This window comes from Thalassophryne amazonica, chromosome 5 (assembly GCF_902500255.1).
Source record: "Thalassophryne amazonica chromosome 5, fThaAma1.1, whole genome shotgun sequence".
Classification (NCBI taxonomy): domain Eukaryota; kingdom Metazoa; phylum Chordata; class Actinopteri; order Batrachoidiformes; family Batrachoididae; genus Thalassophryne; species Thalassophryne amazonica.
Genome location: NC_047107.1, coordinates 80,364,344 through 80,436,432, shown reverse-complemented (window position 1 = coordinate 80,436,432; position 72,089 = coordinate 80,364,344). Strand labels below are relative to the sequence as shown.

Below are 72,089 nucleotides of genomic sequence, written 5' to 3'. Positions count from 1 at the left end.
GGCAAAACTGCCCAAAGATAGGTGTGCCAAGCTTGTGGTATCATATTCAAGAAGACTTGAAGCTGTAATTGCTGCCAAAAGTGCATCAACAAAGTATTGTATGTAATTTCAGTTTTTTTTTATTATTATTATTAATAAACTTGCAAAAAGTAAAAAAAAAACAAAAAAAAAAACCTTCTTTCATGTCATCATTTTGAGGTGAGGGGAAAAATGAATTTCCTCCATTTTGGAATAAGGCTGTAACATAACTAGATGTGAAAACTGAAGTGCTGTGAATATTGTCTGGATGTACTGTACATATATGTTGGTTTCAGTATAGAAGGTTCCAGGTTCAAATCCCACACCTGCAATATTTCTCCATGTACTGTGGAGTTGCGTTAGGAAGGACATCCAGCATAAAACTTGTGCCAATTCAACATGCAGATCCACTTTGAATTTGCTGTAGCGACCCTTGAAAACAAGGGAGCAGCCAAAGGGACTCACACGCACACACACACACACATATATTATATATATATATATACACACACACACACACACACACACACACACACACACACACACACACACACACACACACACACACACACACACACACACACACACACACACATAGTATTTTTAAATGTTTTTTTAATTTAAAATTTGGAAATTTCAGATTTGGTCTTTTACTGACATAACTAAAAACATCAAATAGCTACCTTCATACACTTCTAAACATTTATGACTGCAGCACACTATTGTGTGAAATGAATCACAGGCTGCTTCAGGCTTAAATTTTCTACATGCACACAAATGAGGAAACATCAATTATATTTGGTTGTAAATGGAAGATAAAAGAAATTATTTTGCATATTTCTTCTTTGCCTTTTGCCATGTTTATATGGGGGACTATGACCAAAAGACTGATTTTGAGAGGGAGGAAGGGAGAGAAGGAAGGAAGGAATACAACATTAATAATAATAATAATAATAATAATAATAATAATAATAATAAATAATAGACACTATATGAGGTTTAAAGTTTCACAAACATCTGTTAAAAACAAAAAATCATTTATTTGTTTCTTGTGTGCTGAGACCGTGAATTGAACATTGTGGAGTTTCATCTTTCCTCTAAGTGTGTCTTATTCCTTCTGTCATTGTGAGCAGTAAACTGATTATAATTTGCTCTGTGGTATTTTAGATGTATAAAGCTTCAGTGGTGGCACATTTTATTTGAACAAAATCAAGTTAAGAAGAACCTAAAAATGAAAACAACACAACGTGAAATGCACTGCAACAGCACTGATTTTACGGGATCATTTAATTGGATTGAAAGCTATTGTCTGTAAAATTGAGCAAGTGGATTTTGAATCCATTCAGAAACCATAAATAATTTGCTCATGCTCACATTTATTTGCATTGTGACACTGGAGAAAACAGAGCTACGAGACAAACACAACATCATAAACTTTTGAGATTATTTTTCAACAAGCGTTTATTTAGACCCATAATTCACACGTGCCTGGAGAAATGCCACATTGGGACTTTAGTGCTGAAAACAAACAGTAAAGTTAGAGCGTATCTTGTGCCATATTCCCCTCACTCCTATTCATCTCAATAATAGAGATGCAAGCGCCGTAATGCTCACTGGGAGCCAAGCATGAGATTGAGGATTTCTCACACACCATGCATTATTCATCGTCCAGAGCAACAGAGTGTGTAAGATGAGAATTACACAGCATGAAGAGAACAGGAGAGAGGGGAGGAGGGGAGCAAAGGTGAGACAGAGATAAAGAATCAAGGAGAGAAAAGGACACTGTCAGATTTCCCCTTCCTTTAATCCCAAAGTTTCTTTCTTTTTTTTTTTTTTTTGAGTGTGTAAACAGACGGGCTCAGACATCTCTGCCAACCACCAGCTCAGAATTTGCATTTGTTAAATGCAGGGTGTGAGTCGGTTTGTATTCCGAGCACAAACTGTACGGTGAGCAGGAAATTTCAGGGTTCTGCTGCGATTCGTGTCCGGCCGTGGTTGTGTGTAATGAAAAGCAGTGGGAAGTGAGTCAGGTTTGGAATTGATTTGTTTAACAATGGAAATGAAACAAAGTAGGAGGCACAGGCCCAAAAATGGGGGACACGTTGTGTCGAATGAAAGCTCGACACCAAGAAATTGCACAATTGTAGCTGATATAACTTGACAAATGTGCTGTACAGAATGATATAGTGCATTTTTTCATCAGAATAATTGTTAGATTGACAAAATGAAATACGTATTCCTGCGCCGCTGACCGTGTGTGCACGTCAGCGGCGCAAGTTATTTTAAACAAGATGATACATTTTCACAATGTAAGAGCAACTCATTAGCATCCATTTTCAGATCATAAGCAATAAACGAAAACAAAATTTGTAAGATAACATTTTTAGTCTTCTCTGATGATTCCATTTGCTCAATCCAAAAGGCCTTTTTAAGCAGAAGACTAATGTTATTAGTCTGCAACGTTAATGGAATATTCCATTAGGTATTTTTTTCCAAATTAAATATGTATTTGTATATGTATTTGCATGCACATGCACGTGCTTCCACGAGACATCCTTAATGACAAGAATGTGACGGTTACTGGCTTTTTAAGTTCCCAGTGATGAAAAGCCAGTATTAATTTAGGCTACAGATTTCATTTGTTCCGAACAGGAAAAACAATATAAATCACTTTTAGAGTGATTAGAGAGAGGGTTGGATTAATCCAGGCCTGATTAGGGCATTATGCTGGGTTGTTATGGACACACAGGGTGACTGACGGTAATTACTGTCTGTAATAGGAGAGCACACGCTCAGTGGAAGCACGAGCTGCAGCACATCGTGTGTTACCCACTGTGCTTACGGGCTTGCATGCACGTATGTGCATGGTCTCAGTCATGCAGAGGTCGATCATGTGTGTGCTGCACCAATTCCACACTTTAATATGTGCAATAGGTTGTGTGCAATCAGGGTATAAATGCAGCCTTGTGTGAGAGACAGATGAGGATATGGAGAGGACAGAGAGAGAGTCATGGCTTTGTTTATGATTATTGATATCCTTAGACAAACATATTCACCAGCATAATAAAAACAGATGGCAGTAGGTAAGGCAAGTATTACTCTGTGGAAAATTAAAGAGGTGCTAAATCAGCAAATCGAACGTTGGTATATGTGTGTACACAAGAAAAAAAGCCTAAATCCATACATACAGTAGTGTTCAGAATAATAGTAGTGACTAAAAAAATTAATCCAGGTTTTGAGTATATTTCTTATTGTTACATGGGAAACAAGGTACCAGTAGATTCAGTAGATTCTCACAAATCCAACAAGACCAAGCATTCATGATATGCACACTCTTAAGGCTATGAAATAGGGCTATTAGTAAAAAAAAAAGTAGAAAAGGGGGTGTTCACAATAATAGTAGCATCTGCTGTTGACGCTACAAACTCAAAACTATTATGTTCAAACTGCTTTTTTAGCAATCCTGTGAATCACTAAACTAGTATTTAGTTGTATAACCACAGTTTTTCATGATTTCTTCACATCTGCGAGGCATTCATTTTGTTGGTTTGGAACCAAGATTTTGCTCATTTACTAGTGTGCTTGGGGTCATTGTCTTGTTGAAACACCCATTTCAAGGGCATGTCCTCTTCAGCATAAGGCAACATGACCTCTTCAAGTATTTTGACATATCCAAACTGATCCATGATACCTGATATGCGATATATAGGCCCATCACCATAGTAGGAGAAACATGCCCATATCATGATGCTTGCACCACCATGCTTCACTGTCTTCACTGTGAACTGTGGCTTGAATTCAGAGTTTGGGGGTTGTCTCACAAACTGTCTGCGGCCCTTGGACCCAAAAAGAACAATTTTATTCTCATCAGTCCACAAAATATTCCTCTATTTTGTCTTTAGGCCAGTTGATGTGTTCTTTGGCAAATTGTAACCTCTTCTGCACGTCTTTTATTTAACAGAGGGACTTTGCGGGGGATTCTTGCAAATAAATTAGCTTCACACAGGCATCTTCTAACTGTCACAGCACTTACAGGTAACTCCAGACTGCCTTTGATCAACCTGGAGCTGATCAATGGGTGAGCCTTTGCCATTCTGGTTATTCTTCTATCCATTTGATGGTTGTTTTCCGTTTTCTTCCACGCGTCTCTGTTTTTTTTGTTGTTGTTGTTGTTGTTTTTTTTGTTTTTTTTTTGTTGTCCATTTTAAAGCATTGGAGATCATTGTAGATGAACAGCCTATAATTTTTTGCACCTGCGTATACGTTTTCCCCTCTCCAATCAACTTTTTAATCAAACTACGCTGTTCTTCTGAACAATGTCTTGAACGTCCCAGTTTCCTCAGGCTTTCAAAGACAAAAGCATGTTCAACAGGTGCTGGCTTCATCCTTAAATAGGGGACACCTGATTCACACTTGTTTGTTCCACAAAACTGACAAACTCACTGACTGAATGCCACACTACTATTATTGTGAACACCCCCTTTTCTACTTTTTTTTACTAATAGCCCAATTTCATAGCCTTAAGAGTGTGCATATCATGGATGCTTGGTCTTCTTGGATTTGTGAGAATCTACTGGTACCTTGTTTCCCATGTAACAATAAGAAATGTACTCAAAACCTAGATTAATCTTTTTAGTCACATAGCACTACTGTTATTCTGAACACTACTGTACCTTACAGACAGCATCAGAACAGAAAATTCATACCTGTAAAAAACAAAAACAAAAAACTGTATTTCAAACAACATTTAATTTGAAATGTCGTTTGAAATGCAGAGTTTTTGTTGTTGTTGTTACAATTCAAAATACATTTGCCAGCCCAACAGCCCTTTATTCATCTGTCCTTAAAGCTATAGTTTGTAGGATTTAGGGGTGTTTATTAGCAGAAATGGAATCTGGCATTCATAACCATCTCTCCATTAGTGTGTGTGTGTGTGTGTGTGAGAGAGAGATTACTTGCAACAAAGAATCCGTGCGTTTTCATAACCTTAGAATGAGCCCTTCATATTTCCATGGGAGCGGGTCTGTCATTGAAGTCACCATATAAATGCTGAGTGCTGACTATCCTAAAAAATGACATACAGTACTTACTCTGTCTTTTATATTTTGCAGCACTGCCAGAAAACTGCAGGAAAAAAAGGAATCAGTGGTTGCTCCCCTATACACTGTCTCCTGGTAGCTAGTGAAGGCTAATAAGTTTAGAACCTAGACTTATTAGACTTTAAGTTTAGACTTTCAAGTCTAGACTTGAGAAGCATAAGTATTCTCCCTCTCGTATGGCTAGCATACTGGCATAGTATGGCACTATGCTTCCTATCCTTAGAAAGTCATTTTATTAGCGACGGAACAGGTCTCGGCCTCAACTTTATCTCAATTTGGGTCTGTGAGTGAAACTTAGGGCTAATGGCCGGCAATCACCTTAGTAATTTCTCTGTTTTACTGTTGATGTACTGATAATGAATGATACCTTAGGTGTAGTTTTTTTCCGGCTGACTGATTCTGCTCTTTTTCTCTCTGTCCGAGGTACGAATGATGGACGGATCTGAACTGAAGGGCCCGGACAGACTGTGAGGTGGAAGACCTGAGGTCGGTGCTGCATGCTGCAATCTTCATGTGAAAGTGACCTGTTGCAGGGACAGGCCCACTGTCCCTGTGGTGTGGAGGACCCCTGCCTGTGGTGTTGAAGCCTGTGTGGACTTCTCATCTTCTTTATATTATTATGTTATTTGATTTTCTATTTTATGTTTCTTCAGCTTTGTAAAAACCTTGTAATTGTTAGCATGGCCTAAGCAGTGGATCACCCCTCTGAGTCTGGCCTGCTTGAGGTTTCTTCATCAACATCATCAGAGGGACTTTTTCTTTACCACTGTCACCTGTGTCCTTGCTCTAGTGATTGGTAAGGTTAGACCTTACTTGGGTGAAGCGTGAAGTGCCTTGAGGTAGGTTTGTTGTGATTTGGTGCTGTATAAAGGTAATAAATAAACTGATATTGAGAAACCTGAATTTTTTGTGAAATGGAGGATCATACCTATCACCTGTCACAATAAGAGAGCATGAATCCCCAAAGCCAAAGAAGCAAAGACATGAAGGGAAACAATTTGTGGCAGGTGACAGCATAGTGCAATCTGTAACCTCACCACTAGATGACACTAAATCCTACACAGTATAGCTTTAATTGCATTGAAGTGCAAATGGGAGCTCTGTTTCACTCAAGTATAAATAATATGGAAGTCAAAGAATGGTATTAAAAAAGTGTTGAAAATGCAGTGATTGAGATACCAAGATAAATGAGTCCATACAGTCCAGTTTGTCAACACAATAACTCTAAAAGAATGAATTACATCATGTAGTAATTAATCAAATTAAAACTGTATATAATGAGGATAGGGCAGTTAAAATATGGTGAACTCTGATGCATGAGATCAATACAAAAAAGCAGATTTGTTTTGCTTATGTAATATACCATATACGTGTCAGCCACCTACTGGACATGTGTTTTAAAGTTATGTGTAGCTAGAGATACTTATTACTTTCTGGATGGGGAGGGGATGTAATTTTGTTTCCAATCTCTGGTGGCCACCTAGGCCACAGCTGCTTGTTCAAAATGATTCTGAGAGAACATCTGGCTCAAACTTTAATCAACTTTTTCACGATGCTGGAGTCTTTGCCAAACTTCAGTGAAATTTGTTCATGTCTTTTTGAGCTAGCTTGTAAAAACACATTAAAGAAAACAAATCATTTCTGGATTTTGATGATAAGATTATTCCCTGCAACCAGACATGTCCAGCAGGTGGCAGTAGTCAACAGGTGACAGACAGCTGGATGGGATATTACACAGATGAAACAAAGTTGCTTTTTGTATTGATCTACTACATCAGAGTTAACAATTGTCTAATCAGTTTATGCTCATTATCTGGCGTTTTAATGTGGCGAGCTTTAAGTTGACAACTTTTATTATTGTTGAGTTACTGTGATAATATCCTGGAGGGGCCGACTTGTTGATGCGTTGCATTTTACATCACACCTACCCAGACTGTTTAATGTGTAGAAATAAGTATTTAGAATTTTCTCTCTAGGTGGAAGCATAGAATCACATGTATGAGGGACAACATGGTAATTAATGATGCTCAATAATGTTTCATTATCTAATGAATGAGTAAAACTACACACACCAATTTTTAATCAGTTCATCATAATAATATTCACTGCCATGTAAGATTAGAAATTCCTGTGCTCACAACTTTGTACGTTATTGTGCGAACAAAAATAAATATTTGGGACTGATATAAATATATCTGTTTTTTCTCTCTGCTTGAGGTGCAGCTCCATCCAGAGATAGGTGTGGATGCAAATGTTTTCTTCAATTAAAAAAAAAAGTTGATTTGAAGCAGCTCACTTCCCAGCCAGTAACTGAATGTTGCATTAAAATGACAGCGACACATCACAACATTGTAGGAATATTCATCTGTAGAAATCTGTAGTCTGCGGGCCACAGAGCCTTCTCTGTTTTGTGTAATGATCTCCCTGCGGAGACAAAGCAGTCAGATTCTGTACAGAGTACAGATATTCAAGTCCAGACTTAAGATGCATCTATTCTCCCTCTCATATGGCTAACATACTGGCATATGGAACTATGCTCCCTATCCCTTTAACTCATCTTATTCGCAACGGAACAGGTCTCAGCCTCACTCTGTGGGAGGTGATGGTCTAGTGGTTAAGCGTTGGGCTTGAGACCAGAGGATCCTTGGCTCAAACCCCAGCCTGACTGGAAATTCACTAAGGGCCCTTGGGCAAGGTCCTTAATCCCCAAGTTGCTCCCATTGTGTGGTGAGTACCTTGTATGGCAGCACCCTGACATTGGTGTGTGAGTGTGTTTGTGTGAACGGGTGAATGTAAGGCACAACTGTAAAGCGCTTTGAGCGTGTGATGCAGATGGAAAAGCACTATATAAATGCAGTCCATTTTTATTTCATCTAAATTCTGGGTCTGTTAGTGAAGCTTAGGGCTAGCGGCTGACGCTGCAGTCTGCTTTTGGAATAAACTCTGCCAGGATGACAGGCCCACTGACAGCATGATGGATGGACATTGGCCCTGCACACCAGTGTGCTGGATGACCCCCTGCCTGCGACACAAATACTTGCGTGGCTATGTCAATAATGCACTTTGTCTTTGGTGTCACTGGTTTTCTCTTTCTTCAGCTCTTTCTTCAAAACCTTGTAACTGTTAGAATGGCCACGCCTCCGAGTCTGTTCTGCTTGAGGTTTCTTCCTCAATATCATCAGAGGGAGTTTTTCCTTACCATTGTCACCTGTGTGCTTGCTCTAGGGGTTGGTAACATTAGAACTTACTCATGTGAAGCACCTTGAGGCAGCTTTGTTGTGATCTGGCACTATATAAATGAAATAAATTGAAACTGACTTTGCTGGAATGTTACTGAGAATGATACCAGCCAGTGGAACAAGAATTCTGCTACAATGCTGTGACATAACATTGATGTAATGTTATTACAACCCCATTTCAATATCCCCCCAACAAAAAAAAAAAAATCAAAAAGTGAATGAATATGACAAAAATGAGTGAAGAAAAAATGTAAAAAAAAAATTGCTAAATATAAAAAACAAAGATTATTGAAGCCTGAAATTGTGATGATCAATAACTATCATAAACTACAGTTACTGAATACAGGGTATAGCCATATTGTATTTACACCAATATTATTACTCCATGTGCCAACAAGGAGGTGAAGCAGGGTATTGTTTTCACTGGCGTGTGTGTGTCTGTGGACAAGATAACTCATAAAAGATGGATCAATTTCCTTCAAACGTGGTGGGAGTATTACTTGGATAGATATCTAGAGGTGATTAGATTTTCAAGTAGTTTGGTCAAAAGTCAAGATCAAGGAAAACTTGGTCCGAAAAATACCTTTTTTGTACAGTACCAATCAAATGTGTGTCCACACTTTTGACTAGTCATGTAGATCTCAAAAACAAAGAACTATATTTGAATTAAAGCTGTTGGGAATATTACTTGGATAGCTATTTAGAGGTGAATACATTTTGGAGTAATATGGTCAAAGGTCAAAGTCAAGGAAATCATCGTTCCAAAAAGACCTTTTTTGTATATTTCAAAACCCAAGAAGCCTACATGGATGATTTAAAGGATATATTGATCAACAAAATATTGTGACTGGTATGAATGACTTCATAAGTCACAAGGCATGCAGTGCATCCAGAAAGTAGTCACAGTGCTTCACTTTTTCCACGTTACAGCCTTATTCCAAAATGGAGTAAATTCATTTTTCCCTCAAATTTCTACACATAATAAAAACATAATGACAATGTGGAATTTTTTTGGAGATATTTGCAAATTTCTATAAAAAAAAACCCCTAAGGAATCACATGTACATTTATTCACAGCGTTTGCCATTAGGCTCAAAACTGAGCTTAACTGCTTCTTGTTTTCACTGATCATCCTTGAGATGTTTCTACAGCTTAACTGGAGTCCACCTGGGGTAAATTCAGTTGATTGGACATGATTTGGAAAGACACACACCTGTCTACATACTCGTATAAGGTCCCACAGTTGACAGTGCATATCAGAGCACAAACCAAGTATGCAGTCAAAGGAATTGTCTGTAGACCTCCAAGACAGGATTGTCTCCAGGCACAAATCTGGGGAAGGGTACAGAAAACATTTCTGCTGCTTTGAAGGACCCAATGAGCACAGTGGCTTCCATCAATGACAGAACTTCAGATCCAACAGGACTCTTCCTAGAACTGGCCACCATGAAGCATAAACTGAGCAATCAGAGAGAAGGGTCTTAGTCAAGGAGGTGACCAAGAACTCGATGGTCACTTAGTCAGAGCTCCAGCATTCCTCTGTGGAGAGAGGATAACCTTCCAGAAGGACAACCATCTCTGCAGCAATCCACCAATCATGCCTGTATGATAGAGCGACCAGACGGAAGCCATGCCTGTAAAAAGCACATGGCAGCCCACCTGGAGTTTCCCCAAAAAGCACCTGAAAAACTCTCAGACCATGAGAAAAAAAAACTTTTTTCTGGTCTGATGAGACAGATTGAACTCTTTGGTGTGAATGCCAGCACCATGGTTGGAGGAAACCAGGCACCATCCTTACAGTGAAGCATGGTGGTGGCAGCATCATGCTGTGGGGATGTTTTTCAGCTGCAGGAACTGGGAGACTAGTCAGGATTGAGGGAAAGATGAATGCAGCAATGTACAGAGACATCCTGTATGAAAACCTGCTCCAGAGTGCTCTTGACCTCAGACTGGGGCGACAGTTCATCTTTCAGCAGGACACTGATCTTAAGCACACAGCCAAGATATCAAAGGACAACTGTGTGAATGCCCTTGAGTGGCCAAGCCAGAGCCCAGACCAAAATCCAATTGAACATCTCTGGAGAGATCTGAAAATGGCTGTGCACAGATGCTCCCCATCTAACCTGATGGAGCTTGAGAGGTGCTGCAATGAGGAATGGGCAAAACTACCGAAAGATAGGTGCCAAGCTTGTGGCATCATATTCAAGAAGACCTGAGGCTGTAATTGTTGCCAAAGGTACATCAACACAGTATAGAGCAGCAAAGGGTGTGAATACATATGTACATGTGATTCCTTAGTTTTTATTTGCAATAAATTTGCAAAAATAAAAAACATTTCATGTTGTCATTATGGGGTGTTGTGAGTAGAATTTTGAGGGAAAAATGAATTTACTCCATTTTGAAATAAGGCTGTAACATAACAAAATGTGGAAAAAGTGAAGCGCTGTGAAACTTTCTTGATGCACTGTATCATGGTGCGTGTGTTGTGCACAGTGAATGCATCAGTCCTCTGATGCCTTCTGTCAGAAACAATGTGAGTCTAGACTGAGCCTGTTCAGTCATCTCCATGTCCACCATCCCGATAAAGAGCAGCAGCTCCTTTCCTTTTAAAGTAACAGAAAGCGCTTGTTTCATAAAGACCTCAAAATGAGCTGCTGATGTATATAAGTGCAAAATATTAGTTTTTAAGACGTGATGACCTAGAATAGCTTTCTGAAAAGGGAGTAGCCTATAGTATGTTCCCCTTTAATATACACTAGCTGCAGTGGGTCTTAGGAGCCCCATAAAAAGCACAGAGCAGAATCTGTAAAGCCTCAATCTGCCAATATTGTCTTTATTATGGAGAATTTCCAGCAGGTGTGGAGCTAAAGCTCTTCTAGTGTTGAAGCAGACATAAGGCACCCAATGAGATGTGTCCCATTAAAGGCATAGAAAATAAGTATTCACATTTAGCAAAACACTGCACATCTCTCCTCTATCCCTCCTTTTCTCCTCTCTCCCTTTTTTACTTCTATATGTTGGCAACTGTTCCTTTTCATCACATCAGTGGCTGAAGGAGAACTTTAACACACCATCAGCTTTGTGAGAGCTTTACAAGATTTGATAAGCTGATCCCCCCCCCCCCCCCCCCCCCCGCCACCACCATCAGTCCCTTTGGACTGTAAAACAACAATGTAGAAGCTCATTTTATGAGCACACGCCTCTGCTCTTTGCATGTTTATGTCAAACATTTGGAACAAATGGCATCAATTGGTTGGAACAACTCAGATAAATCTCATCGCTTCACGGGCACGGCAAGCAACACGGGCCGATGAGAAGGCAGCACACTCAATGGTCGCCAAGAGGAGAGCTTGCATTATTCAATTAATACCTGAAAGGGGTACATTTTCTGCAGTATTTACCAAAGCATCCAGTTATCAATGTATGCATGGCATGCACAAAGATGCACAAAAACACACATGCACTCACACAAACACTTGGGACTTGTGCTTGCATCCTGGGAATAAAAATAAATAAATAAATAAAAGCCTGGACTCCCCTTCCATTTTGCCAAATCAAATATACAGTGAGAGCAAGCTAAAAGGCACTTTCAATCAGCTGCTCGGGGTCTGTCTGTCACTCTCAACAACAATCTAGCCCACTTGGAGTGGTCTAGTCAACATCTATTCCCCAATAAATTCAATCAGTGTGTGTGTGTGTGTGTCTTTATAGGAGAGGCGAGGCAGATGGGAAAGACAAGGTTGTTCTAGTGCTATAAAACAGTCATTCTACAATTTTCCTGCATGTTCAATATTCAAGAAACAGTACAGTTGTACCCAGACAGGAAAATCCAGTTGTGAATACATTTTCTTTTCAACGGAATACTATTCCTCATTCAAAATGACAACAGGGAACTCACCAAATAATCTTAGAAAGCCAAAGAACAGAGTTAACAGGCCTGAGCTAATGACATTGATGTGCAGGGCTGCACGGTGGAGTGATTGTCTGACTGTTTGAAACCCAAAGGCAGCACGAACAGGCTCATCACAGACCCACACTCTCATTATCTGGCCACAAATGGAAATGCAAATCGTTCGCTTTGCTGCGGACGCCTCAAATTTATTAAACTAAAAGGTTTAATTTCCATTTTTCTCTGCATCAGCTTTATTTATAAATGTCGTGCCCTATGAAGACCCTGTTATTTTCTCCCTCTCCTGCAGGCTCTCAACAAATCTGCTCATTAATATGGAAATAGGGAATCAATCGCTTTTTCCAGCAATGAAAGAATGTTTCCCTGAGTGGCATGTAATGTGTGCTCTCACTGATCAACAGAACAACATACATATAGTGCTGTGCAAAAGTTTTAGACATCCCAGAATTATCAAAAAAGTAGCATTTGATGCCCCCCATATATATATGGGGGACCCCCCTATATATATATATATATATATATATATATATATATACACACACACACACACACACACACACATCTACGTACACACACATACGTGTGTGTTGTGTGTGTGTGAGTGAGTGAGAGAGAAAGAGGTCATAATACCACTTAAAACCTGAGTTTGCCCATCAGTTCACACTACTATCAAAATTGTTGATGGAATTGCACCAGATGTTGTGGCATTAATAGCCCATAATATAAAGTCCTGCTTATCCAAGCTTACACAGCCCTAAAATAACAGTCATCCACCTTAATGAGATGTAATTATGCACAAGGTTCTTATTCAGTGCAACATGATAATGGCATCCGCAGCTTTTAACGGCTGGCCTTCATGTTCACCGGTGAATTATTTCTTTCTGTCTGTCTCTCTGTCTCACTGTCGCTCTTTTTGTTTCACTGCCTTTCTAAAATCAGCAGCGGCGAGTGAACTCTCACACCTATCCACTCTGGTCTGCGACCTAATGAACATTTCTAAATGGCCATGACCAGCTTGTTAAGAGACTAATGCAGCGGCTATTAGCCAAAGCGGTTGTTTCCACACAGAGTCCTCTCTGGAAGGCAGAATTAGAGTCAGGAGACAGCAGACGAGGACAGACGGGCCCCGTCCCTCACACTAAACGGCTTCACATATACAGTACAGTGCACACACACACACATATCCTCATGCACGACACTCAGGCTGGCACATCGTGTTTGTCTTTCACATTCTGCAGCAAACAAACCATGTGACATATTCTCAACCCGCAATGCATCGACGCTTATTTGGGCCTTAACTTGTGTGTGTGTGTGTGTGTGTGTGTGTGTGTGTGTGTGTGTGTGTGTGTGTGTGTGTGTGTGTGTGTGTGTGTGTGTGTGTGTGTGTGTGTGCCTTATTAGGAAAATTCACTTTCATTCAAGGTCTTGGCGCTGCAGTTGCAGACCACTGGCCATTGATTATTCATAGAGTCTGTGATTGGGTCCATTAATACAAGATTAGGGAAGGAACCGATGCTCATTTTGTGTTTGTGTGTGGACAGCGGTTGAATTGTAATAAATGTACAGTTTATGGTTATCAGAGTGGTTTTGTGTTCTCCTTATTTTAATGCATCACAGTAAAACATAAATCACATGGAGCACAGGAGTATGATCACATGGATTCATGTTACATCTGCTTAATTATGGCAAAAATCCTAATCACAATTATTTTGCCCCAAATTTAAAGCACAGTTATTTAACATGATTCCTCGTTGATTTATGAAACATACTGCATTTAATATTTTTTAAACTTGAATTTTAACAGCAGATTTTCTTTAAAGCTACAGTGTGTTTGATTTAGTATACAAATAATGAATGTTTATGAGTGCAATGGTAAGAATATTTCATGAGGTGAAAGATGGAATGTTCCATCTAAATGGTACGAATAACCCATATTACATGACATACAAACCACCAATCAAATGACAATGATCTATTCAGGCGCTATATAATGTCATCTAGTGGTGAGGTTGCAGAGTGCATTATCCCATTGTCGCTCATGATTTTGTTTCCCATTATGCTTTCATTTCTATATTAATAGGGATTCATGCACTTTTGCTTTCTCTTGTGATAAGCTAAATGTATGATCATCCAGTTCACAAAAAAATGAGGGCTCCCAAACTTGCTAACCTGTGCTAGCAACCAGGGGACAATGTACAGCAGAGCAACCACTGATTTCCCTGCATTTTTCTGGCAGCACTGCGAAATCCAAAAGGCAGAGTAAGTAATGTTGTTTTTGTGCTGCGGTATCAACATAGTGGTGCAACATGGGGGCCTCCATGATTTCAAGAGCTGACTGTCTTTGCTCTTCGCCAGCAGTACCAGATCCGACACGCTGAGACGGTGGCCACCTGGGGAATTCGGGACCTGGCGGCTCCAGTATTCTTCGGGTTCGGTGGCGGTGGAAATCGTGTGGTTCCGGTTCATCTCCAGACGGACGTCTCCTATCGTCGAGCCTGCCCACACGACACCTTTATCCATTGACTTGTATTTATTCTATAATCTGCTGTGTGTGGTTGTGACATTCACAACAGTAAAGTGTTCAAATTTAACTCCCTCTATTGTCCGTTCATTTGCGCCCCCTGTTGTGGGTCGGTGTCACTACACTTTCCCAACAGAATATCTCGGCCTGCGTCATGGACTCCGAGGGGCGTCACCCAGCAATTGAACGACCAATGGGAGAGCAGGGTGCACAGGCGTCTGCAGGAGGCGTGATTGGTGAGTTGCAGCACATCCTCACTGCCTTTACGGCTCGGTTGGATCAGATGACCGAGCAAAACATCCTCCTGAACCGCAGGGTGGAGGCTCTCTCCGCACAGGTGGCAGCGAGCACTCAGGGCGCTGCTGCAGCTCCTCCTCCTGCCGACCCTGTGCAAGATATGAATGTTCCAGTGGTCGTTCAACAACCCCTCCCACCATCCCCTGAAGCATACATAAGCCCCCCAGAGCCGTACGGAGGTTGTGTGGAGACGTGCGCGGACTTTCTCATGCAGTGTTCGCTCGTCTTTGCACAACGTCCCGTCATGTACGCATCTGATGCTAGTAACGTAGCTTATGTAATTAATCTGCTTCGAGGAGAGGCACGCGCTTGGGCTACGGCGCTTTGGGAGCAAAATTCACGGCTCCTTCATACGTATACTGGGTTTGTGAGGGAGTTCAGAACAATGTTTGATCACCCTAACAGAGGAGAGACCGCTTCAACAGTGCTGCTGTCAATGCGACAGGGGCGCCGGCGCGCAGCCGAATATGCAGTCGACTTCCGCATCGCGGCTGTGAGGTCCGGCTGGAATAACGTTGCGCTCCGCGCCGCCTTCGGAAACGGACTGTCGTCGGTCCTGAAGGAGCACCTGGTAGCTAAGGAAGAACCACGGGATTTAGATGGGCTTATCAATCTCGTTATACGGTTAGACAATCGGTTGGAGGAATGCCATCGGGAGCGAGGCGAAGGACGTGGCCGGGCACGCGCCGTCCCTCTCCCTTCCAGGTTCAAAAAGGTTCCGCCCTCCCCACGCTCCACAGCCGCAGCGCTCCGTGGGGCAACAGCTCCCCCTGCTGACGTTACTAGGGAAATGCACAGGGCCAAAATGAGAACAGCTGACAGAATGAGGAGGCTGGTCCATGGGGAGTGTTTTCTCTGCAGCTCAAAAGAGCACATACAGAAAAACTGCCCCAAACGGCCAAAACGACAACACCCACCCTTAGAGACTGGGCTAAGGGGGGGTCATAACATTCACGTGGGACACACACATATCGCCACACGACTCCCAGTCACAATCCTGAGCGGGGATTTAATCCTTCAAGCCCCAGCACTGGTGGACACGAGGTCTGAAGGGAATCTGCTAGACAGCAGATGGGCAAGGGAGGTAGGGCTCCCTCTGGTGGCGCTTCCTTCGCCATTGCAGGTGCGGGCACTAGATGGCACCCTTCTCCCTTTAATCATGCACAAGACACCACCTGTAACTCTGGTGGTGTCTGGGAATCATCGGGAGGAGATCGAGTTTTTTGTGACTCCTTCTACCTCCCGCGTGATTTTGGGCTTCCCGTGGATGCTAACACACAATCCCCGGATTGATTGGCCGTCCGGGGTGGTGGTACAGTGGAGCGAGACCTGCCATCGGATGTGTTTAGGATCCTCGGTCCCCCCCGGTTCCCAGGCTAAGGAGCAGGTCAAAGTCCCTCCCAATCTGTCGGCGGTGCTGGTTGAGTACCACGATCTTTCTGACGTTTTCAGCAAGGATCGGGCACTCACCCTTCCCCCGCACCGTCCGTATGATTGCGCCATCGATTTGATTCCAGGCGTGGAGTTCCCATCCAGCAGGCTGTACAACCTCTCACGACCTGAGCGCGAATCGATGGAGACCTACATCCGGGACTCCTTAGCTGCCGGGCTGATCCGGAACTCCACCTCCCCGATGGGAGCAGGTTTCTTTTTTGTGGGCAAGAAAGATGGCGGTCTTCGTCCATGCATTGATTATCGGGGGCTGAACGAGATCACGGTTCGCAACCGATACCCGTTGCCTTTGTTGGATTCGGTGTTCACCCCCCTGCATGGAGCCAAAATATTCACAAAGCTGGATCTTAGGAACGCATATCACCTAGTTCGGGTCCGGAAGGGAGACGAGTGGAAGATGGCATTCAACACCCCGTTAGGTCATTTTGAGTACCTGGTCATGCCGTTCGGCCTCACTAACGCCCCCGCGACGTTCCAAGCTTTGGTAAATGACGTCTTGCGGGACTTCCTGCACCGATTCGTCTTCGTGTATCTGGACGATATACTCATTTTTTCTCCGGACCCTGAGACTCATGTACGGCATGTACGTCAGGTCCTGCAGCGGTTGTTGGAGAACCGGCTGTTTGTGAAGGGCGAGAAGTGTGAGTTTCACCGCACCTCTTTGTCCTTCCTGGGGTTTATCATCTCCTCCAACTCCATCGCCCTGGATCCGGCCAAGGTCGCGGCGGTGAGAGACTGGCCCCAACCTACGAGCCGGAGGAAGCTGCAACAGTTCCTCGGCTTTGCAAATTTTTACAGGAGGTTCATTAAGGGGTATAGTCAGGTAGTTAGCCCCCTGACAGCCCTGACCTCACCAAAAGTTCCCTTCACCTGGTCGGATCGGTGCGATGCCGCGTTCAGGGAGTTGAAACAGTGCTTCTCGACTGCACCCGTCTTGGTGCAGCCCGATCCCAGTTGCCAGTTTGTGGTTGAAGTGGACGCCTCTGACTCAGGGATAGGAGCCGTGCTATCCCAGAGCGGAGAGACCGATAAGGTTCTTCACCCGTGTGCCTATTTCTCCCGCAGGTTGACCCCAGCAGAGCGGAACTATGACGTGGGCAATCGAGAACTCCTAGCAGTGAAAGAGGCTCTTGAGGAGTGGAGACACCTGCTGGAGGGAGCGTCAGTGCCTTTCACGGTTTTTACTGACCACCGGAACCTGGAGTATATCAGGACCGCCAGGCGACTGAACCCCAGGCAAGCCCGCCGGTCACTGTTCTTCGGCCGTTTTGACTTCCGGATCACCTACCGCCCCGGGACCAAAAACCAGAGGTCGGATGCCTTGTCCCGGGTGCATGAACACGAAGTCAAGACCGAGCTGTCGGATCCACCGGAACCCATCGTACCGGAGTCCACTATCGTGGCCACCCTTACCTGGGACGTGGAGAAGACCGTCCGGGAGGCCCTGGCACGGAGCCCGGATCCCGGAACAGGGCCGAAGAATAGACTATACGTCCCACCAGAAGCCAGGGCTGCCGTCCTGGACTTCTGTCACGGGTCCAAGCTCTCCTGCCACCCAGGGGTGCGTAGGACCGTGGCAGTGGTCCCGGCAGCGCTTCTGGTGGGTGTCCCTGGAGGCTGACGTCTGGGCTTACATCCAGGCCTGCACCACCTGCGCCAGGGGCAAGACAGACCATCAAAAGGCACAGGGACTCCTTCAGCCGCTTCCTGTGCCTCATCACCCCTGGTCCCACATCGGTCTGGATTTCGTCACGGGCCTCCCGCCGTCCCGGGGGCACACCACCATCCTCATGATAGTGGACCGGTTTCTCCAAGGCGGCCCACTTCGTGGCCCTCCCGAAGCTCCCGTCGGCCCAGGAGACAGCGGATCTCCTGGTCCACCATGTCGTACGTCTGCATGGGATACCAACAGACATTGTCTCAGATCGTGGTCCCCAGTTTTCCCTCGCAGGTTTGGAAGAGTTTCTGCCGGGAGCTGGGGGCCACCGTGAGCCTCTCGTCTGGGTATCACCCTCAGACCAACGGACAGGCTGAACGGGCTAATCAAGAGCTGGAGCAGGCCCTGCGATGTACTACATCCGCACACCCGACGGCTTGGAGTGAACACCTGGCCTGGATCGAGTATGCGCATAACAGCCAAGTGTCCTCTGCCACCGGCCTCTCCCCGTTCGAGGTGTGTCTGGGGTACCAGCCCCCTTTGTTTCCTGTGGTGGAGGGAGAGGTCGGTGTACCCTCGGTCCAGGCCCACCTGCGGAGATGCCGTCGGGTGTGGCGCACCGCCCGTTCGGCCTTGTTGAGGGCCCGGACGAGGGCAAAGTCCCATGCAGACCGTCGACGGTCCCCAGCTCCCGCATATCAGCCCGGGCAGGAGGTATGGCTATCCACACGGGACATACCTCTCCAGGTGGCTTCTCCCAAACTAAAGGACCGATACATAGGGCCCTTCCGGATCCTCAAGGTCCTCAGTCCCGCCGCAGTGAGGCTCCAACTCCCAGCCTCACTGCGGATCCATCCAGTCTTTCACGTGTCAAGGTTGAAACCATATCACACCTCACCCCTCTGTACACCCGGTCCGGCGCCGCCTCCTGCCCGTATCATCGACGGGGAGCCAGCTTGGACAGTACGCCGGCTCCTGGATGTCCGTCGAATGGGCCGGGGTTTCCAATATTTGGTGGACTGGGAGGGGTATGGACCCGAAGAACGCTCCTGGGTGAAGAGGAGCTTCATCCTGGACCCGGCCCTCCTGGCCGATTTCTACCGTCGCCACCCGGACAAGCCTGGTTGGGCGCCAGGAGGCGCCCGTTGAGGGGGGGGGGTCCTGTTGTGTGGGCCGCCAGAAGAGGAGGTACTGCTGGCCCACCACCAGAGGGCGCCCTGCCTGAAGTGCGGGCTTCAGGCACGAGGGGGCGCTGCCGCCTTACAGGAACAGCCGAGGTGACAGCTGTCACTCATCAACTATGACAGCTGTCACCGATCATCTGCACTTCACCCCGGATAAAAGCAGGATGACACCTCCACCACGTCGCTGAGATATCGTACTTCTTGGAGGGTAACTTTCTCTGCCTGCGTATTGTACTAATTGATTTCAAGAGCTACTTTGTTGCAGCTGTCTACCCAGAGGACCGGCGTGGGCCGCGACTGTTTCGTTCTACGTCCCACCAGATAAGTGGTACTCAGACGCTGCACGAGTGTGTGTTAGAGGTGGAGGTGGAATTCCCACCGTTGTTGTTACGGGGTGTACACACACCCACACTTGACTGTCTTTGCTCTTCGCCAGCAGTACCAGATCCGACACGCTGAGACGGTGGCCACCTGGGGAATTCGGGACCTGGCGGCTCCAGTATTCTTCGGGTTCGGTGGCGGTGGAAATCGTGTGGTTCCGGTTCATCTCCAGACGGACGTCTCCTATCGTCGAGCCTGCCCACACGACACCTTTATCCATTGACTTGTATTTATTCTATAATCTGCTGTGTGTGGTTGTGACATTCACAACAGTAAAGTGTTCAAATTTAACTCCCTCTATTGTCCGTTCATTTGCGCCCCCTGTTGTGGGTCCGTGTCACTACACTTTCCCAACACATAAATGGGGGACAACCCCAGATACGAAGCCCGGACAAGGCAGTACTTGACAAAAGCCACACATGCTCCATTTTCTAGTTATTAAGCAATCTAATAGGCTCTTTGGGTTTGAGTGTTTGATTTGGGCATATTTTTGCGGCCCAGGCAGTAGTTTTCATAGTATGTATCTACGAACAGGTTTGCCTCATCAACCATGGCACCATGAGTACAGTGAACATCCCCAAACAGTTGATACCTGCTACGTAATTTGTACTAAAAATGCTAACATACAAATTAAATAATACCTAAATTTCACTAAGTAGAAACACTAGAGTGTCAACCTCTTAAAATTCTCTTAGCACAATTAAATGCTCAAAAAAGCACATTATATCCGATATTTCTGATAAAATGCCCAAAAAGGTCACCCGCTATCCTTGCAGAGACTACCGTTTGCAAGTGCCCCCTGCACCCAGCACACACACACACTGGAGGTTGACACTTGTATAGAGAATCATTACAAAACAGAAAGCAGGAAAACAGTCATTTTCATCTTGATTACATTATTTTTGTAATCGCTGGAAGTCAAAATCATAATTGAAATCAAAATTTGATTTTGGTAATCATCCAATATGTTGTGTGTTTGGCCACAACACAATAATACAAACAAGGGCCTCAAACATGTTGAATAGGATTCAATAATAAGAGGGAATATCTTAACTTCTTTCATTTACCACGTAAGATTTCTACCTAATAGCATTTGTTCTTCAATTGAAACTTAATCTGGGTAAATGGTGCTTAAATGTTTAAATCACATTTACAGGCTGTCAACTGATCTGATGTTCTTCACATGGTCACCCTTCGTTTCAATGAAAATAAATTGATGGCAAATGAGAAAAGATTCCAGAAAAGGCTGAGGAGACCTACTGCATCGCAGCACCCCCAAGTGGGTATTTTTGGCAAATATCAGTACCTCAGATCTAATGTAGAAATGGCAAAACCACAGGGACTGTCTTAGAATTTTTCTTAATTTTTTTGAGGAATAGTGCAATTGTGGGGAAAAACCTGGGTTTGCCTCTGTAGTTCTTTCTCACAAGCACTCAGCGCAAACACTTTCATACATGATCATCATTAACAACATCATTAAGATCAGGAGTTTGCTGTGAGAGCTAACCTACAGATGCTTGGATTTTGGGTATACATACAGAGAGAAAGACTTTATGATGTCATACACAGACCTATAATATCAAGCCATTTTTTAAATGCCTGTTACTCTGCCACCTAATTAACTCAGTTAGGTGTGCTCAGCCAATCAACAGTCAGGAAACACCAGAGTTTAATAAGCAGGTGTGAGTACAGCAGGTAGACATGAAAACATGCAGGGTATGCTGAGCACCCCTGCCATAGAATGACAGAAAAGGAAACTATATCTGTCAAATGGACCTACTGTGCTATGCACAACCATTGCCTGGATTAATTAGTCCAGAAGGCAGGATCTCTTGAATGGAACATTGATTTCATCTGACGTCACACTGCCCCAGTTGCCAGAGCTTCTATTCAGGTGGGGTTACAAAGCCACACCCACCCCAGAGGTACAGCACTAGCATACTCTGAATTTCTGGGGAAAGCCCTGGGATCCCTTTGACTGGAATATTAATTTATTTCATCTGATGTCACACACTGCCCCTGTTGCTTCATCTTAAACATAACTGATCCTGCCATTTTTATGGTAGTTCGTAAATAGTGACAAATGTTGGGCCGATGAATTATGTTAAGTGATAACATAGTATAGCATCATAATTAACTTTTAACAGCATCCAGGGGAAAAGACCTCCTTAGTGTAATGTTGCATATTCATGACAATGCAGAAGATACCCCCATCTTTTCAAAATGGCTCTTTTGTGTTTGGAAGACCTGAAGACCCTTTGGAAGGACTTTTTCATCATTTGTACAACAGAGATGGGTTCAATTAATATGGTGAGTTATTTACACATATTTAGTCTATCAATCATCAGTGTGGTGACAGACTTTCAAATTCCTTCATGGCTGCAGAGCTTGTAGACTCCATGCTATGCACAAGCGTTCATACAACTGGCTTTCCAGCAGAGGTACATTGTGCTTTCAAACACTGCACAGAAGCTCATTTCGGAGTTGTCTACTTGTATGTACATATATTTCCCTTCATATAAATCCTACAGCACCAAAATGTGCCAAAAGCCCTTCAACAAATGTAGCGATGTGGAGGAGTGGCGATTTTAGATAGACAGATAGATAGATAGATAGACAGATAAAAAAAAATGGACGTAACTTGGAAACAACACTAAAATTTCTTCTAATTTTACTTGACCGAAGCAAGGTTTAAAGATTGTGTAAACCACTTCTGAGTTTAACCAATTGGAAACAGAGAGACAGGGGTATCACAATTGTCACTACCAGTTGGCCACAACAAAAATGCAGTGGGTCCTGTGCCATGGCCAGAGTACCAGTTACCAGGCTCACCTGCCAGCAATGATGCAAACATAACGACATCAAATACTATAAGCAACAGGTTGGTCATTGTCTGTCCAAGGTTCTTGAAATGGAGCAATATTTCCACCTGGTGGACATTTACCATTAATGCAGGTACAATAAAATTTCGGCCAAGAGCTCCAGTATACTAGATTCAATGACTCAAAGGTTCAATCTCCATGGCTCATAATGCAGTGGTTATGGGTGGTGGGCTGTTTGTCACCTATCACAGCTTGTATTTGTTATTATGCTGTATTTATTTTCAAACATCACAAACCTTATTTTTTGCATGTTCATGGCAATCTTTTAATTATTATGATTATTATAGTTAGGATAAAGTTAATGTTAGCATCTGTAGGTGTAGTCTTAGACTTGATCCGACCCCTTTTTTCTAACTCCATCCTCTAAAAAAGAGGGTCTTAATCCATGTGGCATGTTTTGACTGTCATGCACCATATTGAAACCAGAATCTGAACATCAGATGGTCATCGGCTGTGAGCTCCCCGTCATCAGTGCGACAGAGATATCGCACAAACGGGGCTAGGTTTGAGGCTAATGTTATTTAGGTACTGATAAAGCGAGACACCATCACTAAGTTACATACAAGTTAAAACAACAACAAAAAACTTACTGAAGCCCTCACAGTTTTTGTAGAAGCTTTTTGCCTGGCATCAAGCGTCACTGTTTCCGCAGCGCCCTCTGATGGTCACAATCAAAGACATGCATGTCACCAGTCTTTTGTGTCTGACTGGTGTAAAGGAGGTCTCACAGACTTCGGGGTGGGTCTAAGGAAGTCTCAAAGTATTCCTACTATTTGAGATTTTGCTTTGCTAAAACGTATAAATGCAGCAAGGATGGGATACTTGGGGAAGTCATATGCCGTCATGGCCTTAAAAAAAACGTTCAGGTCATATGACTGAATTCTAACATTATGTAAGTTATTAATTTAATTTTGAGAACTTTTTTTTATTATTATTCTAGTCTTATTACCTGTCCAGATTTAGCGCTGTCCGCGGTGCTGGAATAGTGACGTCAGGTCTGTCGCGCGTCTCGCATCATCTCCGTTTAGCTTGTCTGTGCTGCTAGCTGGCTGGCTAACTGGCTAAGCGAGCAGGAAAAGCCTGCAGGCGGAGGAGTGACACCGCGCCTTCCCCGGAGAGCCGTTCCACACTGAAAATCCATATCTGACAAACTGCAGAATGTCTGATTTTGACAGTAACCCGTTCGCAGACCCGGATTTCAGCAACCCCTTTCAGGTAGAAAACTTACCGGCAAGGCCAGCCGATATTAGCATAGCGGCTGAATGGCTCTCAGCTGTGCTTGGCAGCTAGCTACATGTTTTTCTTGGTCACCTTATTTAGCTTATCCCTCATAAAGGACCTGACTGCTCATTGTGTAAAGCAAACGGCTGAGAATCATGAAATGCGTATTGCACAGCATAATTAGTACGGATAATGGGCTTGGTGAACTACGAACAAAGAGATACAGTGTTAGCTGGCTAGCGCTTCCCAGTCCCACTATCAGTAAACATTACAGCTTACTAAAAATAACTAATCTTGCAGGGTAACGCCACACAGTAGCATTTAGGTCGACACCACATTGGGTAACTAACTAACCCACTGAACCTGTTACCACGGGGCTTTAATCAGCTTTCTAACGCTGGCCAATCAGTAAGAAATTAAGGGCCACACTTTTATTTTCGGGTTCGAATTTATTGGCTCGGATTTAACAATACCTATATAACTGTCAAACGGTGGTGTGGTGGCTGGTTACAACTACATGCTTCTTACCCTTTATATTTTACTTAGAGCTTGGACAAATACAGATGAGTGGGTGAATGAATTGGTCACTCTCATTGAGCTTGTTTAGACAATAACTCAAATGCAGTGAAAGATAGGATCTTGAAAGTCACCAAATTAAAAGAATGTATTATTAGGACAAACCTTGCATCTGTTGGAACTTTGAAGTTACCAGATCGATATGTAATATATTTTGCCCATCCACATACTGGATAGTATTGGAGGTGCCTGCCTTCACCAGCACCAGTTAATTTACGCATGGTGAGTGGATTGCTGGATACATTGTTGAAAATTACAACCAGCTGTGGTTAAAACTCTAGTACTTTGTCTGCCTCCTGAACACTGGGCACGCTGAAAGCAGAAACACTGGGCAGACAATATTTTGTCTGGGCCAAATACAACAGAACATGAAATTTAAATCAAAATTAATCAATAGAGTAGAACATGTGGCTGGGGTCCTAATGCCAGAGGTTTTTTTGGCTCTACAAATAAGTGATGCTAACTTGCAACTCAGCTGTTGAGTATTTCAGTACATGTTTCAAACATTATTCCAGAGTCCATATTAAAAAGAAGACATCACGAGCTGCATAAAATGGGGCCTCAATATATCACCAACTGATTCAAAATAAATGATTGTAACATTCTATTTGGTTTGGTGTTGAAATGATAAAACACAAGTGAATGAATTGGGATAGTGCTTTTTTTGAGTTTCATATCTAAAGGCTACATTCGGGTGCATTATCCCCGACATTGCTTGTTTATTTGGGGATGATTTCAGTACAGCTGAGCATGTCTCCTCCACCTCTACACAAGTGTATCTCTTACTATGTTTGTACACAGTTGGAATTCTAAACCCTCACATTCTTTGGGGTAAAGGTTGCTGTTCTGACACTGATTTAGCTAAATCCACTTTTAATCTGACTTATTTCAGTATTTGAGTGGATCAAAAGACAAGAAATCTTTCTTTTGTTGGCCTCATGTACGAGGTCTATTAGAAAAGTATCTGACCTTATTATTTTTTTCAAAAACCATATGGATTTGAATCACATGTGATTGCGTCAGCCAAGCTTGAACCTTCATGCGCATGCGTGAGTTTTTCACGCCTGTCGGTTGCGTCATTCGCTTGTGAGCAGACTTTGAGTGAGGAGTGGTCCACCCCTCTCGTCGTTTTTTTCATTGTTTAAGAATGGCTCAGAGACTGCCACTTTGCTTGATCCAAATTTTTTCAGAAACTGTGAGGGACATCAAAGTGGACACCATTCGAGAAATTCAGATGGTTTTTGGTGAAAATTTTATGGGCTTCAAAGAGATTACAGAGTGTTACTGTCGCTTTAAGGATGGCCCAGAGCGACTGGTGGTGCGCCGCGCTCCGAAGCCGCCATCGACAGGCTGAACGACCATTTCATTTGTAAACGGATGGCTGTATGGATCCGTGACCATTGTGTGCAATTTCTCTGGTTATCACAAGAGCTGGACATCAACCATTTTCTGGCAGATTTCACTTTTAACAAGAGAGTTTGTCAGGGAAAGCTGAGCGGAGGCCTTTGAGCGTGTGATGCAGATGGAAAAGCACTATATAAATGCAGTCCATTTTATTTCATCTAAATTCTGGGTCTGTTAGTGAAGCTTAGGGCTAGCGGCTGACGCTGCAGTCTGCTTTTGGAATAAACTCTGCCAGGATGACAGGCCCACTGACAGCATGATGGATGGACATTGGCCCTGCACACCAGTGTGCTGGATGACCCCCTGCCTGCGACACAAATACTTGCGTGGCTATGTCAATAATGCACTTTGTCTTTGGTGTCACTGGTTTTCTCTTTCTTCAGCTCTTTCTTCAAAACCTTGTAACTGTTAGAATGGCCACGCCTCCGAGTCTGTTCTGCTTGAGGTTTCTTCCTCAATATCATCAGAGGGAGTTTTTCCTTACCATTGTCACCTGTGTGCTTGCTCTAGGGGTTGGTAACATTAGAACTTACTCATGTGAAGCACCTTGAGGCAGCTTTGTTGTGATCTGGCACTATAAAATGAAATAAATTGAAACTGACTTTGCTGGAATGTTACTGAGAATGATACCAGCCAGTGGAACAAGAATTCTGCTACAATGCTGTGACATAACATTGATGTAATGTTATTACAACCCCATTTCAATATCCCCCCAACAAAAAAAAAAAAATCAAAAAGTGAATGAATATGACAAAAATGAGTGAAGAAAAAATGTAAAAAAAAAATTGCTAAATATAAAAAACAAAGATTATTGAAGCCTGAAATTGTGATGATCAATAACTATCATAAACTACAGTTACTGAATACAGGGTATAGCCATATTGTATTTACACCAATATTATTACTCCATGTGCCAACAAGGAGGTGAAGCAGGGTATTGTTTCACTGGCTGTGTGTGTGTCTGTGGACAAGATAACTCATAAAAGATGGATCAATTTCCTTCAAACGTGGTGGGAGTATTACTTGGATAGATATCTAGAGGTGATTAGATTTTCAAGTAGTTTGGTCAAAAGTCAAGATCAAGGAAAACTTGGTCCGAAAAATACCTTTTTTGTACAGTACCAATCAAATGTGTGTCCACACTTTTGACTAGTCATGTAGATCTCAAAACAAAGAACTATATTTGAATTAAAGCTGTTGGGAATATTACTTGGATAGCTATTTAGAGGTGAATACATTTTGGAGTAATATGGTCAAAGGTCAAAGTCAAGGAAATCATCGTTCCAAAAAGACCTTTTTTGTATATTTCAAAACCCAAGAAGCCTACATGGATGATTTAAAGGATATATTGATCAACAAAATATTGTGACTGGTATGAATGACTTCATAAGTCACAAGGCATGCAGTGCATCCAGAAAGTAGTCACAGTGCTTCACTTTTTCCACGTTACAGCCTTATTCCAAAATGGAGTAAATTCATTTTTCCCTCAAATTTCTACACATAATAAAAACATAATGACAATGTGGAATTTTTTTGGAGATATTTGCAAATTTCTATAAAAAAAACCCCTAAGGAATCACATGTACATTTATTCACAGCGTTTGCCATTAGGCTCAAAACTGAGCTTAACTGCTTTTGTTTTCACTGATCATCCTTGAGATGTTTCTACAGCTTAACTGGAGTCCACCTGGGGTAAATTCAGTTGATTGGACATGATTTGGAAAGACACACACCTGTCTACATACTCGTATAAGGTCCCACAGTTGACAGTGCATATCAGAGCACAAACCAAGTATGCAGTCAAAGGAATTGTCTGTAGACCTCCAAGACAGGATTGTCTCCAGGCACAAATCTGGGGAAGGGTACAGAAAACATTTCTGCTGCTTTGAAGGACCCAATGAGCACAGTGGCTTCCATCAATGACAGAACTTCAGATCCAACAGGACTCTTCCTAGAACTGGCCACCATGAAGCATAAACTGAGCAATCAGAGAGAAGGGTCTTAGTCAAGGAGGTGACCAAGAACTCGATGGTCACTTAGTCAGAGCTCCAGCATTCCTCTGTGGAGAGAGGATAACCTTCCAGAAGGACAACCATCTCTGCAGCAATCCACCAATCATGCCTGTATGATAGAGCGACCAGACGGAAGCCATGCCTGTAAAAAGCACATGGCAGCCCACCTGGAGTTTCCCCAAAAAGCACCTGAAAAACTCTCAGACATGAGAAAAAAAAACTTTTTTCTGGTCTGATGAGACAGATTGAAACTCTTTGGTGTGAATGCCAGCACCATGGTTGGAGGAAACCAGGCACCATCCTTACAGTGAAGCATGGTGGTGGCAGCATCATGCTGGGGGATTGTTTTTCAGCTGCAGGAACTGGGAGACTAGTCAGGATTGAGGGAAAGATGAATGCAGCAATGTACAGAGACATCCTGTATGAAAACCTGCTCCAGAGTGCTTGACCTCAGACTGGTGGCGACAGTTCATCTTTCAGCAGGACACTGATCTTAAGCACACAGCCAAGATATCAAAGGACAACTGTGTGAATGCCCTTGAGTGGCCAAGCCAGAGCCCAGACCAAAATCCAATTGAACATCTCTGGAGAGATCTGAAAATGGCTGTGCACAGATGCTCCCCATCTAACCTGATGGAGCTTGAGAGGTGCTGCAATGAGGAATGGGCAATACTACCGAAAGATAGGTGCCAAGCTTGTGGCCTCATATTCAGAAGACCTGAGGCTGTATTGTTGCCAAAGGTACACTCAACACAGTATAGAGCAGCAAAGGGTGTGAATACATATGTACATGTGATTCCTTCTAGTTTTTATTTGCAATAAATTTGCAAAATAAAAAACATTTCATGTTGTCATTATGGGGTGTTGTGAGTAGAATTTTGAGGGAAAAATGAATTTACTCCATTTGACATAAGGCTGTAACATAACAAAAATGTGGAAAAAGTGAAGCGCTGTGAACTTTCTTGATGCACTGTATCATGGTGCGTGTGTTGTGCACGTGAATGCATCAGTCCTCTGATGCCTTCTGTCAGAAACAATGTGAGTCTAGAATGAGCCTGTTCAGGTCATCTCCATGTCACCATCCCGATAAGAGCAGCAGCTCCTTCCTTTTAAAGTACCAGAAAGCGCTTGTTTCATAAAAGACCCTCCAAAATGAGCTGCTGATGTATATAAGTGCATACATATTAGTTTTTTAAGACGTGATGACCTAGAATAGCTTTCTGAAAAGGAGTAGCCCTATAGTATGTTCCCCTTAATATACAACTAGCTGCATGTGGGTCTTAGGAGCCCCATAAAAAGCACAGAGCAGAATCTGTAAAGCCTCAATCTGCCAATATTTCTTTATTATGGAGAATTTCCAGCAGGTGTGGAGCTAAAGCTCTTCTAGTTTTGAAGCAGACATAAGGCACCCAATGAGATGTGTCCCCATCTAAAGGCATAGAAATAAGTTATTCACATTTAGCAAAACACTGCACATCTCTCCTCTCTCCCTCTTTTCTCCCTCTCTCCCTTTTTTACTTCTATAGTGGCAACTGTTCCTTTTCATCACATCAGTGGCTGAAGGAGAACTTTAACACACCATCAGCTTTGTGAGAGCTCTTACAAGATTTGATAAGCTGATCCCCCCCCCCCACCCCCCCCACCCCCCCCCATCCCCCCCCCTCCCCCCACCACCATCAGTCCCTTTGCGACTGTAAAAAAACAATGTAGAAGCTCATTTTATGGAGCACACGCCTCTGCTCTTTGCATGTTTTATGTCAAACATTTGGAACAAATGGCATCAATTGGTTGGAACAACTCAGATAAATTCATCGCTTCACGGGCACGGCACAGCAACACGGGCCGATGAGAAGGCAGCACACTCAATGGTCGCCAAGAGGAGAGCTTGCATTAGTCAATTAATACCTTGAAAGGGTCCTTTTCTGCAGTATTTACCAAAGCATCCGTTATCAATGATGCATGGCATGCACAAAGATGCACAAAACACACACATGCACTCACACAAACACTTGGGACTTGTGCTTGCATCCTGGGAATAAAAATAAATAAATAAATAAAAGCCTGGACTCCCTTCCATTTTGCCAAATCAAATATACAGTGAGAGCAAGCTAAAAGGCACCTTTCATCAGCTGCTCGGGGTCTGTCTGTCACTACTCAACAACAATCTAGCCCACTTGGAGTGGTCTAGTCAACATCTATTCCCCAATAAATTCAATCAGTGTGGTGGTGGTGTGTCCTTTATAGGAGAGGCGAGGCAGATGGGAAAGACAAGGTTGGTCTAGTGCTTAAAACAGTCATTCTACAATTTTCCTGCATGTTCAATATTCAAGAAACAGTACAGTTGTACCCAGACAGGGAACATCCAGTTGTGAATACAGTTTCTTTTCAACGGAATACTATTCCTCATTCAAAATGAACAACAGGGAACTCACCAAATAATCTTAGTAAAGCCAAGAACAGAGTTAACAGGCCTGAGCTAATGACATTGATGTGCAGGGCTGCACTGTGTGGAGTGATTGTCTGACTGTTTGAAACCCAAAAGGCAGCACGAAACAGGCTCATCACAGACCACCACTCTCATATCTGGCCACAAAGGAAAATGCAAATCGTTCGCTTTGCTGCGGTACGCCTCAAATTTTATTAAACCTAAAAGGTTTAATTTTCCATTTTTCTCTGCATCAGCTTTATTTATAATGTCGTGCCCTATGAAGACCCTGTTATTTTCTCCCTCTCCTGCAGGCTCTCAACAAATCTGCTCATTAATATGGAAATAGGGAATCAATCGCTTTTTCCAGCAATGAAAGAATGTTTCCCTGAGTGGCATGTAATGTGTGCTCTCACTGATCAACAGAACAACATACATATAGTGCTGTGCAAAAGTTTTTAGACATCCCAGAATTATCAAAAAAGTAGCATTTGATGCCCCCCATATATATATGGGGGACCCCCCTATAGATATATATATATATATATATATATATATATACACACACACACACACACACACACACACATCTACGTACACACACATACGTGTGTGTTGTGTGTGTGTGAGTGAGTGAGAGAGAAAGAGGTCATAATACCACTTAAAACCTGAGTTTGCCCATCAGTTCACACTACTATCAAAATTGTTGATGGAATTGCACCAGATGTTGTGGCATTAATAGCCCATAATATAAAGTCCTGCTTATCCAAGCTTACACAGCCCTAAAATAACAGTCATCCACCTTAATGAGATGTAATTATGCACAAGGTTCTTATTCAGTGCAACATGATAATGGCATCCGCAGCTTTTAACGGCTGGCCTTCATGTTCACCGGTGAATTATTTCTTTCTGTCTGTCTCTCTGTCTCACTGTCGCTCTTTTTGTTTCACTGCCTTTCTAAAATCAGCAGCGGCGAGTGAACTCTCACACCTATCCACTCTGGTCTGCGACCTAATGAACATTTCTAAATGGCCATGACCAGCTTGTTAAGAGACTAATGCAGCGGCTATTAGCCAAAGCGGTTGTTTCCACACAGAGTCCTCTCTGGAAGGCAGAATTAGAGTCAGGAGACAGCAGACGAGGACAGACGGGCCCCGTCCCTCACACTAAACGGCTTCACATATACAGTACAGTGCACACACACACACATATCCTCATGCACGACACTCAGGCTGGCACATCGTGTTTGTCTTTCACATTCTGCAGCAAACAAACCATGTGACATATTCTCAACCCGCAATGCATCGACGCTTATTTGGGCCTTAACTTGTGTGTGTGTGTGTGTGTGGTGTGTTGTGTGTGTGTGTGTGTGTGTGTGTGTGTGTGTGTGTGTGTGTGTGTGTGTGTGTGTGTGTGTGTGGTGTGTGTGTGTGCCTTATTAGGAAAATTCCTTTCATTCAAGGTCTTTGGCGCTGCAGTTGCAGGACCACTGGCCATTGATTATTCATAGAGTCTGTGATTGGGTCCATTAATACAAGATAGGAAGGAACGATGCTCATTTTGTGTTTGTGTGTGGACAGCGGTTGAATTGTAATAAATGTACAGTTTATGGTTATCAGAGTGGTTTTGTGTTCTCCTTATTTTAATGCATCACAGTAAAACATAAATCACAGGAGCACAGGAGTATGATCACATGGATTCATGTTACATCTGCTTAATTATGGCAAAAATCCTAATCACAATTATTTTGCCCCCAAATTTAAAGCCAGTTATTTAACATGATTCCTCGTTGATTTATGAACATACTGCATTTAATATTTTTTAAACTTGAATTTAACAGCAGATTTTCTTAAAGCTACAGTGTGTTTGATTTAGTATACAAATAATGACTGTTTATGAGTGCAATGGTAAGAATATTTCATGAGGTGAAAGATGGAATGTTCCATCTAAATGGTACGAATAACCCATATTACATGACATACAAACCACCAATCAAATGACAATGATCTATTCAGGCGCTATATATGTCATCTAGTGGTGAGGTTGCAGAGTGCATTATCCCATTGTCGCTCATGATTTTGTTTCCCATTATGCTTTCATTTCTATATTAATAGGGATTTCATGCACTTTTGCTTTCTCTTGTGATAAGCTAAATGTATGATCATCCAGTTCACAAAAAAATGAGGGCTCCCAAACTTGCTAACCTGTGCTAGCAACCAGGGGACAATGTACAGCAGAGCAACCACTGATTTCCCTGCATTTTTCTGGCAGCACTGCGAAATCCAAAAGGCAGAGTAAGTAATGTTGTTTTTGTGCTGCGGTATCAACATAGTGGTGCAACATGGGGGCCTCCATGATTTCAAGAGCTGACTGTCTTTGCTCTTCGCCAGCAGTACCAGATCCGACACGCTGAGACGGTGGCCACCTGGGGAATTCGGGACCTGGCGGCTCCAGTATTCTTCGGGTTCGGTGGCGGTGGAAATCGTGTGGTTCCGGTTCATCTCCAGACGGACGTCTCCTATCGTCGAGCCTGCCCACACGACACCTTTATCCATTGACTTGTATTTATTCTATAATCTGCTGTGTGTGGTTGTGACATTCACAACAGTAAAGTGTTCAAATTTAACTCCCTCTATTGTCCGTTCATTTGCGCCCCCTGTTGTGGGTCGGTGTCACTACACTTTCCCAACAGAATATCTCGGCCTGCGTCATGGACTCCGAGGGGCGTCACCCAGCAATTGAACGACCAATGGGAGAGCAGGGTGCACAGGCGTCTGCAGGAGGCGTGATTGGTGAGTTGCAGCACATCCTCACTGCCTTTACGGCTCGGTTGGATCAGATGACCGAGCAAAACATCCTCCTGAACCGCAGGGTGGAGGCTCTCTCCGCACAGGTGGCAGCGAGCACTCAGGGCGCTGCTGCAGCTCCTCCTCCTGCCGACCCTGTGCAAGATATGAATGTTCCAGTGGTCGTTCAACAACCCCTCCCACCATCCCCTGAAGCATACATAAGCCCCCCAGAGCCGTACGGAGGTTGTGTGGAGACGTGCGCGGACTTTCTCATGCAGTGTTCGCTCGTCTTTGCACAACGTCCCGTCATGTACGCATCTGATGCTAGTAACGTAGCTTATGTAATTAATCTGCTTCGAGGAGAGGCACGCGCTTGGGCTACGGCGCTTTGGGAGCAAAATTCACGGCTCCTTCATACGTATACTGGGTTTGTGAGGGAGTTCAGAACAATGTTTGATCACCCTAACAGAGGAGAGACCGCTTCAACAGTGCTGCTGTCAATGCGACAGGGGCGCCGGCGCGCAGCCGAATATGCAGTCGACTTCCGCATCGCGGCTGTGAGGTCCGGCTGGAATAACGTTGCGCTCCGCGCCGCCTTCGGAAACGGACTGTCGTCGGTCCTGAAGGAGCACCTGGTAGCTAAGGAAGAACCACGGGATTTAGATGGGCTTATCAATCTCGTTATACGGTTAGACAATCGGTTGGAGGAATGCCATCGGGAGCGAGGCGAAGGACGTGGCCGGGCACGCGCCGTCCCTCTCCCTTCCAGGTTCAAAAAGGTTCCGCCCTCCCCACGCTCCACAGCCGCAGCGCTCCGTGGGGCAACAGCTCCCCCTGCTGACGTTACTAGGGAAATGCACAGGGCCAAAATGAGAACAGCTGACAGAATGAGGAGGCTGGTCCATGGGGAGTGTTTTCTCTGCAGCTCAAAAGAGCACATACAGAAAACTGCCCCAAACGGCCAAAACGACAACACCCACCCTTAGAGACTGGGCTAAGGGGGGGTCATAACATTCACGTGGGACACACACATATCGCCACACGACTCCCAGTCACAATCCTGAGCGGGGATTAATCCTTCAAGCCCCAGCACTGGTGGACACGAGGTCTGAAGGGAATCTGCTAGACAGCAGATGGGCAAGGGAGGTAGGGCTCCCTCTGGTGGCGCTTCCTTCGCCATTGCAGGTGCGGGCACTAGATGGCACCCTTCTCCCTTTAATCATGCACAAGACACCACCTGTAACTCTGGTGGTGTCTGGGAATCATCGGGAGGAGATCGAGTTTTTTGTGACTCCTTCTACCTCCCGCGTGATTTTGGGCTTCCCGTGGATGCTAACACACAATCCCCGGATTGATTGGCCGTCCGGGGGTGGTGGTACAGTGGAGCGAGACCTGCCATCGGATGTGTTTAGGATCCTCGGTCCCCCCCGGTTCCCAGGCTAAGGAGCAGGTCAAAGTCCCTCCCAATCTGTCGGCGGTGCTGGTTGAGTACCACGATCTTTCTGACGTTTTCAGCAAGGATCGGGCACTCACCCTTCCCCCGCACCGTCCGTATGATTGCGCCATCGATTTGATTCCAGGCGTGGAGTTCCCATCCAGCAGGCTGTACAACCTCTCACGACCTGAGCGCGAATCGATGGAGACCTACATCCGGGACTCCTTAGCTGCCGGGCTGATCCGGAACTCCACCTCCCCGATGGGAGCAGGTTTCTTTTTTGTGGGCAAGAAAGATGGCGGTCTTCGTCCATGCATTGATTATCGGGGGCTGAACGAGATCACGGTTCGCAACCGATACCCGTTGCCTTTGTTGGATTCGGTGTTCACCCCCCTGCATGGAGCCAAATATTCACAAAGCTGGATCTTAGGAACGCATATCACCTAGTTCGGGTCCGGAAGGGAGACGAGTGGAAGATGGCATTCAACACCCCGTTAGGTCATTTTGAGTACCTGGTCATGCCGTTCGGCCTCACTAACGCCCCCGCGACGTTCCAAGCTTTGGTAAATGACGTCTTGCGGGACTTCCTGCACCGATTCGTCTTCGTGTATCTGGACGATATACTCATTTTTTCTCCGGACCCTGAGACTCATGTACGGCATGTACGTCAGGTCCTGCAGCGGTTGTTGGAGAACCGGCTGTTTGTGAAGGGCGAGAAGTGTGAGTTTCACCGCACCTCTTTGTCCTTCCTGGGGTTTATCATCTCCTCCAACTCCATCGCCCTGGATCCGGCCAAGGTCGCGGCGGTGAGAGACTGGCCCCAACCTACGAGCCGGAGGAAGCTGCAACAGTTCCTCGGCTTTGCAAATTTTTACAGGAGGTTCATTAAGGGGTATAGTCAGGTAGTTAGCCCCCTGACAGCCCTGACCTCACCAAAAGTTCCCTTCACCTGGTCGGATCGGTGCGATGCCGCGTTCAGGGAGTTGAAACAGTGCTTCTCGACTGCACCCGTCTTGGTGCAGCCCGATCCCAGTTGCCAGTTTGTGGTTGAAGTGGACGCCTCTGACTCAGGGATAGGAGCCGTGCTATCCCAGAGCGGAGAGACCGATAAGGTTCTTCACCCGTGTGCCTATTTCTCCCGCAGGTTGACCCCAGCAGAGCGGAACTATGACGTGGGCAATCGAGAACTCCTAGCAGTGAAAGAGGCTCTTGAGGAGTGGAGACACCTGCTGGAGGGAGCGTCAGTGCCTTTCACGGTTTTTACTGACCACCGGAACCTGGAGTATATCAGGACCGCCAGGCGACTGAACCCCAGGCAAGCCCGCCGGTCACTGTTCTTCGGCCGTTTTGACTTCCGGATCACCTACCGCCCCGGGACCAAAAACCAGAGGTCGGATGCCTTGTCCCGGGTGCATGAACACGAAGTCAAGACCGAGCTGTCGGATCCACCGGAACCCATCGTACCGGAGTCCACTATCGTGGCCACCCTTACCTGGGACGTGGAGAAGACCGTCCGGGAGGCCCTGGCACGGAGCCCGGATCCCGGAACAGGGCCGAAGAATAGACTATACGTCCCACCAGAAGCCAGGGCTGCCGTCCTGGACTTCTGTCACGGGTCCAAGCTCTCCTGCCACCCAGGGGTGCGTAGGACCGTGGCAGTGGTCCGGCAGCGCTTCTGGTGGGTGTCCCTGGAGGCTGACGTCTGGGCTTACATCCAGGCCTGCACCACCTGCGCCAGGGGCAAGACAGACCATCAAAAGGCACAGGGACTCCTTCAGCCGCTTCCTGTGCCTCATCACCCCTGGTCCCACATCGGTCTGGATTTCGTCACGGGCCTCCCGCCGTCCCGGGGGCACACCACCATCCTCATGATAGTGGACCGGTTCTCCAAGGCGGCCCACTTCGTGGCCCTCCCGAAGCTCCCGTCGGCCCAGGAGACAGCGGATCTCCTGGTCCACCATGTCGTACGTCTGCATGGGATACCAACAGACATTGTCTCAGATCGTGGTCCCCAGTTTTCCTCGCAGGTTTGGAAGAGTTTCTGCCGGGAGCTGGGGGCCACCGTGAGCCTCTCGTCTGGGTATCACCCTCAGACCAACGGACAGGCTGAACGGGCTAATCAAGAGCTGGAGCAGGCCCTGCGATGTACTACATCCGCACACCCGACGGCTTGGAGTGAACACCTGGCCTGGATCGAGTATGCGCATAACAGCCAAGTGTCCTCTGCCACCGGCCTCTCCCCGTTCGAGGTGTGTCTGGGGTACCAGCCCCCTTTGTTTCCTGTGGTGGAGGGAGAGGTCGGTGTACCCTCGGTCCAGGCCCACCTGCGGAGATGCCGTCGGGTGTGGCGCACCGCCCGTTCGGCCTTGTTGAGGGCCCGGACGAGGGCAAAGTCCCATGCAGACCGTCGACGGTCCCCAGCTCCCGCATATCAGCCCGGGCAGGAGGTATGGCTATCCACACGGGACATACCTCTCCAGGTGGCTTCTCCCAAACTAAAGGACCGATACATAGGGCCCTTCCGGATCCTCAAGGTCCTCAGTCCCGCCGCAGTGAGGCTCCAACTCCCAGCCTCACTGCGGATCCATCCAGTCTTTCACGTGTCAAGGTTGAAACCATATCACACCTCACCCCTCTGTACACCCGGTCCGGCGCCGCCTCCTGCCCGTATCATCGACGGGGAGCCAGCTTGGACAGTACGCCGGCTCCTGGATGTCCGTCGAATGGGCCGGGGTTTCCAATATTTGGTGGACTGGGAGGGGTATGGACCCGAAGAACGCTCCTGGGTGAAGAGGAGCTTCATCCTGGACCCGGCCCTCCTGGCCGATTTCTACCGTCGCCACCCGGACAAGCCTGGTTGGGCGCCAGGAGGCGCCCGTTGAGGGGGGGGGTCCTGTTGTGTGGGCCGCCAGAAGAGGAGGTACTGCTGGCCCACCACCAGAGGGCGCCCTGCCTGAAGTGCGGGCTTCAGGCACGAGGGGGCGCTGCCGCCTTACAGGAACAGCCGAGGTGACAGCTGTCACTCATCAACTATGACAGCTGTCACCGATCATCTGCACTTCACCCCGGATAAAAGCAGGATGACACCTCCACCACGTCGCTGAGATATCGTACTTCTTGGAGGTAACTTTCTCTGCCTGCGTATTGTACTAATTGATTTCAAGAGCTACTTTGTTGCAGCTGTCTACCCAGAGGACCGGCGTGGGCCGCGACTGTTGCGTTCTACGTCCCACCAGATAAGTGGTACTCAGACGCTGCACGAGTGTGTGTTAGAGGTGGAGGTGGAATTCCCACCGTTGTTGTTACGGGGTGTACACACACCCACACTTGACTGTCTTTGCTCTTCGCCAGCAGTACCAGATCCGACACGCTGAGACGGTGGCCACCTGGGGAATTCGGGACCTGGCGGCTCCAGTATTCTTCGGGTTCGGTGGCGGTGGAAATCGTGTGGTTCCGGTTCATCTCCAGACGGACGTCTCCTATCGTCGAGCCTGCCCACACGACACCTTTATCCATTGACTTGTATTTATTCTATAATCTGCTGTGTGTGGTTGTGACATTCACAACAGTAAAGTGTTCAAATTTAACTCCCTCTATTGTCCGTTCATTTGCGCCCCCTGTTGTGGGTCCGTGTCACTACACTTTCCCAACACATAAATGGGGGACAACCCCAGATACGAAGCCCGGGCAAGGCAGTACTTGACAAAAGCCACACATGCTCCATTTTCTAGTTATTAAGCAATCTAATAGGCTCTTTGGGTTTGAGTGTTTGATTTGGGCATATTTTTGCGGCCCAGGCAGTAGTTTTCATAGTATGTATCTACGAACAGGTTTGCCTCATCAACCATGGCACCATGAGTACAGTGAACATCCCCAAACAGTTGATACCTGCTACGTAATTTGTACTAAAAATGCTAACATACAAATTAAATAATACCTAAATTTCACTAAGTAGAAACACTAGAGTGTCAACCTCTTAAAATTCTCTTAGCACAATTAAATGCTCAAAAAAGCACATTATATCCGATATTTCTGATAAAATGCCCAAAAAGGTCACCCGCTATCCTTGCAGAGACTACCGTTTGCAAGTGCCCCCTGCACCCAGCACACACACACACTGGAGGTTGACACTTGTATAGAGAATCATTACAAAACAGAAAGCAGGAAAACAGTCATTTTCATCTTGATTACATTATTTTTGTAATCGCTGGAAGTCAAAATCATAATTGAAATCAAAATTTGATTTTGGTAATCATCCAATATGTTGTGTGTTTGGCCACAACACAATAATACAAACAAGGGCCTCAAACATGTTGAATAGGATTCAAATAATAAGAGGGAATATCTTAACTTCTTTCATTTACCACGTAAGATTTCTACCTAATAGCATTTGTTCTTCAATTGAAACTTAATCTGGGTAAATGGTGCTTAAATGTTTAAATCACATTTACAGGCTGTCAACTGATCTGATGTTCTTCACATGGTCACCCTTCGTTTCAATGAAAATAAATTGATGGCAAATGAGAAAAGATTCCAGAAAAGGCTGAGGAGACCTACTGCATCGCAGCACCCCCAAGTGGGTATTTTTGGCAAATATCAGTACCTCAGATCTAATGTAGAAATGGCAAAACCACAGGGACTGTCTTAGAATTTTTCTTAATTTTTTTGAGGAATAGTGCAATTGTGGGGAAAAACCTGGGTTTGCCTCTGTAGTTCTTTCTCACAAGCACTCAGCGCAAACACTTTCATACATGATCATCATTAACAACATCATTAAGATCAGGAGTTTGCTGTGAGAGCTAACCTACAGATGCTTGGATTTTGGGTATACATACAGAGAGAAAGACTTTATGATGTCATACACAGACCTATAATATCAAGCCATTTTTTAAATGCCTGTTACTCTGCCACCTAATTAACTCAGTTAGGTGTGCTCAGCCAATCAACAGTCAGGAAACACCAGAGTTTAATAAGCAGGTGTGAGTACAGCAGGTAGACATGAAAACATGCAGGGTATGCTGAGCACCCCTGCCATAGAATGACAGAAAAGGAAACTATATCTGTCAAATGGACCTACTGTGCTATGCACAACCATTGCCTGGATTAATTAGTCCAGAAGGCAGGATCTCTTGAATGGAACATTGATTTCATCTGACGTCACACTGCCCCAGTTGCCAGAGCTTCTATTCAGGTGGGGTTACAAAGCCACACCCACCCCAGAGGTACAGCACTAGCATACTCTGAATTTCTGGGGAAAGCCCTGGGATCCCTTTGACTGGAATATTAATTTATTTCATCTGATGTCACACACTGCCCCTGTTGCTTCATCTTAAACATAACTGATCCTGCCATTTTATGGTAGTTCGTAATAGTGACAAATGTTGGGCCGATGAATTATGTTAAGTGATAACATAGTATAGCATCATAATTAACTTTTAACAGCATCCAGGGGAAAAGACCTCCTTAGTGTAATGTTGCATATTCATGACAATGCAGAAGATACCCCCATCTTTTCAAAATGGCTCTTTTGTGTTTGGAAGACCTGAAGACCCTTTGGAAGGACTTTTCATCATTTGTACAACAGAGATGGGTTCAATTAATATGGTGAGTTATTTACACATATTTAGTCTATCAATCATCAGTGTGGTGACAGAATTTCAAATTCCTTCATGGCTGCAGAGCTTGTAGACTCCATGCTATGCACAAGCGTTCATACAACTGGCTTTCCAGCAGAGGTACATTGTGCTTTCAACACTGCACAGAAGCTCATTTCGGAGTTGTACTACTTGTATGTACAATATATTTCCCTTCATATAAATCCTACAGCACCAAAATGTGCCAAAAGCCCTTCAACAAATGTAGCGATGTGGAGGAGTGGCGATTTTAGATAGACAGATAGATAGATAGATAGACAGATAAAAAAAAATGGACGTAACTTGGAAACAACACTAAAATTTCTTCTAATTTTACTTGACCGAAGCAAGGTTTAAAGATTGTGTAAACCACTTCTGAGTTTAACCAATTGGAAACAGAGAGACAGGGGTATCACAATTGTCACTACCAGTTGGCCACAACAAAAATGCAGTGGGTCCTGTGCCATGGCCAGAGTACCAGTTACCAGGCTCACCTGCCAGCAATGATGCAAACATAACGACATCAAATACTATAAGCAACAGGTTGGTCATTGTCTGTCCCAAGGTTCTTGAAATGGAGCAATATTTCCACCTGGTGGACATTTACCATTAATGCAGGTACAATAAAATTTCGCCAAGAGCTCCAGTATACTAGATTCAATGACTCAAAGGTTCAATCTCCATGGCTCATAATGCAGTGGTTATGGTGGTGGGCTGTTTGTCACCTATCACAGCTTGTATTTGTTATTATGCTGTATTTATTTTCAAACATCACAAACCTTATTTTTTGCATGTTCATGGCAATCTTTTAATTATTATTATTATTATAGTTAGGATAAAGTTAATGTTAGCATCTGTAGGTGTAGTCTTAGACTTGATCCGACCCCTTTTTTCTAACTCCATCCTCTAAAAAGAGGGTCTTAATCCATGTGCATGTTTTGACTGTCATGCACCATATTGAAACCAGAATCTGAACATCAGATGGTCATCGGCTGTGAGCTCCCACGTCATCATTGCGACAGAGATATCGCACAAACGGGGCTAGGTTTGAGGCTAATGTTATTTTAGGTACTGATAAAGCGAGACACCATCACTAAGTTACATACAAGTTAAAACAACAACAAAAAACTTACTGAAGCCCTCACAGTTTTTGTAGAAGCTTTTGCCTGGCATCAAGCGTCACTGTTTCCGCAGCGCCCTCTGATGGTCACAATCAAAGACATGCATGTCACCAGTCTTTTGTGTCTGACTGGTGTAAAGGAGGTCTCACAGACTTCGGGGTGGGTCTAAGGAAGTCTCAAAGTATTCCTACTATTTGAGATTTGCTTTGCTAAAACGTATAAATGCCAGCAAGGATGGGATACTTGGGGAAGTCATATGCCGTCATGGCCTTAAAAAAACGTTCAGGTCATATGACTGAATTCTAACATTAATGTAAGTTATTAATTTAATTTTGAGAACTTTTTTTTTATTATTATTCTAGTCTTATTACCTGTCCAGATTTAGCGCTGTCCGCGGTGCTGGAATAGTGACGTCAGGTCTGTCGCGCGTCTCGCATCATCTCCGTTTAGCTTGTCTGTGCTGCTAGCTGGCTGGCTAACTGGCTAAGCGAGCAGGAAAAGCCTGCAGGCGGAGGAGTGACACCGCGCCTTCCCCGGAGAGCCGTTCCACACTGAAAATCCATATCTGACAAACTGCAGAATGTCTGATTTTGACAGTAACCCGTTCGCAGACCCGGATTTCAGCAACCCCTTTCAGGTAGAAAACTTACCGGCAAGGCCAGCCGATATTAGCATAGCTGCTGAATGGCTCTCAGCTGTGCTTGGCAGCTAGCTACATGTTTTTCTTGGTCACCTTATTTAGCTTATCCCTCATAAAGGACCTGACTGCTCATTGTGTAAAGCAAACGGCTGAGAATCATGAAATGCGTATTGCACAGCATAATTAGTACGGATAATGGCTTGGTGAACTACGAACAAAGAGATACAGTGTTAGCTGGCTAGCGCTTCCCAGTCCCACTATCAGTAAACATTACAGCTTACTAAAAATAACTAATCTTGCAGGGTAACGCCACACAGTAGCATTTAGGTCGACACCACATTGGGGTAACTAACTAACCCACTGAACCTGTTACCACGGGGCTTTAATCAGCTTTCTAACGCTGGCCAATCAGTAAGAAATTAAGGCCACACTTTTATTTTCGGGTTCGAATTTATTGGCTCGGATTTAACATACCTATATAACTGTCAAACGGTGGTGTGGTGGCTGGTTAAACTACATGCATTCTTACCCTTTATATTTTCTTAGAGCTTGGACAAATACAGATGAGTGGGTGAATGAATTGGTCACTCTCATTGAGCTTGTTTAGACAATAACTCAAATGCAGTGAAAGATAGGATCTTGAAAGTCACCAAATTAAAAGAATGTATTATTAGGACAAACCTTGCATCTGTTGAACTTTGAGTTACCAGATCGATATGTAATATATTTTGCCCATCCACATACTGGATTAGTATTGGAGGTGCCTGCCTTCACCAGCACCAGTTAATTTACGCATGGTGAGTGGATGCTGGATACATTGTTGAAAATTACAAACAGCTGTGGTTAAAACTCTAGTACTTTGTCTGCCTCCTGAACACTGGGCACGCTGCAAGCAGAAACACTGGGCAGACAATATTTTGTCTGGGCAAATACAACAGAACATGAAATTTAAATCAAAATTAATCAATAGATAGAACATGTGGCTGGGGTCTAATGCCAGAGGTTTTCTTTGGCTCTACAAATAAGTGATGCTAACTTGCAACTCAGCTGTTGAGTATTTCAGTACATGTTTCAAACATTATTCCAGAGTCCATATTAAAAAGAAGACATCACGAGCTGCATAAAATGGGGCCTCAATATATCACCAACTGATTCAAAATAAATGATTGTAACATTCTATTTGGTTTGGTGTTGAAATGATAAAACACAAGTGAATGAATTGGGATAGTGCTTTTTTTGAGTTTCATATCTAAAGGCTACATTCGGGTGCATTATCCCCGACATTGCTTGTTTATTTGGGGATGATTTCAGTACAGCTGAGCATGTCTCCTCCACCTCTACACAAGTGTATCTCTTACTATGTTTGTACACAGTTGGAATTCTAAACCCTCACATTCTTTGGGGTAAAGGTTGCTGTTCTGACACTGATTTAGCTAAATCCACTTTTAATCTGACTTATTTCAGTATTTGAGTGGATCAAAAGACAAGAAATCTTTCTTTTGTTGGCCTCATGTACGAGGTCTATTAGAAAAGTATCTGACCTTATTATTTTTTTCAAAAACCATATGGATTTGAATCACATGTGATTGCGTCAGCCAAGCTTGAACCTTCATGCGCATGCGTGAGTTTTTTCACGCCTGTCGGTTGCGTCATTCGCTTGTGAGCAGACTTTGAGTGAGGAGTGGTCCACCCCTCTCGTCGTTTTTTTCATTGTTTAAGAATGGCTCAGAGACTGCCACTTTGCTTGATCCAAATTTTTTCAGAAACTGTGAGGGACATCAAAGTGGACACCATTCGAGAAATTCAGATGGTTTTTGGTGAAAATTTTATGGGCTTCAAAGAGATTACAGAGTGTTACTGTCGCTTTAAGGATGGCCCAGAGCGACTGGTGGTGCGCCGCGCTCCGAAGCCGCCATCGACAGGCTGAACGACCATTTCATTTGTAAACGGATGGCTGTATGGATCCGTGACCATTGTGTGCAATTTCTCTGGTTATCACAAGAGCTGGACATCAACCATTTTCTGGCAGATTTCACTTTTAACAAGAGAGTTTGTCAGGGAAAGCTGAGCGGAGGCTTCGCGCATCACGATGGATTCGCTACTGGAGTGAGACAAAACCACCTCCGTTTTGGTCTCACAGGACGGCTTTGAGATGGCGTTCAGACAGCTGTCGGTGGTTTTTCCATCGAGTGATTATCCGAGAAATTGTGGATGTGCCTGGACATGCCAGAACATGTACTGTGAGGCTTCATCACGGCGTTGCTTTGTGCCACACGGCACCGCCACGACGCGCGAAGCCTCCGCTCCTCTTTCCATGACAAAAACTCCTGTAACAGTGGAATGTGCCGTTCATTTCCAAACTGGACGCTGTGTTTTATCCGGGATGTCATCTGGCTAGCACAGGAATTCTGAAAAGACGTGGACATCAGCACTTTTTCGGCACATTGAGACAGACGTGCAGAGGAATTCCGCACGTCGCGCCGGTGCCACATGGCGCAAAGCAGTGATGAAGCCTCACAGGACATGTTCTGGCTTGTCCAGGCACATCCACAATTTCTCGGCTAATCACTCGATGGAAAAACCACCGACAGCTGTCTGAACGCCATCTCAAAGCCGTCCTGTGAGACCAAAACGGAGGTGGTTTTGTCTCGCTCCAGTAGCGAATCCATCGTGATGCGCGAAGCCTCCGCTCGGCTTTCCATGACAAACTCTCTTGTTAAAAGTGAAATCTGCCAGAAAATGGTTGATGTCCAGCTCTTGTGATAACCAGAGAAATTGCACACGATGGTCACGGATCCATACAGCCATCCGTTTAGAAATGAAATGGTCGCTCAGCCTGTCGATGGCGGCTTCGGAGCGCGGCGCACCACCAGTCGCTCTGGGCCATCCTTAAAGCGACAGTAACACTCCGCAATCTCTTTGAAGCCCATAAAATTTTCACCAAAAACCATCTGAATTTCTCGAATGGTGTCCACTTTGATGTCCCTCACAGTTTCTGAAAAAATTTTGATCAAGCAAAGCGGCAGTCTCTGAGCCATTCCTAAACAATGAAAAAACGACGCCAAGGCTGGACCACTCCTCACTCAAAGCCTGCTCACAGGCGAATGACGCAACCGACAGGCGTGAAAAAACTCACGCACGCACACGAAGGTTCAAGCTTGGCTGACGCAATCACACGTGATTCCAATCCATATGGTTTTTGAAAAAAAATAATAAGGTCAGATACTTTTCTAATAGACCTCGTATAGATATTTGTAACCCACTGACAGCATGAGGAATGGTGAATGACCCCTGCCTGTGGTGCAAACACTTGTGTGGGCTTCTCATCAAATGCATCTTCTTTTCTTTTGTTATGTTATTTGATTTCCTGTTTTCTGTTTCTTTAGCTTTGTAAAACTTTGCACAAACCTTGTAACTGTTAGAATGGCCTAAGCAGTGGGTCACCTCTTTGCGTCTAGTATGCTTGAGATTTCCTCTTCAATATCATCAGAAGGAGTTTTTCCTTACCACTGTTGACTGTGTGCTTGCTCTAGGGCAGTGGTGTCCAAAGTATTCCAGAAAGGGCAAAGAGGGTGCAGGTTTTCTTTGCAGCCACTGACTCCAGCAGGTGATTTCACTGATTAACATCACTTTGAGCAGATTGGATGAGTTCATTAGTGAAGTCACCTGCCGGAGTCAGTGGCTGCAAAGAAAACCCGCATCCTATTGGCCCTTTTTGGAAAACTTTGGACACCACTGCTGTAGGGTTTGGTAAGGTTAGACCTTACTTGTGTGAAGCGCCTTGAGACAGCTTTGTTGTGATTTGGCACAATATAAACAAAATACATTATATTGAAATTGATATTTGTAACATGCCCTTTAAAAGCTGTTGACTGATTCTGCATTAAATTTGCCATCTGATTGCATTTGTGTGGCGCAAACACGAACTATGTCACGAGCAGTTAGCACTCTTCCATGGGTTGGTGTTGTAATTGTTGGCCTTGTTAACCTTGTGGAGATATGTAGTCTCTAATTGCACCTTTTAGTTTCAAACTTAATGTGCTTAGAAGGCTAAATTGATTGACATATCCTTTCAAACTCATGACAAAGTCGACATACTGTTATGATTATCATATTGATCACATCCTACCGTAAGCACCGGTGTAGCAGACTGAATGGTCCACTGCGCATGCGTCATTTCGGAGCGTTGGCAGTATTTCACCAATTATTGCCTCGTTTCTGCTTAAAACTGCACTCCATTCATCATCTATCTCAGTGACAGATATCTGAAGCTTTTGTACAACAATCATTTCCACATAAATTCAGCATTATTTCATAATAAAAGACGGAGGAAGTGATCAGAGCGCAGCAGCAATGATGAGCTCCTCCTGCTGTGTTCACTGCGCCTTCATCATTTCAAAGCATCACTGATTATAGCCTCATTTCTGCTTAAAACAGCATTGTTTCTGCTTAAAACTGATTTTAGAATGATTTAAGAGATTTTACCTTGTCATCTGATTGTTAATAATCACATTATTCCCTTTGATTGATTTGGGTGAAGAGAGTCAGATGAGCTGCTGAGCTCTGAAATGATGCATGCGCAGTGGAGGCAGGGTGGACCGATTTTTAGGTCCCCTTCACACATAGTATGAATATGTACAAATCAAGGAGAATCGCGGTGGAACAGCTCATATGAGTGAACCACAAACACACTGAGCCAACGGGCAGGTCTGAATGATCCTGCTGCAACAGTTTCATGCATGTGACGATTTTGTGTATGAAACCATCGCAGCAGGAACACAATGTGAGTAGCTGGAGCATGTATAACCACATCACGCTGCTGCTGTGAAAAAAAAAATACATGCCACCCACGGGATTCGAACCTGCAATTTCCAAAAGCTCTGATTGCCAGTCAGAAACTTTACCACTGAACTACCATCACTGACCACATCCAAGGAGATGGACGTATTTAAAAAATAATAATAATACACACCATTAAAAACAATGCCACATTTTATTGAATCCCTCTTATCAAATGGACAATACAAGCGTGAACCATCTGTTCCTCTGCAGATGACCCATGGTCACAGACATACAGTCATAAAATGACATGAATGGAGCGGTGCACTCTTATCATGTCCACATCTACTGGCCTGGTGTGTCCAGCCAGCCCCGTGTGCATGTCCGGCCCGACATCTTGTGGGCGGCGCACCGCAGGACAGACACCGCGTCATGTGGAACAGAGGTCACGTGGGTAACATGACATTCAGATCACCCGCTGCGTGTTTTGATCTGATGGTTCGTATTACCTGGGGCAGCCTGTCAATGTGCACGCTGTCCAGCCTGTCGCAAAAGCGATATTCGACCCCAGTTCCAATGAAGTTGGGACATTGTGTAAAATGTAAATAAAAACAGAATTCAATGATTTGCAAATCCTCTTCAGTCTATATTCAATTGAATACACCACAAAGACAATTATTTAATATTCAGAATGATAAACTTTGTTGTTTTTGCGCAAATATTTGCTCATTTTGAAATGGATGCCTGCAACACGTTTCAAAAAAGCTGGGACAGTGGTATGTTTACCACTGTGTTGCATCACCTTTCCTTCTAACAACACTCAATAAGCATTTGGGAACTGAGGACACTAATTGTTGAAGCTTTGTAGGTGGAATTCTTTCCCATTCTTGCTTGATGTACGACTTCAGTTGTTCAACAGTCCGGGGTCTCTGTTGTTGTATTTTGTGCTTCATAATGCGCCACACATTTTCAATGGGCGACAGGTCTGGACTGCAGGCAGGGCAGTCTAGTATCCACACCCTTTTACTATGAAGCCATGCTGTTGTAACATGTGCAGAATGTGGCTTGGCATTGTCTTGCTGAAATAACAAGGGACGTCCCTGAAAAAGACATTGCTTGGATGGCAGCATGTGCTGCTCCAAAACCTGGATGTACCTTTCAGCATTGATGGTGCCATCACAGATGTGTAAGTTGCCCATGCCATGGGCACTAACACACCCTCATACCATCACAGATGCTGGCTTTTGAACTTTGCGCTGGTAACAATCTGGATGGTCTTTTTCTTCTTTTGTGTGGAGGACACGACATCCATGATTTCCAAAAACAATTTGAAATGTGGACTTATCAGACCACAGCACACTTTTCCACTTTGCATCTGTCCATTTCAAATGAGCTCAGGCCCAGAGAAGGCAGCGGTCGTTTCTGAATGTTGTTGATGTATGGCTTTCACTTTGCATGGTAGAGTTTTAACTTGCACTTGTAGATGTAGCAACGAACTGTGTAAACTGACAATGGTTTTCTGAAGTGTTCCTAAGGTCACACAGTAAGATCCTTTACACAATTATGACGGGTTTTAATGTAGTGCCGCATGAGGGCTCGAAGGTCACGGGCATTCAGTGTTGGTTTTCGGCCTTGCCGCTTACGTGTAGAAAGTTCTCCAGATTCTCTGAATTTTCTGATTATATTATGGACTGTAGATGATGGAATCCCTAAATTCCTTGCAATTGAACATTGAGAAACATTGTTCTTAAACTGTTGGACTATTTTTTCACGCAGTTGTTCACAAAGTGGTGATCCTCGCCCCATCTTTGCTTGTGAACGGCTGAGCCTTTTGAGGATGCTCCTTTTATACCCAGTTATGTTTCCAATTAACCTGTTCACCTGTGGAATGTTCCAAACAGGTGTTCTTTGAGCATTCATCAATTTTCCCAGTCTTTTGTTGCCCTGTCCCAGCTTTTTTGAAATGTGTTGCAGGCATCCATTTCAAAATGAGCAAATAATTACACAAAAACAAAAAAGTCTATCAGATTAAACATTAAATATCTTGTTTTTGTGGTGTATTCAATTGAATATAGGTTGAAGAGGATTTGCAAATCATTGTATTCTGTTTTTATTTACATTTCACACAACATCCCAACTTCATTGGAATTGGGGTTGTATGTTTTTCTGTATTTCCATGTGAGGACAGCAAGCACATATCTGCGCATGTTCGTCAAAACACGGCATGCGTTCTGCAGCTGTGACGTCCAGGACCAGAGATGTCAACAGCTGCTGCTGTTCGCAGCCAGCCACACCCCCTGTCCATTCAGCGCACAGACCAAGGTGTCACTCTGTGATCAGATGAAAGGTGCTGCGGGGGGAGGGTGCACGAACCACACTCACGCCATATTTTGGGGTGAGCAGGGGGAGCACGCTAAACACATACACACATGTTGTGGGGGAAACCGACACTCTGGCACGCCATGTGTACTTGGTAACTTCACAGTCGTGGAGGCACTTAGACAAATTTCACCGCCAGCTCGAAAGTGATCGTCTGCTGACTGTTTTCATGCTAATAGTGCGAATGGCCACACATTTTCTCAGTGCCAAGTGAGCAGTTTTAGGTGTTCGTGTTTGTCACCTGGAATTTGGCCGACACCTGCAACGACAAAGATCGAATGGGCTCTCACAGGTCACACTCTCTTTCAGTTGCTTGTGTGCATAAATATTTGTAGCAACAGGTGTACGAGGCATTGGAGGCAACTCAGATTTTACACATATTGCATACAATTCCTGCTTCATGCACAGTTCGGCCACATTCGTACTATGTGCGAAGGGGCCCTTCGGGGGAACCGTTCAGTCTGCGAGACCAGCACTGTTTGGTGTTCATTTCTTACTGGTTAGCATTAGGGATGTCCCAACCAGATTTTTTGCCTCTGGTTCAGAGTCATTTAATACCAAGTATCAACTGATACAGAGTCCCAATTTGATTGTTGTATTTCTCTCCAACCTGGTCTCACGGCAAGTCATGCTTCAGCAGCACGAAATATACATTAATCTATTGGTTCGTGATATTGTGACGAAAAGCGCCTCATTTTCGTCACGGCAGCACGAATTCATTCTCATTCATTCCATGATGGCTGCACAAAATTAAAAGTGAAGTGGTGGGGGGGGGGGGGGGTCGGGGGGTTATGGTTAGGGTGGGGGGAAGGAGTAAGATTAGGTTAGGGTTCGGGTTAGGGTTGGGGGTGGGATTAGGGTTAGGAATAGTGAATTAAAAAAAAAAAAGCTCCATCACGAAAATTTGACTCATTTCATCACGGGAGCACGAAAAAAAAACGTGAGACTGGGCTGTGTCTCTATAGTATCGTACACTTGCACTTGCGTATTACAGTTTATCCTTCTGCTTCTTATTTTTTGTATTCATTTATTTATTTGTAAATTTACTAAAACAGTTTTTTTATGGCTCGAGAATTCTATTTAGTACAGAATTGTACTCATTGGCTGGTAGGAATCTTATCGTAGTTGTTGTCCATCAGAAACTGACATGGTGCGTTATTTAAAACCATGTGAAATATGTTTTTGAAATTATCATGTGGCTGTGCTGAGGGTTGCCTATTATCACTCCATGCTGCAGAGCAAGACTGATGCACACTGTTGATGGGCTGTGTGAATAAAATAGGCGTGTTGGGTATTAGAGGTGCACCGATCGATCGGCCACCGATCATTATCGGCCGATCACGCCTTGATCGGTTTGATCGGTGATCGGCAACATGCACCGATCAAAAGGACCGATCACAACAGTGCACAGTTGTTTTGGGGGGTGTTTCTCAGGAAAATGATCATTTCTCTACATTGATTACAGACCCTGCAGCGGGTCCGTGATCAACTTTTCTGCAGCGCGGCTTTGCTCTGAACCTTGAACCAATCGAAGCAGTGATTCGCAGATTGAAGCAATGCTTCGACCTGTTGCTTCGTTTATACTTTCTTTCTTTCGCTTAATTTTCCCCCGCTAAAACCCTAAAGAGCATACGTCTGTGAGTATTATTTACCTTTTCTATGTTAAACCGACCTGTTATGGTCTTCTGAAACAGTTGATAGATGTATTTTATAACTTAAACATGGGAGCGATGCGTGTTAGCATGTCTATGGCATTTTCAATGTTAAAAGTTAGCATTACGCATTTGCAGCTCTTATCACGTCCGGGTGCATTTGTTTTCAAATTGTAATATTTCTTAAATTTATTTTTGTTTATATATTAATAATCTAATGCTTATTATATACAATTTTAGAGAAAGAGACAAAAAGAACCTGAATAGAAACACAACAGAAAATATATAATAGCAACTAACATTGAACATACATACAGAAATAAATAAGTATTTCCTGTGAACATCTAGTGTCTCTTACACCTCCATTTCATCCCTGTCTTATTTAAGTTTAATGACAGTATGTTTCGGTCAAACCATATTTTTAATGTGTTAATTTCTTCAGTGATTTTCTCCAGAACTATCTGCCAAACAAGAAAACTGCTGCATCCTAGTAAGAGCAGAATACTACTGGAATTAATTTTAATAAGGAAAGTTGTTTTGTTTTTTCTCACCTAAATGGATGCTGCACTCACTCCAGTTTATTGTCTGGAATAGTCCCAGATTGCATTTCAGAGCTTCTAGAATTCAAACATTTTCGTGCAGGTGGTGTTGGGGGGTAATTTTGGGTTTCAGCTTTTTTTGTTTTTCACCACTTTCATCCCTGAATATGTCAATCGTGAGTCATGTTTGTGCGGATTAAAGTTACTAACTGGGACTCCTGTCTTGTTGCGAGAAAGAAATGAGAATCGTCCTCCGTTCTGTTCGCACAGCTCCAAATGCTGCGCGGCTCTCTGATGAGTCAAGTTAGAATGATAGAGTCCAGTCTGAATTAATAACTTCAAAGTGAAACACCTTTTTGTTTATTTTTGTTTTTGCTTTCCTCTGTGACGTAAACTCATTTTGACTTCTGATATGAGCTGGACGGACAAGGAGAGCAGTCGCCATCATCTAATGTAGTCCATGTCCGTCCAGCTCATATCAGAAGTCAAAATGAGTCAAATGGCTCTGAGAGCTCTAAATAGACTGCTGTGTAATGAATGGAACCACGCTGCCATCTAGTGGATATCCAGTGTGCGTGAGTGTGTATTTGTGAATCAGTAGGCATTTGTTTGTGGATCTGTGGATTTCGCGAAAAGAATGTCTCAAAATTACTTCGCAGAGGAAAGTGATGAATGCATGTAATTGGTGATCCACAAATGCTGAAACTCAATTCACAAATACAATTTCCAGTTTTACAAATGTTTTTTTTTTTTGCAAATACAACATTATTTGCAAAGACCAATTTACAAGTTACAGATATGAAATTTGCATTTGTGGATATCTGAACACATTTGCAAATTAATGATTATTTGTCGATCACCCTGTGTGCATTTACAATTATTAATGAATTAATTAATCAATTTTAACCCCATAGTATGAAGGCTGTATTTTACATTCTCAACGTTCTGTAGGCTGTAACCTGAGCAACATGAAACATGGAAAAGAAAAGCTTGCTGGTAGAACAAAGTCAGTGCAATAAAACAAAAGTTGGCAGTTTATTCTAGTGTCTTTATTTGAATGCATGTTTTTTGTTTTCATCATTAAGTTTTAATGCAAAAATAGTCCTATACATTAGACCTATATTCTTATTTTGGGCATGATCCAAATATGTACTTGATCGGTATCGGCCGATCAATCAATCAATCAATCAATCAATAATACAATAATTACGTAAAAACCCCAATGGTCAAAACGATCCCCTGTGAGCAAGCACTTGGCGACAGTGGGAAGGAAAAACTCCCTTTTAACAGGAAGAAACCTCCAGCAGAACCAGGCTCAGGGAGGGGCAGTCTTCTGCTGGGACTGGTTGGGGCTGAGGGAGAGAACCAGGAAAAAGACATGCTGTGGAGGGGATCAGAGATCAATCACTAATGATTAAATGCAGAGTGGTGCATACAGAGCAAAAAGAGAAAGAAACACTCAGTGCATCATGGGAACCCCCCAGCAGTCTAAGTCTATAGCAGCATAACTAAGGGATGGTTCAGGGTCACCTGATCCAGCCCTAACTATAAGCTTTAGCAAAAAGGAAAGTTTTAAGCCTAATCTTAAAAGTAGAGAGGGTGTCTGTCTCCCTGATCCGAATTGGGAGCTGGTTCCACAGGAGAGGAGCCTGAAAGCTGAAGGCTCTGCCTCCCATTCTACTCTTACAAACCCTAGGAACTACAAGTAAGCCTGCAGTCTGAGAGCGAAGCGCTCTATTGGGGTGATATGGTACTAAGAGGTCCCTAAGATAAGATGGGACCTGATTATTCAAAACCTTATAAGTAAGAAGAAGAATTTTAAATTCTATTCTAGAATTAACAGGAAGCCAATGAAGAGAGGCCAATATGGGTGAGATATGCTCTCTCTCCTTCTAGTCCCCGTCAGTACTCTAGCTGCAGCATTTTGAATTAACTGAAGGCTTTTCAGGGAACTTTTAGGACAACCTGATAATAATGAATTACAATAGTCCAGCCTAGAGGAAATAAATGCATGAATTAGTTTTTCAGCATCACTCTGAGAGAAGACCTTTCTAATTTTAGAGATATTGCGTAAATGCAAAAAAGCAGTCTTACATATTTGTTTAATATGCGCATTGAAAGACATATCCTGATCAAAAATGACTCCAAGATTTCTCACAGTATTACTAGAGGTCAGGGTAATGCCATCCAGAGTAAGGATCTGGTTAGACACCATGTTTCTAAGATTTGTGGGGCCAAGTACAATAACTTCAGTTTTATGAGTTTAAAAGCAGGAAATTAGAGGTCATCCATGTCTTTATGTCTGTAAGACAATCCTGCAGTTTAGCTAATTGGTGTGTGTCCTCTGGCTTCATGGATAGATAAAGCTGGGTATCATCTGCGTAACAATGAAAATTTAAGCAATGCCGTCTAATAATACTGCCTAAGGGAAGCATGTATAAAGTGAATAAAATTGGTCCTAGCACAGAACCTTGTGGAACTCCATAATTAACCTTAGTCTGTGAAGAAGATTCCCCATTTACATGAACAAATTGTAATCTATTAGATAAATATGATTCAAACCACCGCAGCGCAGTGCCTTTAATACCTATGGCATGCTCTAATCTCTGTAATAAAATTTTATGGTCAACAGTGTCAAAAGCAGCACTGAGGTCTAACAGAACAAGCACAGAGATGAGTCCACTGTCTGAGGCCATAAGAAGATCATTTGTAACCTTCACTAATGCTGTTTCTGTACTATGATGAATTCTAAAACCTGACTGAAACTCTTCAAAATCAAAATTTCAAAATTTCAGTGATCGGTGATCAGCCTAAAAAATCCTGATCGGTGCACCTCTATTGGGTATTTAAAGTCGAGGGGTAAATTGCTTTTAAAACATGCACCATGGCTCTGTTGTAATGGAGCAGCAACCGGGAAGGACTCTATTTGGTCCAGCTACCACCACCTTTATAAAGCAAAACAGAGGAAATGCGTTCACAAGTTCGCTCAGCCAAGTTGTCCTGTGGGATCACAATGCATTCCAAAGCGACCTGTGAAATATAATCCCTCCAGCGTTTCCTGGGTCTTACCCGGGATCTCCTCCCAGTTGGACATAACTGAAAGATCTCCTGAGATTAATTTAAAAACAAAACTGCCTGCAGCCACAGCTGAGATGGGCAACATGGTGGGCAGTTATCTACAGCTTATTATTTTACCATAATATTTGTAAAACGTGACAGAATTTGACAGTTAAGATGATGTTTTGCAGTTCATGTTTATAACTGCACATCATTTCAACTTTTCTGTTTAAAAGGAAGATTATTTTCTGGGCTGCAGGTAAAAGACAAGTTCACTCTTTTACCATTCAAAGAACAAAAAACACGGGTGTAAAGATACACTAGCTCTACAACACGATGCATGTCACAATACACCCATTGTGATTCTGTCTGGATTACAATAAATAATTCCATCACAGTTCACACTAATTATGTAGAAATTAATTGAAAATAAAAAAATTAATGGTGAATGTTTAAAGAAACAAATTTTTCTGAAGTAAAAATTGTAATCCTTGTTATCCATTTCTTATTTGTATATTTTATAAATAATTTATGATTGTTCTGCAAGAGATTATTTCTTCCATGCAGTAGTTGACTTTTCATGATATCACAATATTCACTTCAGAAACAATGTGATTCAGTACAGTTTCCACAAAACAATCATGATTAATGATATATCATTACGTCATTATTAAAAATTGTTGGTAAACCGCTGGCTGCTCTACTCACATTTTAGAAACGTCTCATATGCAAGAAATACTTTTTCCACTAAATGTTTTTTCTTTAAAGGAATGAATGCGCGTCAACAGGGCAGCCATCTGCACAAACCTATCTTGCTTTATTCTCAGTGCCCTAGTTTCATTGGTTTCTGTGAAGGCTCTCATTTGTCCAGGTGGTTTCCATAGTAGAGAATCTTGAATCTTCGACTGGACTGGGTTGCTTGACACGAGGATGTTTCACTTCTAATCGCAGAAGCTTCCTCAGCTAGGGATCCTGTCCTTAGGATCCCTTATTTAGCAGGAGTAGGGGAAAAACTGCAGAGGATCTTCAGACAGCACAAAATCCCAGTTTACTTTAAACCTGTTAACACCTTGAGACAGAAATTAGTTCACCCTAAGGACAGGATCCCTAGTTACAAACAGAGCAATGTAGTGTATTCTATCAGATGTCAGGAAAACTGTAACGAACACTACATAGGTGAGACTAAGCAGCCGTTGCACAAAAGGCTATACCAGCACCACAGAGAGGGTGCTGGTGGACCTCAGTCTGCAGTTCATCTCCACCTTAAAGACACTAACCACATGTTTGAGGACAAGGAAGTTAAAATCTTAGCCAGAGAAAAGAAATGGTTTGAGAGGAGAGTGAAGGAAGCATTGTATGTGAAACAGTCGAAACCCAGCCTTAACCGGGGAGGGGGTCTGAGACACGCTTTGTCCCCTGTTTACAATGTGGTACTCAGGTCAAAGCAGTTTCAGGCTTTTGTTCATGGTAATGAGTCATTCACGTCATCAGGACAGTCGTCAGAAGATGCGTCAGTCCCATCGTTAGGAGGAACAGCTGCCCTCTCATTAGGAGGGTGCTAACTAGAGCACAATAGGTGCTAATTAGAGCAATTGTTAGTCACTAGCCAATAGCAGTCTGCCTCACGGTAGGAGGGGTCGGGTTAGGTTTAAAACTCCAGCTTTTGCTGGCTTCTGTTATTCTTCTCTACAAGAGTCAAGACAGAAGTCAGAATACCAGAGCAAGAAATTTAGCTGAGGAAGCTTCTGCGATTAGAAGCAAAGCATCCTTGCGTCAAGCAACCCAGTCCAGTCGAAGATTCAAGAATCTCTAAAAAGTTTCATTGGGTTAAGCTGGTGATTCTCAAACTTTCTGCAGTGCCCCCCTTTTTCATCAATATTTTCATGACCCCACCCACCCACACTCCGGCACGCACATAAATGTCTTTTGCATCCAAACTCCACTGGACTTTACTTTAAACATTGTAATTTATACAAATCTACATCTTATTCAATCAATCAATTTTATTTATATAGCGCCAAATCACAACAAACAGTTGCCCCAAGGCGCTTTATATTGTAAGGCAAGGCCATACAATAATTACGTACAAACCCCAACAGTCAAAACGACCCCCTGTGAGCAAGCACTTGGCGACAGTGGGAAGGAAAACTCCCTTTTAACAGGAAGAAACCTCCAGCAGAACCAGGCTCAGGGAGGGGCAGTCTTCTGCTGGAACTGGTTGGGGCTGAGGGAGAGAATCAGGAAAAAGACATGCTGTGGAGGGGAGCATAGATCAATCACTAATGATTAAATGCAGAGTGGTGCATACAGAGCAAAAAGAGAAAGAAACACTCAGTGCATCATGGGAACCCCCCAGCAGTCTAAGTCTATAGCAGCATAACTAAGAGATGGTTCAGGGTCACCTGATCCAGCCCTAACTGTAAGCTTTAGCAAAAAGGAAAGTTTTAAGCCTAATCTTAAAAGTAGAGAGGGTGTCTGTCTCCCTGATCTGAATTGGGAGCTGGTTCCACAGGAGAGGAGCCTGAAAGCTGAAGGCTCTGCCTCCCATTCTACTCTTACAAACCCTAGGAACTACAAGTAAGCCTGCAGTCTGAGAGCGAAGCGCTCTATTGGGGTGATATGGTACTATGAGGTCCCTAAGATAAGATGGGACCTGATTATTCAAAACCTTATAAGTAAGAAGAAGAATTTTAAATTCTGTTCTAGAATTAACAGGAAGTCAATGAAGAGAGGCCAATATGGGTGAGATATGCTCTCTCCTTCTAGTCCCCGTTAGTACTCTAGCTGCAGCATTTTGAATTAACTGAAGGCTTTTCAGGGAACTTTTAGGACAACCTGATAATAATGAATTACAGTAGTCCAGCCTAGAGGAAATAAATGCATGAATTAGTTTTTCAGCATCACTCTGAGACAAGACCTTTCTAATTTTAGAGATATTGCGTAAATGCAAAAAAGCAGTCCTACATATTTGTTTAATATGCGCTTTGAATGACATATCCTGATCAAAAATGACTCCAAGATTTCTCACAGTATTACTAGAGGTCAGGGTAATGCCATCCAGAGTAAGGATCTGGTTAGACACCATGTTTTTATTTATTGAACTAAATAAATAAAGTGACAGATCATTGACGACCATCTGTTGCCACAACTTGGATACAAAAAACTGGTGGAAAATGAAATGAATGTCCAAATTACCTTAACAGACAAATAATTAAAAATCACATGCATAATGTTTCTTTTTGTTGTTGTTTATCTTTGTCTACAAATTTGTCCATGTTTTGCTTGCAGGCTTCAGGCATGCTCATCACCAGTGTTGTCAGATACAGCTGATGGTTTCCAGCCCAAAAGATGTTTAGAAATCACTAAAACACACAAAACTATATAACTCTCTCTCTATTTATTTATTTATTGTCCTGGTTGCTTAGTGTATCATAAAAAGCAATGCAGCCAAAGTATACATAAAAATCCTACAGCAGACAACAAATTTGTTTGCCTTGCCACACCACCCTGTAATGCCTGCACTCTCCCACTTTGTGAACCATTGGGTTAAGCCGTTCCTGCATTTAGGCAAGTGTGGTATATCATATTTTATTGATTTATTGGTGATATTTCGAACTGTCATTGTTTTTTGATGTTAGTAATTTATAATGGACTATTTACCCACAGATGATACTTGTACTGTAAAATTTAGCTGAAAATGCAGCATGCACCTTCTGAGCATAGCAAGGGTGCAAGAGAGCTTTTAAAAAAGTTTCTCAAAGTGTGAGGCCCATGCACATCAGTAGTAAACCAACTGACCATTGCTAACTTCTAAGTTTGGTACAAGGTTGAGATAAACTGGTGTACTAGAAAAAACAGACCTAAGTGACTGTATTGCGGTGAGGTTGTTAATGTTATTTCATTGCTGTTTTGAGTTTATGTTGGATTTTTGTCCATCACTGGTTGAGTGTCCCCTTCACTTACACGGATTCCTTCCTAAACTTTTTTTTTTTATTTCACACATACAAAACAATTGGAGGCTTGGTTTATAACAATATTTTGTCTGAGTTGAAGAAAGTGAACTTATTCTTTAATAAAACATGATGAATTTTTCATGATGCATTGTGCAAACTGTTTGCTTGCAGCATGAATTTATCAGGTACCTAGATTATGCCATAGCAAAAAGGTGAATACATTTTTGATTTGGGGACCATACTAAACTCTGTGTGGTTGTTTCTTGCCCTGTAGGATCCTTCAGTGACGCAAGTGACCCGCTCTGCTGCTCCTGGTGGTCTGGAGGAGTATAACCCCTTCACAGATGCTAGAACGGTCAGCATCACGATTGATGTCTGTGTGCATCCATACATTTCTGTGTTTGTACAGAAAATCAGAAGCACGCACACACCAGCAAAGTATGACTGTGGTCCACCTTCAGTTTTAATTCAGGTTTTGTAATAAGTAAGTAAAGAGCTTTTTTGTATAGCACCTTTCAAGAACAATAGCATAGTGCTTTACACATAAGCAAACTGTACATAAAATTAATTAAAAGCAAGCCTGTACAAATGGGTCTTGAGCTTCATTTGAACAGTTTCAATAGTGTCCACAGATCTCAGATGCAGTGGGAGTACATTCTGCAGTTTGGGAGCCACAACCTTTAATTGAACTAATACTAATGTAGCAGCTGTGTGCTGGCTTGCAGGCAGCCCCTGGAAATGCCCCAAAGTCCACTCCTGCTCCTTCCCAGAACACACAACCTGCCATTATGAAGCCCACAGAAGAACCACCAGCTTACTCACAGCAACAGACTCAGGTATGTCACACACAGACATGATTGTACGTGTTGAGAACATCTGATTTTCATTTTTCTTCATCTAAAACAAGGTTGACTACATACAATGCGTATATTTCAGAAACCCTGTCAAACCGCATGGATAGTCTTTTCCTTTGCTTCTGGTTTACTTTTGCATTTTTGTATCATACACTTATCTGATGGCTGAGCAGCGGTGTCATTCATCTGATGTTTTCTATTGCCCTTGGTGTTGCTGTCTTGTGTGTTATGTATTAAATGTTACTTTTCCACCTGCTGTCCTCTTACACTTGCTATTTTAGACCAAGTGCAGTACATTATAACTGTAGGAGAAAATAAGTGAACAACACCAGTACGATACCTTGCAAGCTGTGATTGCAGTCTCAAGCTAAAACACATAAGTTTGCTTGAGTAGAAAATTGTATGTTATTTACTGTGATCGATATTTATAATTTCTGCCCAATATTGGGGGAAGATGATTAGGAACATCTCTTTGTCTTTCTAGGATCAGGTGCGCGCTCAGGCTGAGTTGTTGAGAAGGCAGGAAGAGTTGGAGAAGAAAGCGGCTGAGCTTGATCGTCGGGAGAGAGAATTACAGTCCCACGGAGCTGCAGGAGGTCAGTCTACCTCACAGTCACAGCCAAACACTGCTCATTTAAATTTACAATATGATAGAATCATAATGCAGCAAATTAAACATTAAACTCAACAGCATATTGCAGAAGAACAAACACATATAGAAAAATCTGGGGGGTGGGGGGGGGGGTCCTTCAGTCATCCTTACTTGGTGCTGAGACCAACTTGGAGTGTTAAGGTTGCCCTTATGCATGAACTGTCAGAGGAATACCCAGACACTCCTTCTAGTGGTGCACCTATTGCTTTTTTGTCTATCTTCACCCAAATTTGAGTGTGGAACTCAGATTTTCCATTCATCCATTTTTTTAAACCCGCTTACTCCAATCAAGGGTCATGGAGGGGCTGGAGCCTATCCCAGCAGTCATAGGGCATGAAGCAGGGTACACCCTGGACAGTACGCCAGTCTATCACAGGGCCACAGGTAGACAAACAAACACATTCACACCCGCACACACACCTGCACTCAATTTCAAGTTTCCATTTCACCTAACGCATGTCTTTGGAGGTGGGAGGAAGCTGGAGCCCCCAGAGGTAACCCACGCACACACGGGGAGAATGTGCAAACTCCAAACAGAAAAGGCGGAAAGCGATCCCACAGCCTTCTTGCTGTGAGGCATCAGTGCTACCCACTAAGCCACCATGCCGCATGAACTCGAAAGATCTGCGTATTGTAGAGCAGTGGTGTCCAAAGTATTCCAGAAAGGGCCAAGAGGGTGCAGGTTTTCTGTGCAGTCACTAATGTTGGGGCAGTATGCCAATTTGTTACTTTGCTAATTTTATATCTCCTTATACAAATAATAATAATAACTACATATCTCCTCTGGAATGCCATGATGCATACTGTTCTTCTGCTTATTTGAAGTTTGAAGTTAATTGAAGTTCGTTTCCTGTCAGTTTTTCAGTCTTCTGAGTTCTGAGTCCACAACCTGCATATTAACCCTTCACTGACTCCAGCAGGTGATTTCACTGATTAACATCACAGCATGTCTTTTTCCTGGTTCTCTCCCTCAGCCCCAACCAGTCCCAGCAGAAGACTGCCCTTCCCTGAGCCTGGTTCTGCTGGAGGTTTCTTCCTGTTAAAAGGGAGTTTTTCCTTCCCACTGTAGCCAAGTGCTTGCTCACAGGGGGTCGTTTTGACCGTTGGGGTTTTACATAATTATTGTATGGCCTTGCCTTACAATATAAAGCGCCTTGGGGCAACTGTTTGTTGTGATTTGGCGCTATATAAAAAAATTGATTGATTGATTGATTGAGCAGATGGGATGAGTTCATCAGTGAAATCACCTGCTGGAGTCAGTGGCTGCAAAGAAAACCTGCACCCTCTTGGCCCTTTCTGGAATACTTTCGACATCACTGTTGTAAAGGGTGCACCTATTAAGCCACTGACTCCAGCAGGTGATTTCACTGATGAACTCATTCCGTCGACTCAAAGTGATGTTAATACTGGTTAGGTATGATGTCAACCATGCAAGGACAATTCCCAGTAATCCCATGATCCTCCAGCCTATCAAGTAGTATAAGGTGATCCATCGTATCAAATGCAGAGCTAAGATCTAACAGCACCAGAACTGTAGTGGTGTCTGAGTCCATTGCAAGCAGAAGATCATTTACCACTTTAGTCAGAGCTGTTTCAGTGGTATGATATGTTCTAAATGCCAGAGGTGGGACCAAGTCACTCTCAAGTCATGAATCAGCAAGTCCCAAGTCAAGTTGCAAGTCATAATGACCACTTGACCAATTGTTTGCAAGCTGACTTGAGGCTTGACTTGGGACTTGCAGATTGATGACTTGACAGTGACTTCGTCCCACCTCTGCTAAATGCAGACTGCAGTGGCTCAAACAAATGATTCTCAGTAAGGTGGTCCATGAGCTGCTGTGAAACCACTTTTTCCAGTATTTTAGAACAAAATGATAGATTTGATATCGGCCTATAATTTTTCGATACACTAGGGTCAAGATAAGATTTCTTAATTAACACATGGATGCTTATTCGCCGTCTTTGGATGGATTTCCGTCTTTTTGCAAAATCCTGCCGTCTAAAAGAACTAGCAAAACATTAATTTTTATTTCCTCAAATCCGTGAAATGGTATTTTAGCGGAAAAACTCCAAATCGCTGAGAAATTTATCATAAAATAGTGGTGTGTTCAGGGTTCTAACTAGCGCAAACTTGCGTTACGGCCCGTTACACTATAATTTTGGACCGTTACGATTTTCAATACAGCGTCTGTAATCAACCGTTTCTGCAGCGCCACTCCAGTTTGAAGCGTGAATCGAAACAATGCTTCGATTCAATGGCTCGTGGCTCTTTGATTCGCTGCTCTTCAGAAGCGGTAAGTCCACTTCTTACTTATTCTTCCTCACTGAGGGCCATGTACTGGCTAACCCACAATGAGATTGCCCACTCAACAAACTTCCCCAGCCTTCTGGACATGATGAAGGGACGTGGGCTGTCGTACCTGGCTTTTCCCCTTTGGGTACCCCTAGAATGGCCAATTTTTAGCTTGAATTTTCAAAAGCTTCCCCCTTCTGTAGTCTCCACTACAGTACTACAACTTTTTATTTCTCCCTGTTCAATCCAAAACAATATGCATTGAGCATTGAGAAGAAACATTTATTGTAGTACACATTCAGGCTCTCCACGCACATTTTCAAGAGCACAGCCCCCGGGAAAACAATAAAATTAAACATTTTATTGTTGTGCATTATTGAATGAATAATAGTAATCAAGTGGCTTTTGAATGCATGCTACGTCGTGCTGTAGGAGATCACAGGTTTATTTATTTTCACTCTATCTCTTTGGCACATGGAAAACCCAGCGGTGTTAACAAAGTGTGTCGAAATGAAATGATAGAAAACCTGCAGATTTCTTTTGTTCCTGAATCTGAATTGGTATATAATGAGTGATTAGATGCCATGTCAGTGTTCAGAGCAGACAAATAGGCTGACTGTATATGTATTTACTATAATAGTATGTATACATGGTAATGTCATCTGTGGTGGCATACAAAAGTGAATCTCATCAGTATTATGTTGTTATGTATATTTATCTAGTCTGAAAGCAATTATCTAGTCTCTAGTCTGAAAGCATTATGATGTTAACTAGTTCTTTGAATGTTGAGATTTTAATTGCCTAGTCTTTGAGCCCAGTCAAAAACAGACTAAAAGTTTTTTGCGTGAGTTAGCTATATGTTTAAACTATTGTGTTGTTATATTCTGTATATACTCCTACAGGATGGTACAACATGCCATACTGCATGAGATCACAAGAGAAATTTAACAGCTGTTTCAAGTCCAAATTTAATCTAAATAATGCACCAAAATGCACCAGAGGGCGCTTAAATTCTTAAAATAATGTTATGTAAATTCTTAAAATTTACATAACAACATCCAAGTGCATAAAAAAACTGAAAGGTAGTAATTGAAGTTTTATAAAAACACTTAACAGTGACATTTAACCATGTATTGTTTGATAGAAATACAGTTTAGAATAATGATGATATACAGAGATCAAAATAAGCACCTTGCTTTCATGTGGATGGAAGAGACACGGCCTGTAAAATAACATGTTTATTGTCTATGGACAGGACAACATTAAACATATTCTATCAGTAACTTATACTGTTCTTATTTCTGATAAAAAAAAATACCTATACTGTTCTTATTTCTGATCAAAATAGATGTTTTAATTTGAAAAGTACAATTTAACAATACATGTATCATGACTTAGGAAGAGGTTTCCCCATGTCAAGTAAGTTAGGTAGTCAAAAATCTACAGTGATGAAGATCTAGCTCAAGCTCAAGAATGAAGATCTACAATCTTCAACAGTGTTGCATAATTTTTAACCTTTGTCAAAAAAAGGTGAAAAAGTCAACTCAGTTTCTCTGTTCAACATGTATACATTTCATTATATTAAATTTATAGTCCAGATTTCATTGATAATATAACAGTAAATGTGGTGTCTACAGGACATTAGCATATTATTCATCTTGTAGAAGCCCAGTTATTAAATGTTTTTGGAATTTTTGCAACTCATGCAAAGAGTCAATAGTACCTCATGTACCAGCAATATGTAAATCTATTTTCTACTGATACATCTACTAACATGGACAAAAATGTTTTGTCTACAGAGGGGATATCCAATGTAATGTTCTCCCTGAAAGTGAAAAAACACATACACACACACACACATATATATATATATATACACACACACACACATTGCAGAACACTTACACAGATGTATATTTAAATAACAAAAGATCATTTAAATATGAGATAAATGACCACTAATAGTTTTTAATTGCGAAGAAAATTGAGCATCATCAAAATAAAAGCTGAAAAGTAAGGCTTTCGCGATTTCTGATGCTGCACAGTCAGTTTTCGATGGATCGTCAAACTTTAACTTGCAAAAGGAAGAGTATAAAATTGTGTAACTGATATTTGATCACAAAATACATATTTTTCAAGATTTAAATATAACTTTGAATGATAAACTACTGCAAAATTACATATGAAACAGCATAACAGCAAAAATGCTAGTATAGTGACCATTGTTCAGCATTGTACACAGCATGTAAAATGTATTGAATATCAGTTTTTGGCATTTATCATTTAAGCAACTGGCAAAACACACAAATAGACATCATTAGGAATGATAATATTCATATTATATCTGAATTAGCGTAGCATAACACATGTACATATTCAGTTGTACACCTGATCTTGGCTGTGGCGTAAATGAAAAAGTGACCGTGTGATCAGTCGTTGTGATTCACACTCCCATCCAGTAGATTGGCATTGATCTATGCATTTTGGCCATCTACTTTTTTCAGAATCACACACTTAAACAGAATATTCAGTTTTGCAAATGCCTTTTTTCTTTGTTACAAATTTAAAAAAATGACATTTATAAATACAAATTTATTTGGAAAAACCAACACACACGTTACAGTAACTTGTGTGTTTGTTTTTACAAATAAATAAACCAACCAACCAGTGGTCAGTGGAGGCTCATTTTCCCATAATGCCTTTTGGCATCTGTTTCTGTTAATGCTCAAACCGTCAGAATTAGTGCATTACTTTAAAACTAAAACATATGTGCGATTTTTCACTTTGTAAAAATGACAGTTGACCTTAATTTCTGTCCGGAATTAGTTTAGTTTATAAATCAAAACCATCAGTGAAAACTGCTTTGCTTCTGATGTCTCCTGCACATGTCTGGGGATCTGTATGTTGAATGTAAATGACTTTTTTCTTCTTCTTTTCTTTGTAGCAGCCTCGCAGCCAGGCCCCTTCTGCTGGGATACAGTTGAGCTCAGCTCCTCTCCTCACAGCTGCCTAACTGCTGCAAAACACATAACAGACAGGAACTAACACTTATAATTTTAAGGTTTTCAAACGTTTTTGACCGATTGGCTTTACTAACTATGCCAGAAAAAAAAATGTTAACGTACTGAAAATTAGCGGAACTAAATTTGTCTGAAGCTGATTAGTCCACTGATGGTTTTTGAAGTTAGCTGAAAAGTAAATCCGCTAACAAAAACGTTAGCTTTGCTAATTAGGGGTTAGCAGATTAGCGGAACTGTATCCACCACTGATTATTAGCTAGTTAATGGCTTTTTTTATTGGAGAGCTTTTTCTTTGTAAGAAGGCACTGGGATGACGCACTGGAATAAAGCACTTTTCTGCATTCTGAGGTTTTCTGCCAGACCCAGAAATGCCTTGTACTACCCCCTAAACTGTCCTCTTGAATGAACACTTTCTAATCATTAACACCTTTTTCTTAACAGGGCGCAAGAACAATTGGCCTCCCCTGCCACAGAAATTCCCTGTCGGTCCTTGTTTCTACCACGACATTGCAGTGGACATTCCTGTAGAGTTTCAGAAGACAGTCAAGATCATGTACAACCTTTGGATGTGTGAGTTCATCATCAAAAAGACAATCAACAGGCAAAATTTGTCTTATTCCTGTAATAACTTTCACTGAATATTAACTTTCTTTCATGCACTCTCCAGAACAGTCTTTACAACCAAGAGAAAAAGCCAAATATTGCATAGCAGACAGACCCCAGACTGACAACATATGTCACTAATTTCATGATCATTTATCTGAAAGAAATTTGCTGATGTATGTCATTGTGGAATCGATCCCTTTTCTGTTGACATGTAGATTTTTAGACAGGTTTGCTGTGATTCTTTCCTTAAGTGACACTGTTCTTGTTTGTCATCAGTTCATACAGGCACGCTCTTTGCAAACATGTTTGGCTGTCTGGCCTGGTTCTGTGTGGATACAACCCGTGGTGTAGATTTCGGCCTGGCGATGTTGTGGTTCCTCCTGTTTACCCCATGTTCTTTCATCTGCTGGTACAGACCACTTTATGGGGCTTTTAGGTGAGCAAATGTTAAGGGAAATACACCAGATGCTCTAGCAGTAGCAAGATGCAGAATCATGTTGTGGAACGCCAACAAATTAGGGCACTTTTCCACTGCAGTAGTAACTAGAAGTAGAAACTGTACATATACCCTATCACACCAGTGCTAGTTATGGTTGTGGTTAAGATTAAAGATGGGAATCGAGGCCTGGTGTTGCCGACCAAATAGACTCCCCTAAAAGTTGAGAACTAGTTCCAGGTTTTCATGGTTTTCATTGTATTGTAATTATATACCTCAGACATGATCAATTATTCTGACACTTCTGCATTATAAAAAACATGTGTCATGAGCAACAAGGGTAATATGCGCATTAATGCTGAAAATCTGTGCGGGCCTCCTTTTTTCCTGCATAGGAAGTTGATCAGAAATCCATAAAGAATAGGATCGACAAGCAGAATTGATAATGGCATCAATATTCACTTCTATCCCCAGTTATGGTTCGCATTTATACCAGTTTCAGCAGTATTCAGCCTCAGGCTCATAGCTCATCACCCTCGTTAGCACTGACATATTCCTGAATACCTCATCATTTCTTGCTTTACAGTTCTTGTTATATTCATGCGTAGTGGAGAAAACCACCAAGACACACAGCTGAAGGAGTTACATGCTACTAAAAAAAACCCAACTACATTCTAGATCATTTCTGGTAGTGATGGAGTAATGCAGACCTGGGCATGAAACAGAGCTCAAGCCTGTTGACCAGTTACTTTTGTTGCCTTAGGATAGCACACCAAAAGTGCTCCAATTCCTACAATATTCACATGATTTGGATGGAATACCACAGTGGTTCCCAAAGTTGGGGCATGGAGGGATTGCATGACAGAGCTTGGCAAAGCAAATGAATGCTGCAGGATTTTTATGTATGCTTTGGCTGCTGAAATGCTTTGTATGATACCAGGACAGTGAAACAGTATACATTTATATAATATTAAAGAACTAATATTTTTCTAGTTACATAGTTTTGTGTACATTTTGGCAGTTTTGAACAGCTTTTGGGCTTTTGAAAACCATCACCTGTATCTGTCAAAAAGTTTGTAAGAGAAAAAAAAAAGAGACATGATACAGGTCATGTCCAGGACACCGTGGCAGATGATGATCCTCAATGATTTGTCACTTTATTTATTTGTTCAGCAAGAAGTTGTAATTTTGTATACATTGCAATGTTTGAACTCAATTTCCAGTGGAGTTTGGAAGTAAAACAGATGTACGTGTGTGTATGTAGGCTTGAAAATATCCTTATGGACCAAAGGGAGACCCTGCATTACCATAATATTAAAGCTGATGGTCCTCTCACTTCGATTCATCTTCGTTATTTACTTTCCATTTCATATATTGTAAAAAGCAGGTAAAACAAAAAGTTTGTCAGTGTGTGTGTGTGTATGTATGTATGTATATATACACTCAACAAAAATATAAACGCAACACTTTTGGTTTTGCTCCCATTTTGTATGAGATGAACTCATACAAGATCTAAAACTTTTTCCACATACACAATATCACCATTTCCCTCAAATATTGTTCACAAACCAGTCTAAATCTGTGATAGTGAGCACTTCTCCTTTGCTGAGATAATCCATCCCACCTCACAGGTGTGCCATATCAAGATGTTGATTAGACATCATGATTAGTGCACAGGTGCCTTAGACTGCCCACAATAAAAGGCCACTCTGAAAGGTGCAGTTTTATCACACAGCACAATGCCACAGATGTCGCAAGATTTGAGGGAGCGTGCAATTGGCATGCTGACAGCAGGAATGTCAACCAGAGCTGTTGCTCGTGTATTGAATGTTCATTTCTCTACCATAAGCCGTCTCCAAAGGCGTTTCAGAGAATTTGGCAGTACATCCAACCAGTCTCACAACCGCAGACCACGTGTAACCACACCAGCCCAGGACCTCCACATCCAGCATGTTCACCTCCAAGATCGTCTGAGACCAGCCACTCGGACAGCTGCTGAAACAGTCGGTTTGCATAACCAAAGAATTCTGCACAAACTGTCAGAAACCATCTCAGGGAAGCTCATCTGCATGCTTGTCGTCCTCATCGGGGTCTCGACCTGACTCCAGTTCGTCGTCGTAACCGACTTGAGTGGGCAAATGCTCACATTCACTGGCATTTGGCACGTTGGAGAGGTGTTCTCTTCACGGATGAATCCTGGTTCACACTGTCCAGGGCAGATGGCAGACAGCGTGTGTGGCGTCGTGTGGGTGAGCGGTTTTCTGATGTCAGTGTTGTGGATCGAGTGGCCCATGGTGGCGGTGGGTTATGGTATGGGCAGGCGTCTGTTATGGACGAAGAACACAGGTGCATTTTATTGATGGCATTTTGAATGCACAGAGATACCGTGACGAGATCCTGAGGCCCATTGTTGTGCCATACATCCAAGAACATCACCTCATGTTGCAGCAGGATAATGCACGGCCCCATGTTGCAAGGATCTGTACACAATTCTTGGAAGCTGAAAATGTCCCAGTTCTTGCATGGCCAGCATACTCACCGGACATGTCACCCATTGAGCATGTTTGGGATGCTCTGGACCGGCGTATACGACAGCGTGTACCAGTTCCTGCCAATATCCAGCAACTTCGCACAGCCATTGAAGAGGAGTGGACCAACATTCCACAGGCCACAATTGACAACCTGATCAACTCTATGCGAAGGAGATGTGTTGCACTGAGGCAAATGGTGGTCACACCAGATACTGACTGGTAAAACAAAACTGCACCTTTCAGAGTGGCCTTTTATTGTGGGCAGTCTAAGGCACACCTGTGCGCTAATCATGGTGTCTAATCAGCATCTTGATATGGCACACCTGTGAGGTGGAATGGATTATCTCAGCAAAGGAGAAGTGCTCACTATCACAGATTTAGACTGGTTTGTGAACAATATTTAGGGAAATGGTGATATTGTGTATGTGGAAAAAGTTTTAGATCTTTGAGTTCATCTCATACAAAATGGGAGCAAAACCAAAAGTGTTGCATTTGTATTTTTGTTGAGTGTATATATATGTGTGTGTGTGTATATAGTGTTCAGAATAATGGTTTTAGGAAGCTCTGCTCAAATTTAATATATTTGTCTACAGACTGCATAGATCGTTGATAAACTTGCTCTTTAGAATGCTGGGACAACACACAGGGCTGTTCAAGGACGTTTGGGCGTCCTGTCAAATTTTTTTTGACAGACAACCGACTCTCTGAAATTTGTGATCTGATGATGGATGTTATGAGGCGCGACGAGACAGCAGGTCATCCCACTTAAACCTTTGGAAATGTAGAGGACAACTGCTTTCATGCGTGGAAATGTAAAAAAGCAAAAGAAATGTGATTAATGGTTTACATGTACCAAAGAAATCAGAGTATTGGGGAGAAATCCAGGTGTGTTAATCCGATTTCTGATAATCAGATAATGGTTGTTATCGGGTAAAGCATATCAGATTATCCCGTTTACATGACCACTTAATAATCAGATAACAGCCAATAATCAGACAGCAACTGGATTTTTATGTGTATGTAAATGGGGCCAATGATAAGGTGGATGTGAACAACTGATTAGAAAAATAAGTAGTTTGTGGAGAAGAGGGTAAGAACCAATGTTGATCAAATGTCCTGTTGTTTCTTGCCACCAATTGTTTTTTCTTTTTATCACCACTGCAGGAGTGACAGTTCATTCCGCTTCTTTGTCTTCTTCTTTGTGTACATCTGTCAGTTTGGAGTTCACGTTCTACAAACGATTGGAATCGCTGGCTGGGGAACATGGTGAGTGTTTTTTGCATTTTTTTTTTTTCCTTTTCTTTTTTGATCGATTCTGTCATTTCTTTTGAGTGAATGTCTTTTTGAGTGAATGTTTTTTTCTGTTGTTCCAGTGGGTGGATTGCAGCTTTGACTGGTTTGAACACCAGTATCCCAGTGGGCATTATCATGTTGCTGATTGCTGCTCTGTTTACTGCACTTTCAGTGGGCTCACTCGTCATGTTCAAAAAGGTAACGCATGCACACAGCTACTCCAGAATACCTGTACCAGTTGTTCCTGAAGAGACCACACCAGCAATTTTCCCCCATTTTAAAACTATTTTCAAATTTGACATTTTTTAAGTCACATATTATGTCCTGGGCACAAACTAAACGGGATACAGGTTGTAGATGGTCCTCTAGCCTGCAGATAAATGTACTGTATAAGGGTTTGTTGGAGATTTGCATTATTCAATTTGTGTCTGACCACTTTCCTTTTTCTGTTTTTTCTAGGTGCACGCACTGTATCGTACCACTGGTGCCAGTTTTGAGAAGGCTCAGCAGGAGTTTGCGACTGGCGTCATGTCCAATAAGACCGTTCAGACTGCAGCTGCAAACGCTGCAGCGAACGCTGCATCCAACGCTGCCCGCGGAGCCTTTAAACCTCATCCATAAATTCTCCCGTCACTGTCACATGCAAAGTATACACACTCAGATTTGGAGAAGTGCAACTCCAGTGGTGCAAATTCTCGGATCAGTTTCTTTTTCTTTCTGAATGTAGTTATGCTACGATTGGCCCCACAGCCTTTGCTTAAACACTGTTTCAAGAGTCAGATTAAAAGAGTCGTCCACCTTCACTTAAAATAAGTAAGAGTGAAAGCCTTGGTACTTCCACTCTGTGCTTTTATTCCACAAACTACATGTGCTGTCTGTGTGGGATGTGTGTGCATGTGCACGCACACACATCCCACAGCGTCTTGTTTCTTTACTTTGTTTCTTTGGTCCTGTGAGCTACTCTGGGGTCAGTCTGAGATCTGCCATACTTTGTTTCTGCTGCGGCGATGGCCTCCACACCTTTCTTGCCTAACTGTAAAAGAGTGATGATGGGATCAGAGTGTTTTGCACATCGTTTTCCATCGTGTGGACAGCCTTGTGTATGTCCTAACGTTTGCCTATTGAGATCAAAATGATGCATTTAACCTGGTCCTGCTTCAGTTTCTTGGTTCTGAGACTCTGGATGAATATTTTGGTCAAAGCAGAATGTAGTTTGCGTAAATAGGAAAAAATGTGAATGTTCTAATTTGAAGACCCGCCTGCAGTGCTCTGACCATAGCTGCTGCTTTGACAAAGTGGGCTCGGTTGGCATCTCTATGGCTAAGATTTGCCAGCATGATAGCGATGTGCATGTTTGACAAAATCAAGGAAGCTCTTTATTTAACAACTGCAACTACTAGACTTTCCTCTGGCTACAGAAGTGGCTTGTCAGAGGAGGAGGAGGTGTCTGCCTACTTAGATTCTTTTGAGGGTTTGTGTGAAGTGATGATATTGCATGTCCCAGTGGTGGTTTGACTGGATAATATGTGATAGTGCACTGAAAACCAGGGTCAGTAAGACAGGTGTTCTCACTATGTAAAGAATTCCACCTCTTTGATGGCCTGGTGAACAAAAACTAGGGGGGGAAATGCCCCATTTTTCTGTGTGCATTCACTGTTTTGGTGGCTTCTGTGATTCTGAGAGCTGCTCAGCTGCGGGTCACTGTGGAAAAAGACACGTCAGCACAGAGAAGTGACCTTTTTTTTTTTTGAGATTCTTGCAAATTAAAAAAAAAAGAACTAAGACCTCACATGTACGTAAGTATTCACAGCCTTTGCCATCCTTGAAATGTTTAATTGGAGTCCACCTGGGGTAAATTTAGTTGATTGGACATGATTTGGAAAGACGCGTGCCTGTCTACATATAAGGTCCCACAGTTGACAGTGCATGTCACAGCACAAAGCAAGCATGTGGAGAGAGGAGAACCTTCCAAAAGGACAACCATCTCTGCAGCAATCCACCAATCAGGCCTATATGGTAGAGTGGCCAGACAGAAGACACTCCTTAGTAAAAGGCACATGGCAGCCCACCTGGAGATGGTCAAAAAGGACATGAAGGACTCTCAGACCATGAGAAACAAAATTTTCTGGTCTGATGAAACAAAGATTGA

The 72,089-nt window shown here is 43.1% G+C and overlaps 1 protein-coding gene across 2 annotated transcripts; it reads left to right on the top strand.

Annotated features, from left to right (window-relative positions):
* Positions 1 to 41,656: 41,656 nt before the first annotated feature.
* LOC117510790 (secretory carrier-associated membrane protein 1-like) lies at positions 41,657 to 71,034 on the top strand. Of its 2 annotated transcripts, none has more exons than XM_034170655.1 (9): positions 41,657 to 41,893; positions 58,530 to 58,610; positions 58,981 to 59,080; positions 59,592 to 59,702; positions 65,516 to 65,644; positions 65,957 to 66,116; positions 69,812 to 69,913; positions 70,021 to 70,138; positions 70,400 to 71,034. In XM_034170655.1, the coding sequence occupies exons 1-9, from the start codon at positions 41,837 to 41,839 to the stop codon at positions 70,559 to 70,561; spliced, it is 1,020 nt and encodes a 339-aa protein (XP_034026546.1). In that variant the 5' UTR covers positions 41,657 to 41,836; the 3' UTR covers positions 70,562 to 71,034. The 2 variants fall into 2 exon arrangements, with proteins under 2 accessions (XP_034026546.1, XP_034026545.1); XM_034170654.1 differs by having other exon boundaries at positions 58,981 to 59,091; positions 59,594 to 59,702.
* Positions 71,035 to 72,089: the final 1,055 nt, after the last annotated feature.

What these genes read in the sequence shown, in the direction of transcription:
- LOC117510790 (XM_034170654.1), top strand. Translation starts at nt 41,837, where the DNA reads ATGTCTGATTTTGACAGTAACCCGTTCGCAGACCCGGATTTCAGCAAC. An exon ending in CATGTACAACCTTTGGATGT is followed by an intron (nt 65,645 to 65,956) that starts GTGAGTTCATCA and finishes GTTTGTCATCAG; the next exon opens with TTCATACAGGCACGCTCTTT. An exon ending in CACTCGTCATGTTCAAAAAG is followed by an intron (nt 70,139 to 70,399) that starts GTAACGCATGCA and finishes TGTTTTTTCTAG; the next exon opens with GTGCACGCACTGTATCGTAC.